General features: G+C 39.9%; 1 long non-coding RNA gene across 3 annotated transcripts; it reads right to left on the reverse strand.

Annotated features, from left to right (window-relative positions):
• Positions 1-1,967: 1,967 nt before the first annotated feature.
• Positions 1,968-49,763, reverse strand: LOC131197752 (uncharacterized). 3 transcript variants are annotated; one of them, XR_009155021.1, is made up of 8 exons: positions 49,630-49,763; positions 30,311-30,711; positions 29,504-29,727; positions 9,431-9,871; positions 7,304-7,352; positions 6,446-6,594; positions 4,644-4,797; positions 1,968-2,700 (listed from the first exon to the last, which is right to left on the reverse strand). It is a non-coding gene; the product is annotated as an uncharacterized LOC131197752 (long non-coding RNA). The 3 variants fall into 3 exon arrangements; XR_009155022.1 differs by lacking the exons at positions 29,504-29,727; positions 30,311-30,711 and having other exon boundaries at positions 1,968-2,658; positions 49,630-49,749; XR_009155020.1 differs by lacking the exons at positions 29,504-29,727; positions 30,311-30,711 and having other exon boundaries at positions 49,630-49,749.
• Positions 49,764-72,089: the final 22,326 nt, after the last annotated feature.

A 72,089-nucleotide genomic window follows, 5' to 3' on the forward strand; every position in this document is an offset into this window, starting at 1 on the left:
AAGTGCATTCTCATCAACATATTAATTCAAATTATACAAATCTTATTTTGTTTTGAGATGTAAGTGAAATAAAATCCTTAAGAATTCCTCGCTATTGTAGACCAGTCCAATATTAGCTCATAGCTATAATTCATGATAATACAAACATGGCAAACAAAAATATTGCAAGTAAAAACCTATATACACAAACATCAGTCACTTAGCTAACCACTTTACATAGTTGCTTTTAAAATGTTCATGTACAGGAACATTTGGAGAAAGGAGCTCAGCTATGATTAGCCATAAGAACTAAGGAAACCTGTATTAGCAGAGACGTGGTAACATTGAGTTTAGCTGCAGGTAACAGTCAGCAACGATTAGCACGTATGTGTGAGGGGAACATTTACCTTTACCTAACAGAAAACAAATGAACAAACAAACAAAAAACCTGGTTGTCATTTTTTCCCCCCGCCTTCTGAGTTGCCAAGAGCATCTGTCCTCTTGGAAACCACATTTTGGACTAGATTAAACTTTAGCTTGATCAAGCAGTTCAGGATCTGTATAAGCTGCCTAGACTTGAAATGTCAGATGTTACAATTTCAACTTATCTGGATGGTAAAAGATTTGGGGGGAAAGCAGTTTGTTTTCAGAGCCTTCTATCTCATGCTCCTGTAGAGAATCAAGATAAGAGAATAAACTAGCTGGATTATTATGAGAAAAGGGAAACTTCTGCAATATTGCTATTTTTACTTAAAGGAACAATTATTTGCTGCTCCAGCTAGCAGCGGTAAGTCAAGTTCAGCACTGCTAAAAGTTTACAACCTGTTACATACCCAGTATCAGTCTCTGCATAGTGCCAACCATTTGGGGTTTATGACAGAGGTACCTTGTGGAGAAATTAGATACTTAATTGTTCTCTGCTGTTCTCTTCATGTGATCTTGTAATTTCTTAATTATCCTTGGTTGTTTGTTTTTTTAAAGGTTAAAATAGCACTGAAGAAGCGTTGAAGGGAAAAATGTGTCAGGGAAGTGAAGCATGGTGATAGGATCTGGTTTCCCAAATGTTCCTGTCCATATTAAAACCGTTCTTCTAAGTTGGGTGCAGAGGGGCCGCTATACTTATAAAGTTTGCGAGTATTTTCTGTCCTTCTGGGAAAAATAGACTTTGTCTGGTTTTAGAAAAGTTACAGAGACAATAGAAGAAAACGGAAGATTTTGGTATCATGGCAGACACAAAGAATAGGCAAATGTTGCTTGATGGTGTTTAAGATATCAATGCAGGATGTAAGCTTTTCAAAGCAAAGCTGTCTTTTGCAATTGACTCATGGTAACTTGGTCAATGCTGATGGTGTTCAAGTGGGCTCCAGATGTTTTGGAATTGCATGTAAGGCACCTATGACTGTTGGTACTACCTTTGTTTCTTTTGCTACTATTTGCTGATTCGTATATTATGTGATTCGTTCCACTTATTATTTATAAAATAAAATGCACATTGTTTACCATTACATTTTATTATTTTTCTTTCTCATATTGTGAAACGTGAGAAGATACATGATAACACAATCTGGTTTTTGGCTTAGTATGATGTACAGCTTCCTATTTTATAGCTTATTGTTTGTGTGTGAAACGAGGCCACTTAATGCGAATTTCATATTTTTTATATATATATATATATATATATATATATATATATATATAATACAAAATGAAACACTTCAAGTTCTTACAATCAAATTATGAAATTGTCAAAATTTTCTATGGGAATACACACACATTCCCCATAGAAAATCTTGACAATATTTCATAATTTGATTGTGAGAACTTGAAGGGTTTTATTTTGTATTGTAATTTAATTTAAATTTTAAATATTTTAATCTTTGAGCTTTGCTTAAAAAATAAATTCATGCTGTTCCTTTTCATCCAAATTAATAACTTTTTATTCTTAGAAGTGTCTTTATTCCAGACAATGTCCATATGCGGTTTAATGGCCCAGGGTTTTGTACAGCTTTGGGTATGTATCCCATCATTTTTTGTTCCCTGTATCTTCTCTGAATAAGCAACAAAGTCTGAGTTAAATTTTGGCATTAATTTTTTCATGTGATGAAACACTGATATTCTTTGGACTAACAATAGCAATCTTAAGCAATAAAAACAAATATCTTTGGACCTACAAGTGCTTATAGAAAATACTTCACATGCAGGCTCTTGTCTCCCACATGTGTGTATGTTCCCACATAGTTCCCACTATAGTTAGACTTAACATGGACATAGTTGAAAACGCAATAAAGATGGAAAGCCAGTACATTTCGGAAGTCCTTGAAGCTTTATCAAAGGAAACTGTCCAATTAGTGATCATTTCACATTTTAGTGATCATTTCCAATTATAAATTTTTCATATGATACAATAGCACAGGGAAAGCACAAGTACAGCTTTAATTGCCATGATTCATTTATCAAGTGTTATAAAAAGTTCAGTCAAACTTGTCCTTCTATTTTCAAAGAAAATCCCCTAAAAAGGGAACAAGGGAATACCCAAGAAGCAAAATGCATCTTGAATGCCTGGAACAGAATGTTCTGTGGAAGAGCATATTTTGTTCATAATTGGAGAGAAGACATGCATAATTCGACACCGGTCCGGCATGATGCCTACAAAAGATCTTCAGGATAATTTGTCCCATGCTGCAAGCCACAAGAGAATAACCATGATTTATGTTCAAATAGCTGTAAAGACAAATGATACGTCACCTTGCAGGGATTGCTCTACATAACACATAGGTCTAATTTCCAGTTTTAACATATAAATTGATGGCTCTCCGTAACCCAAGATTTTATTTGGAAGTATAGACACTAGTCTTAAAAAAGGGCAAAAATAAACTAAATGATAGACAGAATGATAAGAAGCACTCTCCACAATTCACTTTCTGAGGAACTGGTGTTTGGTGTAAGCCACACTTAGGCTAGTCCAGCCTGGCCCATGACAGTTGTTTGGGGAAAGCTGATTTCCAAATTGCAATCAGGCTTATTGGTTCCCTAAATTGCCTGTCTGTGCTGTTTGGAGAAGTTGCTCCATTAGAAAAAAAATATTTTAAAAAGTTTAAACAGGTGCTGAAGAGTATGGGGAGTTTCATTTCATTAACATATTAACAAATACAGGTATTCTTTTAAATTATTATATAACGTAATGTAATGTAACATAACAACAACACCTAACAACACACAGCACAGCACCGCACAGCACCGCACCGCACCACACCATAACACAACATAATCATCTGGAGTAATTTAATTAAAAACCCTTGCCTTTCAGTGTCAGTCATCCTAGAAGTCATACCTTGTAAATCTTGCCAACCTAGTTCCTACTCCTCACACCCCAGCAAGTGAAATAAATAGGCAGGGTAGCCTATGGAATTGCACCAGAGGATTGAAGAGCAGGGAATCACTTTTTTAAATAAGTATTTGGCCTTGCTAATCTTTGCTGGATTGGGTGTGTGTGTGTGTGTGTGTGTTGTGTATGTGTGTGTTTTGCTTTCTGTCATATTCTCTCTCCTTCGAGGAGGAGAAATGTTCTGAACTGTTTTATCTACAGTGATGACATTTTCCAGGTGACAAAATGAAATTGCAGATGAGTGTGGATTGAAGTAGGATGGTAAGGAGGGACACATATGTAATCTGGAAAGCGGATGGCTGAATTTCGTCTCCAAACTGTGCTTCCTTCACTTTTCAGCATCCAGCACAGGAGAGAGTCAGAAATGGATTGTGATCACAATGCTGCTGCTGATGACGATCCTGTTCCTGCCCTATTAAAAATCCCCATATTATTCATTTGGATGATCAGAAAACCAGAGAAATATAATTAGTGTCTCATTCAAAGCCAGAAATGGAAACAAAACAAAACAAAACAAAAAACCTTAGTAAACTGAAAGACACCAAATAAAACTGAGAGAGAGAAAAAAGGAAAACAAAAACAAAAATCCAGGCACTCAGCTTGACTTTCTGAGTGTTTGCTTTCCTTAGCTTTTTTGTTGTTGTTGTTGTTGTTAATGACAGTAAAGCAATTCTATTGAACGTGTAATGGAAAACTAGTGGCTATAATGTAATGCTTAAGCTCACCTAGAGCAATGGTTTTATTCTGTAGCTTCCTTGCATGGCAAAGGTCAGTGAGCGAGCAAGCGAGACTTTTGCTGCTTGAATTCACACTCTTTCTTGTTGCTGGGCTACCATTTAAACCAAGGAGGTTTCTTTTCTTTACTTTCTTTCTTTCTTTTTTTTAAAAATGTTCCTGGCTTCCAAGATTATTGACTGAGGAAATAAAGCAGGAAAGGCAACCCAACAACTCCGGTGCGAGTTTAGAAATGGGAAACCAACGAAGGCAAAGAAGAGAAAGCTCCAAAGCTGGACTGTTATTGTTTTCTTTGGGAGTCGGTTCACGTTTGTCAAGGCTGTTTGGCTAGACTCCAGGGCTTAAGCAAAAAGGGAGTTTCTTTTATTGAATCTCATCCAGAGATATCATAACATTGAAAGGCTACTATTACCTAAAGGGCTTTGGATGAAAGCATCCAAGCATGAGGTCTGAAATGTGAGGAGTGCCAATTGTCCTTTGACAACAACCAGGGAGATGTCAGAAACCCATTTTCAAGGCAGAGTGGTTGTTTACATAATCTTACCTGATCCCCTACATCTCCTACTTCCAGGTTTATCCACTGATCTAAAGCGGAGGTGCACAATCAGAGACCCCCAGGGCTGTAAACAGCTTCTTCAGAACTTGGGGCTGGCCATCAAAGACCTCAGAAAGTTGTAACCAAATTGTGATTTGCTAACCTGGCACAGAAGAAAAATAATGCATACATGACCAACATCACTGGATAGTCACTGCATTGCACTCTATTTAATTTGGAATGGTGTATAATGCATCTGTGGGGCATGTCTTTGATAAATAATTGTAATTTTTTTAAAAAAACATGCTTTTGATTAAATATAATTTAATTGAATAAGTGGACGTGAAAGGGAGAAAATGTGATTTCTTTCTAATAAATAAAGAGAATATTTGTAGCTCAGGGTTGAAATGAGGGGTCCTTGGTGCTCTCTCAGCTTGGTTGTTTTCTTGCAGATGTTTCATTACCCAAACTAGGTAACATCATCAGTGATTTCTTTCTTTTTCTTATTTTGCAAAACTGCAGCCTCTCATTTCAAGAGAGTTTGGATTTACTTGGGATCAGAGAAAAGCTTTCATGAATTGTAAGCTCCTCCTGTATTAGAAGAATTTTAAAAAGATAAACCAGACACATATGCAACAAGGAAGGACAATAATTTAGAACTTTGACATGGAAAGCAAAAGACATCTGATGGATCCGACTGTTTTAAATTCCAAATAATAATAATAATAATCAATTTTATATAAATGTATTATATAAAGGTATCAATGTTTGAGTCCTTTGTAATAAATCAAATTTGTTCTACAAATTATGCGAATTTCCATTTTTCCCACCAGAAAGACTTATTGTTCTTTCTGTAAATAGGAAATAGGAAATCACGAGATAAAGAAAATGACATGAAAATCAGATTAAGGCACAACCTCTTTTACAAGATCACACCCATAATATCTTTTGCCAGCTCTTGCTTAAGAGCTCATGAAACAGCACAATTGCTTGTATATCTTTGGATTAATAATACCCTGTTTCCCCAAAAATAAGACATCCCCTGATAATAAGCCCAATCGGGCTTTTGAGCATATGCGCTAAAATAAACCTCCCACCGAAAATAAGCCCTCCCTGAAAATATTTAAACACAGAGCTTGAAATCAGATAAGATGGCAAGAGGAGCCCCATCTTGCTCCATGCGCCCCAAAATAATAAGACCTCCCCGAAAATAAGGCCAAGTGCTTATTTCAGGGTTAAAAAAAATATAAGACAGGGTCTTATTTTCGGGGAAACATGGTAATACAATTAGAAGGAAAAGGAAGAGGTGAGTTTATTTATTTATTTAGGAAATTTATATTGCCGCCTATTCACACATGGCGACTCAAGGCAGCTTACAAGAATATAACAACCTCATATAAAAAACAATAAAATTAATAAAAGAGAGAATCATATAATAAATTAATAATATAATAAAATCACCCCCCACCCTGGCGACAACATATCACATGAGCCATTTAATGGGCTCCATCCCGCTCTGTGTTCCCCAGGCCCTCTGGCAGAACCAGGTCTTCAGCGCCTTCTGGAAGAGTGTTAGAGTGGGGGGCATTCTAATCTCTGGAGGAATGATGTTCCAGAGAGAAGTTATGCATTCGTTACTGTATATTTTTACTTTATTTGTTCACTTTACTTTCAAGAATTCATATTAGCATATATACTACTTTATCCTCCAAATCTACCTCCAAAAGAAGATCCTTGCTGAACAGCAAGGTAATTATTAGTCCAAAATTATCCAGAAAACTGATATTTCGGTACATTATTCAAAGACTTACTGTAATTCCCTGGACAAATCTACAGATTAACATTGAGGAAAGTAGCAGGAAAGAAAAATTGAGGATGAGCATTAGCAAGATTCCATTACATCAGCAATGTAGATTCCATTAGATCAGCAATGGGCACACCATCAGAAGAGCTGAGGAACCTGGATGGAGAAAATATATCTGAGTGATGATAAGAGACACCACCAATTGAATGGCACTTAATCAGTCAAGCTTCTATGGCTGAGCAAAGAAATGAACTTTAAGCACTTTATTGCATTTGCTCTATGACGGCACATAAATAGCCAAATAAAAAAAAATGAATTGGAGAAAGAAAGATAAAGTAGCAACAGGTGTAGAATGTCTACAGAGTTTCTAAGTCATAGTTGTCCCAAAGGAGCTTTTTCAAGAGGCAACTGGACTTCCTTGTTTTTCTTTTAAAACGTTTTGTTCTCATCCAAGAAGCTTCTTCAGTTCTTCACTGATGAGAAGCGAAACGTCTTCGATGAAAAACAAGAAAGTTCAGTTGCCTCTTGAAAAATACTTTTGGGATAACAGTTGTAGAGAGTTATGTAGGGTCATAACCAGAGGTGGGTTTCAGCAGGTTCTGACCAGTTCTGGAGAACCGGTAGCAGAAATTTTGAATAGTTTGGAGAACCGGTAGTAAAAATTCTGACTGGCTCCACCCCCATCTATTCTTTGTTTCCCAAGTCCCAGCTGATTGGGAGGAAATGAGGATTTTCTAGTAACCTTCCTCTGGATTGGGGAGGGTATGGAGATATACAGTATCCTTCCCCTGCCATGCCCACCAAGCCATGCCATGCCCACCAAACCACACCCACAGAACCGGTAGTAAAAAAAATTGAAACCTACCACTGATCATAACTTTGGAATGCATTTGTTACATTCAGTTGTCTCCTCACTAAAAGATATAAATATATTTAGGCTTCTTTTTCATCACAGTTTCTGTGAGTGCAAGAGAACAGGTGTTAATAGCAGCTTTTGAACATTGAGTTGCAATGCATCTCTGGGCTACTGAAAAGCATTTGTTTTCTAGTTTAAAGACCATAACAAAAGTGAATTTCAGATATAGCTGTTGTGGGCTTTCTTAATCTACCAAGGCAGAAATATGTTTCCTACAAACATTCATATTCTAAGTCTGACTGTGGCAGATGACTTAAATGGGTATATTTCTCCTTAATCTGAGATAGGCTTACTTAAAAGCAACCTTCATTGATTTTTATGGATATGTTATAGATTTGAATTTTAGATTATAGGAAGTGTTTTGATTATGTGTCATCAAGTGACCATATAGATAGAATTTCTACAGGATGGTCTGTCCCTAGCTAGGTCCTTTAGTCTCCTAAGGATGCATCCATTCCTGTTATAATTGAGTCCATCCATCTTTCAGGAAGTGTTTAAGTTTGATTTTTTTAAAAAAGGCATAAGTGACAATCCCTATTTGCACGTTAAAGAGAAATTCAGTTAAGAAAATTCACAGATTCACTAAAGCCTTGGGCACAATGCCCAGAGGGCCTCCCAAATTCACTGAATAGTAAATGTTAATCTCAAAGAAAGGAGAATAATTAAACATATGAAGAGAAATCCTCTTGAATGCATTTCATGAACGACTTCTGATTTCAAAGGAAATCAAAATTAGTTTTTGTCTTAGCCTCATCTATTCCTTGGGTCTGGATTTGCTTACATTTTGGAGTGCCATTTTGGCATGCCTCTCAAAGGCCAAAGGCAACCCTCAGCCTGAAGAGAAGGGGAACTCTGTGTTTCCTCTTAAAGCCCCTCAAGGGATTTGAATCAGCCGTCAATTGTCTACACTACAGCTTCATTTTAGGAAAAAGAAGATCTCTGCTATTGAAATAAGATCAGATTGAGAAGAATAATATTGAAGAATCACTGAAAAAAATGTTACTGTTAAAGAAATTTGATAAGGAAAGCTTAAATAATATTAGATACAGTATTTTTTTATTAGAGAAAAGAGAGAGAGAGAGAGAAAAAGAGACAGAAAGAGAGTGACAGTGTTGGGTAGTGATTTAGGGCAGGGGTCTCCAACCTTGGCAACTTTAAGACCTGTGGACTTCAACTCCCAGAATTCCTCAGCCAGCAAAGCAAAGCAAAGCAGGCTGAGGAATTTTGGGAGTTGAAGTCCACAGGTCTTAAAGTTGCTAAGGTTGGAGACTACTGATTTAGGGCATTAGGCTAAAAAACCAGGAGACTGTGAGTTCAGGTCCCACATTAGGCACAAGGCCATCTGGATGATCTTGGTCCAGTCCCGCTCGCTCACTCCCAGGAAGTAGGCAATGACAAATTTCAAAAATCTTGCCAAGAAAACTGCAGCAGCTGGTTCAGGCAGTCACCAGAAGTCAACACTGAACTGAATATGTATATCTGCCTAGAAATGAACCTTTAAAAGGAGGAAACAAGGTGGCAATCCTCTAATGCCCAGGATGTCCCATTTATTTGTTTTCCTGTGTCCTCCTCTTTCCTCAACTGGCCAATGTGTGAACTTCAATTTCACCATTGCTGGCAATGTTCTTAGGGAATTCTAGGATTTGAAGGCCACACATCTACTGTAGATGATGCCCAGATTGGAGAAGGGCTTTTAGAGTCATTAAAATAGCACCATGAATATTGTAAAGATGCAAATAATTCATTGTTAGTTTTTACAATATTTTTTAAAATTAAAGTTTACAGTTACAGAGATAAAAATTAATACAAATTAAGAAAAATATAAGAGTAAAAAGAAAAAAAGGACTGAGGAAACATGAAAAATATAGTAAAGAAAGAAAATATATAAAGAAAGAAATGAGTTTCCCCTTCATGACAAGTACAATTTAGTAATTTATTTCCTGATGATCTCATCTCTTATCTATAAAAAATATTCTTAAATCCTAATCACTAAAAGTATATTAAGAGTTACCAGAAATAACAACATGTACTGTATATTTTGCTTTTAATCAAATAAACCAACCTTATATACCTTACCTTTGCTTTTAATGTTCTTGATCTTTAATCCCTTTAAATAGTATCCCAGAACTTGATTTCTTCTCATTTTTCTCTTTGTCTCTATATATTGGCATCCAAGGTCATCCACAACTATTCTTGTTCTACTTATGTGTATGGACTTTTAGAAAATATCTTGTCAAACCTGATTCTTCAAGGGGTATATTAGGACCACAAATCCAGAGTTCCCAGAGATTGTTTTCTTTAGCTTGATAATTTACAAATTATTCAATCCTGGTTCATTTAGTGGGTCTCCATGACAGTATTTAGAATTTTGCCATTTTGTTTGAAGCTGTATTATAGAAGGTTACTACATATGAGCAGCGAAGTGACTTAGAGGTCAAGACGCTCACCCCCCACTTGGGAGGTTGAGAGTTCAATCCAGGGGTGAAATGCTACCAGTTTGGACCAGATCACCCAAACCTGTAGTAATAAAAGTAAAGAAATGCTATCAGTTTGGGTGAACTGACGATCAGCTGTGCTGCAAGATTTATATTAGCTAGAAATCCTGCTTTCTAGCGAATCTAAATTGCGTGGCACAGCTGTTCCCACCTCACTGTTCTACTTACCTAAGAAGAGGTTTCTTAATCCTTCTTTTTCAGTGCTGCACAGTAGCACCTGTGGTGTGCATGCATGCAAAGTGCATGTTTGGTGTGCAATGCGCATGCGCATGCAAAGCAAATTGGTAGTCAAGCAAACCAGTGGCAGACTTCAGAACATTTCACCCCTGGTTCAATCCTAGGCAGTGGCAGATGTTTCTCCATCAGGGTGCAAAGAGAACATATATATTTTTTTTCTTCTACTACGCATGCGTGGGAATGGCGGCGTCCTGACAGTCATGCAGGCGGTGGGGCGGCGTTTTTCCCGGCCGCAATGCCTTGGATGCAGTTTTTGAGCTATCTGTGCTCACCGCTTTGTAGAACATCTTCCCGGCAGCCGAAGGAGATCTTTTGGGGTCTTCCTAGACCCTCGGCTGCCGGGAACGAGGCTGGTGATGTGGGTGAGTGGTGTCGAGCGGCGGACGGTTGCTGGCGGCCATTTTGGTGGGCGCGGAGTGCGGCGCCCGCTGGAAAGGGCCGGATTGCGTTTTTGCGGCCTGGTGGCCTGGCAGCCGCTCAGGATATTGGCGGCCACTCAGGACACTGGCGGGCGACGTTGGCCAGCGGCGGTATCGCATAGCGGCATTGACATCAGCCGCTTAGATACCTCTGGCGGCATTGATACCATCGGCGGCATTGATACCGTTTTTGCGGCCCGGCAGCCGCTCAGGACATTGGCGGGCGACGTTGGCCAGCGGCGATATCGTATAGCGGCATTGACATCAGCCGCTTAGATACCTTTAGCGGCATTGATACCATCGGCGGCAACGGCAGATGGCGGATGGCGCCGGCCATTTTGGAGGGGCGCGGAGCGGCGCTCGTTAGAAATGGACGGGTTGGATCGTGGTTTACTGCGGCCGGCCACACTTGTCATCAGCGGCTGGAAGTTTGCCGCTCTGTCTTCTAGCGGCACTGTTCAGCGGTATGGTCACCTACGTCTCCATCCATCTGTCGGCAGTTATGGCCGCATTTGTCATCAGTAGCTGGTGGCTAGACTGTCTCCCATATCATTACCAGCGGCACTGATACCAGCGGTGTTGGACACGGGTAGCTTATGCAGGTGGAATTTTGACTTTTAGCTGACTTTTATGTATACCATCATTTGACATCTGCGGCTGAGAACTTTTTTCCTGCTCCCGGTATTTTTGGCATCAATTTTGGACAGCCCGGACCGGATCATAGGCGACATTGGTGGGCAAAAACTTTTGCTGCACCCATTAGGGGCGGCATTAAATGGCAGAATCCATCAGCCGAATTCCATCTTGACTATTGCCCCCACCGGCCTAAGGCCTTGGTATTGTGACTGACCTGACTTGTCCGTAGGCCGCGATACCATCAAACGGCTAGGGAATTACCTTTTCCCACTGTTATTTATTTTTTGCATGAAATATTCGTCGGCCGACCTTCTCCGACTGCGAGGTTCCCCCGCCTCGCAGGAATGGCCCTCTGTGTTATCGAGGGCCTGCCTTAACGAGGGGTCTTGGGACCCGGAGTGGTGGCATGCGAGGAAGAAGAATCTTTGGGGTTTTGTAGATAGGTTTTTTTAATAAGGGTTTTTTAAAGGGGGGGAGGGAAGTGACGGGGGGGGGGGAACCCGTCGGGGAGGGTAAGTCCAGTCCCGGGAGTTGTCCATGGCGTTTTATCCAGTCCGAGGGAGGGGGGTGAGGGATTTGTACCAGGCGTAGATGTTGGTTCCATCTGTACGGTAAGTGGGAGGGGCAGATATGGCGGAAGCAAGGGGCCGTATCATTTTTTGGGAGCACGGACTCGCTGTTTAAAAGCGATAACGTGCTCCGGTCCCTCAGTTCTTACCCGTTCCCCGGAAGGTCAGGATCCTCAGGGCCCGGGCATGCGGCTGATGTTGTGCAATGCCCGGTCCGTGGTTAACAACCCCCTGATTTGTGATCATATTCGGGGGGGAGTCCGCGGACTTCATGGGCATTACGGAGACCTGGCTGGGCGCAGAAGGGGGTGTGCCCCTGGTTGAACTGTGCCCGCCGGGTTTCCGAGCATTTCATCAGCCAAGGGCCCAGGGTAGGGGTGGTGGGGTGGCGGTTGTGATGAGAGAGAGTCTTGAGTTGAGAGAGTCCACTGTGCCTCAGATAGCCGGTTGTGAATCCCTTCTTGTGAAGTGGGGCCATAAGAATCAGATGGGTCTGTTGATCGCGTACCTGGCTCCTTGCTACGTGACTACAGCCCTGCCTGAGCTACTTGAGGGGCTTACTGGGGTGGCGATTGAGATCCCCAGACTTTTGGTCATGGGGGACTTCAATCTGCCATCGGCCGGCTTGTCATCGACGGTGGTTCAGGAGTTCCAGGCTTCCATGACGGCCTTGGACCTGATCCAAGTAACTGATGGACCTACACACACGGGGGGGTCCACACTGGACTTGATTTATATCTCTGGACAGTGGTTTAATGATCTGGTATTAGGGGATTTAGTGACGACACTGGTGTCATGGACAGATCATTTTCTCCTCCGCCTAGACTTTCAGACCGCCGCTCACCACCGCAGGGAGACGGAACCAATGCGTTGGTTCCGTCCCAGGCGCCTGATGGACCCCGAGAGGTTCCTGATGGAGCTTGGGCCATTTCCTGATGATCTTGCCCACGGCACGACTGAAGAACTAGTTGCGGCCTGGGAACAGGCTGTGGCTGGGGCTTTGGACCGTGTCGTGCCTTTGTGGCCTCTGACCCGGGGTAGATCTCAATTGGCTCCTTGGTTCTCTGAGGAGCTGAGAGAGATGAAACGCCGGAGAAGACGCCTAGAGAGTACCTGGAGGTCCAGCCGTTCCGAGGCTGATCGGACACTAGTTAGGTCTTTTTCGAAGGCCTACCTAGTGGCAATGAGGGTTGCGAAATGTTCCTATGTTTCCACCCTCATTGCGTCGGCAGATAACCGCCCAGCTGCCCTGTTTCGGGTGACCCGTTCCCTTTTACACCAGGGGGGACGGGATGACCCCTTGCAGGGACGTGCTGAGGAGTTTAGTGGTTATCTATACGATAAAATCGCTCAGCTTCGGGATAGTTTGGACCAAGATTGTGATGATCTGGATGGGATGACTGAGACACGTCTTGTTGATGTTGTTTGGGATGAGTTTGATTCTGTGGCTCCTGAGGATGTGGACAGGCTGCTGGGGAGGTTACATGCCACTACATGTTTACTGGACCCGTGTCCCTCCTGGCTGGTGCTGGCCACTCAGGAGGTGACACGAGGCTGGCTCCGGGGAATTATAAATGCTTCTTTGTTGGAAGGGGTTTTCCCCGCTGCCTTGAAAGAGGCGGTGGTAAGACCCCTCCTCAAGAAGCCTTCCCTGGACCCAGCTATTTTGGGTAACTACCGTCCAGTCTCCAACCTTCGCTTTGTGGCGAAGGTTGTAGAGAGTGTGGTTGCATGGCAGCTTCCCCAGTACCTGGATGAAGCCATCTATCTAGACCCGTTCCAGTCCGGCTTCCGGTCCGGGTACAGCACGGAGACAGCTTTGGTCGCGTTGGTGGATGACCTCTGGAGGGCCAGGGATAGGGGTTGTTCCTCTGCCCTGGTCCTGTTGGATCTTTCATCGGCTTTTGATACCATCGACCATGGTATCCTGCTGCGCCGGTTGGAGAGTTTGGGAGTGGGAGGCACCGTTTATCGGTGGTTCTCCTCCTATCTCTCTGACCGGACGCAGACGGTGTTGACAGGGGGGCAGAGATCGACTGCGAGGCGCCTTACTTGTGGGGTGCCTCAGGGGTCGATTCTCTCGCCTCTCCTGTTCAACATCTACATGAAGCCGTTGTGTGAGGTCATCAGTGGCTTTGGGGTGAGTTATCAGCTGTACGCTGATGACACTCAGCTGTACTTTTCCACCCCGGGCCACCCCAATGAAGCTGTTGAACTGCTGTCTCGTTGCCTGGAGGCCGTACGGGTCTGGATGGATCCATCCAAGACGGAGTGGCTGTGGATGCCGGCACCCCGGTACAGTCAGCTGCAACCGCTGCTGTCTGTTGGGGGCGAGTCACTGGCCCCAACAGAGAGGGTACGCAACTTGGGCGTTCTCCTGGATGGACGGCTGTCGTTTGAAGATCATTTGGCGGCTGTCTCCAGGAGAGCCTTCTACCAGGTTCGCCTGGTCCGCCAGTTGCGTCCCTTTCTGGACCGGGATGCCTTATGCACGGTCACTCATGTTCTCGTCACTTCCCGCCTGGATTATTGCAATGCTCTCTACATGGGGTTACCCCTGAAGTGCACTCGGAGACTCCAGTTAGTCCAGAATGCAGCTGCGCGGGTGATCGAGGGAGCTCCTTGTTGCTCCCGGGTAACACCGCTCCTGCGCAGTCTGCACTGGCTACCTGTGGTCTTTCGGGTGCGCTTCAAGGTTTTGGTTACCACCGTCAAAGTGCTCCATGGTTTAGGGCCCGGGTACTTACGGGACCGCCTGCTGTTACCTTATGCCTCCCATCGACCCGTACGCTCTCACAGAGAGGGTCTCCTCAGGGTGCCGTCTGCCAAGCAATGCCGGCTGGCGGCCCCAAAGGGGAGGGCCTTCTCTGTTGGAGCACCTACGCTCTGGAACGACCTTCCCCCCGGTTTGCGCCAAATATCTGACCTTCGGACCTTTCGCCGGGAATTAAAAACTCACTTATTTATTCAAGCGGGACTGGACTGACTGATATTTTAAATTCCAAATTTTAAAGTTTTAATCCTTTGTAATTTTATATGGGGTATTTTAGGTTAGGTCAATCTGACGGTTTTAATTCGGCCACTATTGAATAGGTATTTTAAATTGATATTTTAACTTTGTATACTTGCTGTTTTTATTTTTGGCTGTACATCGCCCTGAGTCCTTCGGGAGAAGGGCGGTATAAAAATTTAAATAAATAAATAATAAAATAAATAAAATCTACTGCATCCTCCACAGAGGCGTCAGGAAGGGCATCCAGCCAGTAAATGCTCAGCTCCATTCAGTCACCCTGACCCCATCCTGAAACAAGGGGTTATAGGGTTGTAAAGAGAAAAAAAATATTGTCACTACATCATTAAGATATTTGACAAATAGGTAGTACTATTGAAAGTTTATGTGAATATTAATTGAGTGTGTGTGTGTTTGTGTATGTATGTGTGTGTGTGTGGCATTTGTGTTGGAAAAGTCCCTGTTATTTTAGCATCTCTTTCTGTATGATTTCCACCTTTTATGAACTATCAGCTACAATCATGGTTACCTTAATGCAATGTTTCTTAAGCTCAGCAAGTTAAGATGTGTGGACTTCAACTCCCAGATTCCACATCCAGCATACTGGCTGGGGAATTATAGGAGCTGAAATCCACACATCTTAAAGTTGTTCAGGCTGAGAACACTGAGCTGGTAGCAACATGAAGTCTAGCCTTTTTATTTCCATGTGAGCTTTGAAAACCACTCCCAACAAAAAATATTCCTACCTTGAGATTTTGATGATTATATAGCTATAAAACAGGAGGGAGGGAGGGAGGGAGGGAGAGATTTTTTTCCTGCTCCATGACCCACTTCTCTCTCTTCCTGAAACTTCTTTTCTCCACTCAGCAACCTCTGTCTACATTACAAACAATGGCATTGTTTGTCTTCAAAGAAGCATCATGTGATTGTGGATACAGTTTGCATACTAAGCATTTTTGTAATTGATCTTTTTGCCTTTTGCTGTGCAATGCAGAAGGTTGTCAACTGCTTCTTTGAAGTTAATTAATGATCCTGTGAGCAAGGCATCTCAGTGAGTAGCTGGGGTCAGATTAGCATTGTCAAAATGTGAATCCCATATGCAAACTCTATTATTATCCCATACTGCATTCTTGGAAGAAAAAGTCTTTGTTCAATGCATTATAGGCTGAAGGAGGAAAAAACAGAAATATTTATTGTTACTTATACATCCAATAACAATAATGTTTAGTGTCATCTTTAGTGCCTGCCCATCACAGATTCTCCTTTGCAAGCCCTGAGTGTTATTTCCAGCAAACATGGTTTGTGTTAGACTATCAAGGGCAGTTCAAAAGGTCTTCTTCAACTGAAGGATTCAAAGTGAGCCTCAAGAACACTTATATTCACCCATTTATATAATAATAATAATAATAATATCAAATGCCACCTCTACAAAGAAGCTGAAGAAGTAGTGGATCATCTATTTAGTTGTTGCAAGAAGATCTTATAGTTTATTTATTTATTTATTTTTCATATTTTTATACCGCCCTATCTCCCTAGGGACTCAGGGCGGTTTACAGGCAGATAAAAATACATATAAATACACAATAAAACATACAATTAAAAAACTTATTCTAAATAGCCAATTAGTTAAAATATCAAAGTACATAATAAAAACCCGTTAAAACCAGTTAAATTTAAAATCTAAAAACTAATCCAGTCCTGCGCAGATAAATAGATGAGTTTTAAGCTCGCGGCGGAAGGTTCGGAGGTCCGGAAGTTGACGAAGTCCTGGGGGGAGCTCGTTCCAAAGGGTGGAAGCCCCCACAGAGAAGGCCCTTCCCCTGGGTGTCGCCAGACGGCATTGCCTAGCCGACGGCACCCTGAGGAGTCCCTCTCTGTGAGAGCGCACGGGTCGGTGAGAGGTATTCGGTAGCAGCAGACGGTCCTGTAAATAGCCCGGCCCTATGCCATGGAGCGCTTTGAAGATCATTACCAAAACCTTGAAGCGTACCCGGAAGGCCACAGGCAGCCAGTGCAGTCTGCGCAGGAGAGGTGTCACATAGTCTTGTGGGACTTTCGAATACAGACGGATCGTCACTTGGAACACAACACGCCAGATATCACAGTTGTCGAAAACCAAAACGTACAATTTATTGACATCACGGTACCAGGAGATGCCAGAGTTGAAGAAAAAGAACTGGAAAAAATCATGAAATATCGCGACCTGGCCATCGAAACTACACGGCTATGGATGAAACATGTAACAGTAATACCCATTGTCATCGGGGCACTTGATACCACATCCAAGAATTTTTTAAGATACATCAAAAATTGCAGCTTCCTGCAATAACGCCAGCAGAACTGCAAAAAACTACACTACTTGGAACATCGTACATCTTAAGAAGGTATTTGGTTGATACCTAGGACTCTGGCAGCAACCCATATCAACCATTAGCACCAATCAATGGTATTTGTGATTCATTTTTGAATGTTCAGTTGACTGAATTTCATGTTTAATGAATAAAGATGATGATGATGATGATGATAATAATAATAATAATATCAAATGCCACCTCTACAAAGAAGCTGAAGAAGTAGTGGATCATCAGGCCTTATAGACTGACTACAAACAACAGCGTGATAAAGTAGCAACAATGGTGCATTGGAAAATTTGCAAGAAATCCAATTTGCCTGCAAGAAAGAACTGGTGGAGCAAAAAATTAAATAGGATAATAGAATATGAAGAGGCTAAAGTGTTCTGGGACTTTAGAATTCAAACAGTCAAACTCTTGCCACATATTTTCCCAGACTTAGTATTTTTTATTTATTTATTTATTTTTATTTGCATTTATATCCCGCCCTTCTCCGAAGACTCAGGGCGGCTTACACTATGTTAGCAATAGTCTTCACCCTATTTGTATATTTATATACAAAGTCAACTTATTGCCCCCAACAATCTGGGTCCTCATTTTACCTACCTTATAAAGGATGGAAGGCTGAGTCAACCTTGGGCCTGGTGGGACTAGAACCTGCAGTAATTGCAAGCAGCTGTGTTAATAACAGACTGTCTTACCAGTCTGAGCCACAGAGGCCCCTTTAGTAATTGCATATAAGAAAGACAAAAAAGTCTGGGTAGTGGATGTGGCATTACCTGGACACTTTTAATATTTGTAAACAGCATCATCTATCTATCCCAGGTCCTTGGGAAGGACTTGATAGGTGGATAACGATACCAAATCCAGTCTAAACTGTATGACAGTGCAATGAACTGTAATATAAACAGCACCCTGTTTTTATTTATCTAAGTATAACATAGGACAAAAATCAACACAAAGAATCACATCTTGACCATGGAAATCTGAATTCCAGGCAGGAATTTAGGAATTATGCAAATATTGTTGTACAGTATAACATATGCTCAAGTAGAGCTGTAGTAGTATTTGTTGTTTTAAATTCACAATTTATACAACAGAAATATTTAGTTCTTATAAAAATTGTTTGTTATTTCATCTAAAGCACCAATAGGGATGACATTACAAGATTTTTCCATATACGCTACCTCTTTTAATAATTAGATCTCTAAATTTTTCATTTTTTCAATTCTTCTTTCTTGATTATGTTATCCCTAGATATTGGCACATTCATATCAATTACTCTTTTCTTTTTAATTATTAAAACATCCTTTGTGTTGTATTCTAAGTGGCAATCATTTTGTATGAGAAAATATCATAAGTTTCATCTTTCCCTAATAAAATATTAAGAAACATATCTAGATTTGAATGTGCATTTAGCCAGACTCTTTCTGCTTAACATATACACACAGAACCTTATTGAGGCATACAGTATTTGTCATATTCACACTTTACAATTTTAGGTATAGCCTCCTTTTAAAAAAGGTATATTATGTGTTAGTCTTAGAGAGGATGTTAATCCTCCCACAGAATGTCAGACAGGCATTATGGCAATGCAAATCTAATATCGGATGCCAATTTGATACATTAAACATAGCTACCATAATTCAACATAACAAGTTGTTGCAAGAAATATCCATCTGGTTCAGTTCCAAGCTGGGAGAAAGACATGGAGACTGATTAGAAAGAAGGTTTAATGGTGAACAGAACCACCAAGCACATGGTTCTGATAAAGCTGGAGTTGAAAGTGGGTTTTTTTTTTATATACCTTCTCTTGGGCTTTGCACTTGAGCTTCCTGTTCCTGTGCAAGAACATGTATTCTATTGGCTGTTGTCAGACTTCAAGGGGTCGCAGCTGGCTCTATAAGCAAAGTACAAATCCTAGGTGTTTGTCTGAGCTAAGTTTGGTTGAGGTTTTTGAGGGTGATGCAATGTAGGGGCTTGGGTTCTGAAATGGTGTTGGGCAGTTCCTATTGTGGCTTAACAGCTTTCGTCCAGTTTTGGCTCTTGTGTGAGGGCTAATCCTACCATTCTGCCTTTGTTTCAAAATATCCTTTCTTGAATGGATTACCAAATCTGCATTTCTAAAAGGTGGCCTCCTCAGTTTGGTTTCTGAATAGACTGGCCCAATTTTTCTTAATGGGCACAAAATATCTGCTGGGGCTATTAGAAAAAGGTGGGGGTTGCTTTCTGCCTCTAAAAAGCATGTTTCTCCATTTCTCCCTTTGGGAAATGTAATATTCTGCCTTTTTTAATATTCCTAAAATATTTCATTCTTCTAGGAGAGGGGTGGGTGCTAACTTTCTACAAAGTTAATATTAACCTAAATTAAAGGTAAAGGTTCCCCTCACACATAGGTGCTAGTCGTTCCCAACTCTAGGGGGCGGTGCTCATCTCCGTTTCAAAGCCAAAGAGCCAGCGCTGTCCGAAGATGTCTCCATGGTCATGTGGCCGGCATGACTAAATGCCAAAGGCGCATAGAGCACTATTACCTTCCCACCAAAGGTTTTTATTTTTTCTACTTTTTTAGCTGAAGGTGATTTTTCTGTGTTGTTCTCCACACGTTGTTCAGATTCAAAACACCGGGCAGGGAACCTCTCACTCTCTGGAGAGACTTCGGTCTGTATATCAAGTGCTCCAGCAGGCTAGTTCCTTTTCATGTTGCATTAACCACTCAAGCATTTTGTGCTGCTGAATGTCATCTTCTTTAACATTTTCTTAAACAACTTCTAAAGGTCTTAACCATATGACAGATGGGCCATTGAAGGGTCAGCTTAATGGCTTGGCTTGATAGTGTTTATTATTAGTGAAGTATTGTTTAAATAAATCTTTCCCAGTTCCCTCTGTTTCTCTGGCACTACCATCATTTCTATATGCCCAAAGCTTCTTTCTTTGAACAAGGTTCTTGGTTGTTGTTTTTTTTCTTTTTTTATTCAAAACGTTTTACAAAATTTTTTTTTCCCCTTTCCCTCCAACCCCCCTCCCTTCACTAATCCTTCCCCCCTCCCCCCTGACTTCCCGGATGAAGCACAAGGTATAGTTAAAAATAAAACAAACATATGCTAAGAAAATTTTCCCCCAAAACTATTATACCAATTTTCCCTCTCTAGCTCTGGCTTTCTCCTAACATAACCAAATCCTTCAGGAGAAAGAAAAAAAAAATTAACAATTAACAGTAACAAAATATATAAATCAATAGAAGAGATTAATCCTAAAGTATTTAAAACCAACTAAAGCATAAAAATCCAATCCAATTCAAAGAATATCTCCCTTATAGCTTCTATAACCATATAATTTTCCCCCCAGGTCTTTCTTACATAAACTCTTTCAAAAATATTCTATTCAAAATACAATACAACACATTATAAAATTTCAATACCAAGAATTACAGTAGCTATTCAAATTTAGTCCTTCCTCGTCAAAATCCAGTATAAATCCAAATACCTAGTCTTTTATGATAGATATAAAACATATAATCAACCCATTTCTTCCAGATCTTCCTCACATATTGTCTTTCAGGGACAGTAATATTTTTGTCTGTTAATAATTCAAAACAACCTCGTTTCAAGGATAATACTTTTGTCTCTTGCCATTTTTTTTGATGCATTAATCTCTGTCTTTCCTTCATTACTCCTTTTGAAAAGTCAGTCACAATATTGCCTAATAATTCCTTATGTCCAAAAATCCACAAATTACTACCATATATTCCATCAGTCCAAAGAGAGAATTCTTGAAAAGCATTAAGCCTGTAAGTTTTTTCAGTTCGGGAGACAGCTTCCTGTAACACAAATTCTGACATTTCATCCAAACTATTTAAAGGAAACTTCTTTACATCAACTTGTTTATTCATGATCAAATCTTCATATTTATCCACTTTTGTTTGTATCTCTTCCATTGCATTTAAGTCCTGATCACACTGGTTAATTTCCTCCAAGCCTTGATCCAAAAAGTCCCCATTTTTTATCAGTTCGTATTTTTGAATAATTAAATACATTCTTTCTGTGTAATCCTGTATAAAGTCACGAATCCATTCTTCTGAAAGAACCTTCATGACAAAGTTCTTGCTGAAAATCCCCTTATGAAATACTTAAACAACGTAATATAATCCAACAATCCACAATCCAACACAATAAGATGAAGTCTCCATTCAGTTTCGATTTTGCAGCAAGGCTATCGGTCTATTTGCAGTTAGTCTGAAACGCCATTTTAAAAGAAGGAAAAAAAATATTTTTTCTCTCTTTAAGAAAAGGAGGAAGTCAGAAAATCAACAATACTTGCAAACCAGTAATTGTTCACTCATGCTTCTTCCGTCTGCTTATAGGAATCCACAAAAAGAAATAAATTGTTAGCAGAACTTGGACACCTTCCTCTTTTCCTGCTTTTGCAGGAGACGCGCTGGATACTGGAGATAGGAGGAATTCAATGGGACTCGACCTTTCGGGACTTTGCATAACAAAAACAAAGCCCCTAGGGGAATCTACCACTCTCCCCCCTGCTCTTTCCCCTGCTCTCTCAACCAGAGAGGGAAAATTAAGTCGGGAACAGCTGTTCGTAGCTGTTTACACCGGCTTTTACCATATCCAGTGCGGAGTGCCATAAATTAGCACCCAGCGAGAAAGGTGGCGCCAAGCGGAAGCCGGTTGTGTTTTTTTTTTTCAATGTCCACAGGATATGTACTCACGGATTATAAACTTAATAGTGGAAGCAAGACCAAAAACAGAACGAATTTGGACTTCCAGTTAAAATGGTATGCTCCAAAAAGCTGAAAAGTTTAAAATAATGCTGGAATGACTCATATATGTGTTGTATATTTGCACACCGAACATCAAATGCTTAAAATGAATTATTTTCGTAACTACGAAAACAGGAGTTGCACTGAAAAATTACATTGTATTTATTTCCTGATCATTATTTTCCGTTCAATGAGAATGAAATGACTTTTAGTAGTGTGTGTTTTAAAAATGAGGACTGTAAAAATGGAAAATCTGAAAGGTGGAGAAATATCAGCTCTTCCAAGATGTGCCAGGTCAGGAAACATTCATGGCAAGGAATGGTTACTTTATTGTTGTATAACAGTAGAATTTTGAAAGTTTGTCCCAATTAGTGATACTAAACAAAATCAGGCAGAACTGTTTTGAGTTTCTTTCTTGCTTCCATCTGTGGGCTGTGTAATCACTGCTCCAAATTTCTCCTTAACAGCTCTTTCATATGTTCTCTAAGGTCATCTCTAAATTCCTTTATGATTGTGACATTCTTCCCCTTACCTCAGATATCAAAAATGATTGTATGATGTCCTTTCTTTTCATTGTATTGTCAGTTCTCTGATAGTCTTGTATTAAATCTCAAAAGGATTTCTTTCACCAAATTTCTTTCCAAACAGGATCTATGACCAGACAGGGAAGATGCAAAGCAATGGAAAAACGTAGACTAGAGAAGTACCAACAATAACACCTTCCACTTCCTCAAAGCAATACAGTGTTTGCAAAAATAAATTCTAAAGCATCTTGGAAACCAGAAAAAGAAAATGTTTGAGAAATGGGGGGGGAGGGGAGATGGGACATCATTAATTACAGAGATCACATAAGACAGGTCTTGATTAATATTCCCATTTTACAGATCATTTTACAGATGCTAAAATGCAGAAGCCAAAAAAGAATGATATACCTAATCCAACTCAACTTCTTTACTGTTGCTTGGATATTTGAACTATGTATTCCATCAAAACCACTAGAGTAGTAGATTTGCTCTGTAGTATTTATAGTTAACAATCTCTGGGCAAAATCTAGATAGAATGAAGTACTTTCGAACATTTAAACATGGTCAATGTATTTGCATGTACTTCATGAAAAAAATAATAATAAAAGAGCTTACATTTATTTATTTACAACATTTATATGGCCACCTAACCCAAAGAATGTGATTCTGGGCAGCATCATTAAACAGAAAAAGAAAAAGAAAGAAAAAAGAAACAATATATGCCTCCAAAACAATTAAATGATAATCAGAACTGAAATTTGTTGTAGTCTACCTCTGGGAATTTTACTCATCCTGACCCAAGTGCCTGGGACAAGAGCCAGATCTTAACTGCTTTTCTAAACACCTGCAGGTTCATGCCAGAGGGCGATATTAAAAACATCAGCTATTTACAACCTCAAATACTCTGTTAAAATTCATCCCTCCTTCTCTCTCTTTCCCTTATCAAATCAGTCAAAATTACACACGTGCCTAGCATGCACATGCTACAGACTTGTAAATGAATCTAAAGGAAGAGCTTTACACTTTTTGGCATGTTCATTTCTGCCATGTGTATACAGTATATTTATTTATTTAATTTATTTATTTACATTTATATCCCGCCCTTCTCCGAAGACTCAGGGCGGCTTACAGTGTGTAAGGCAATAGTCTCATTCTATTTGTATATTTACAAAGTCAACTTATTGCCCCCCCAACAATCTGGGTCCTCATTTTACCTACCTTATAAAGGATGGAAGGCTGAGTCAACCTTGGACCTGGTGGGACTAGAACCTGCAGTAATTGCAGGCAGCTGTGTTTTAATAACAGGCTTCTTACAGCCTGAGCCACACCGTGGCCCTATATAACATCCACATTAGCTCCCAGGAAACTGGTTTTCCTCATCTCTTTGTTCTTTTTGTTCTAAAATAAGAGAACTTGTGATTTTAAAAATGTTTTGTGATTTTAAAGTTATTTTGAAATATCTGAAATATTCCTATTACAGCTCCTTAAATTCATTATTAATTTTGCTTTTTTTCCCCAAAACAACCATTCTTTGTGTCTTTGCATAGGCAATTGTTCTGAAAAAGTTAAATGTTTTTGAGTTTGGTGGATTGAATGATTTAAAAAGGAAGAATTTATATGACTGATCATCACGTTTTGTATCTCTTGATAATTTTTTTTCATATTTTACATGTGTAAAATAAAATAAAAAAATCAGAGAATCTGGCATTCAGAAATCCACTAGAATAATAAGGATGCTACACTTGAATAATCTACATTTTCCTATTGCCTATAAACTTAGTAACCTCATTTATGCACAACAATGTCATCATATAGTTTATTGTTATGTGTAAATATATCCATAGTGATATCATGCTATTTCTTCAGCAAACTGTGATTAAAAATTCTAGCTTACTATGTCTGAATATAACTAACAACAGGTTTCCCATTCCTCACTTTATATTATGTACCTATGTTAGATATTACTTAGATAATCAAAGTGTGATTGGGCCAAGATGATTTAAGAAAAGGCATAGTTTGGGACCATGAAAAACAAAAGTATATGTTCAAGGTTATGGGAAATAAGAATCTTCTCTTCAGCTCCTGATAAATGGTAGAGATTGTATCTCTTTCTCATAATAGAATCCAGTATCTGCTAGAAAATGTCTGCTCTTCTGCAGTGCAAATAAGAGCATTAAACAGACTCTGATTAATTTTGAGACTTCAAATTTTATTCCTCAATTCCCCTCTGCCCAAAATGTGATTTGTGAAATAACAAAGTCAAGATCCTCTGATCATTGCCCTTTAAAGTCTCTTTTTCACATGGCCGGCCTTCAGAAAAAGCTATTTTACTAGAAGAAATTAGATTTCTGGTTATCACGAGCCCTAAATAGACATGAATTACAAGAACGTCCTTTGAAAATTCCATCCGGCACTTCGTTTCATTAAATCCCATGAAGCGACCTTAATTTAGTGGAACACCGGATGGGTTGCTCCTTTAACCTATTAGCACTGGCCAGTCCCATAAAGTATATTCATGGTTGATTCCATCAAGAAGGACAACAGTGGGATTAATATTATTTCAAGATACAGTAAATGCCACAGTGATGAAACTGTTCAAGATCTGGTGCTCGCTGTGTCATGTTGAATGCATTGACATTTACTCTGCTATCGTTTCATTTTCAAACGTGTGGTGAGTGTGTCAGCATGCAATATAGCACCTCAACACTCGCAAAGAGCTGGGTGGGGGTGCGGGGAGGGAGAGAAGTAGTTTCCTGTGTGATACATTCCCATTTATCTATTATGAAAAGCCAGTTGTTGTACTTCCCATATCATAGGTTACCATAAGTATCAACAGAAAGCAGTAGGAAAATTTCATTCCATATTCAATTTATACATACATACATACATATAATAAATTTTGAATGCTGATCTTCAATCTTAATTCCAAGTGCAATCTTAATTGCACTATGTTTGTTACATTTGATTATGTGTGCTGATTCTTCATTTATTTCTAAACATTTTATACTATTTTTAATGCCTTATAACCAGAGGCTTATTAAAAGGATATATATAAAAGGATTAATATAAGGCTATATTAAAAAGATATATATATATATATATATATATCCTTTTATATTTGTCATGATACAAAAAAAATATATAAATGTGGGAGCAAGTGAGACAGTCCTCTTTCTCTGCACTTTGCTTGAAGGCTTAAGCAACAATAAATGATTCTTAAAGAGTGTAAAATAGATGTGTAAAAGCAAATTCTATTACAATCCACAAGAATGTTGCCACAGATGTCAGTAGAGTCAAAATTTCCCTTTTCATACTGACTGAAACTTGGAAAGAGGCATTGTTCTAACTTGCACGCTGTGAAGCTGTGAATGAAAGCTATCTGCAGTTCTGATCTCTTAAAGCAGTTCTATTGGCATGTGCTCGGAGTCAGGCAATTGGAGTTTTGCCTGCTAAAAGTCATGTTTGCATTGTCTTCGTACCAGTTTTCTTTTCTATGCTATCAGCTCAATCATCATCCAGCCAAGGCAACCTCTTGTAAAATAAACACTCCCCTAGCACATTCAGCTTAGAGTAAATTCCAGCAGGCCACTTAATTTGTTTCTGAAATATCAGAACCCTCTAAGTGGATGCCAGAACTTGACACTGGTTCTTTCCTAAAAAGCTTGAGTCACGAAACCCTGCCACAAAAGGTCTTGATGGAAAAGGGTGTGGGTGTCTTCTTTATTTATTTTTCCCCCCAAGGTGATATTCTACCCTTGCTGAGGTGGTGAAAAATTGCTTTGAAATCTCAAGAAAAGGCTTTGTGTCTTTTCAAAACTTTGAAACTCCGCCAAAGATTTTTCAGTCAGCCAGTGTGTTGTGTTCAAAGGCAATGAAAAACATCTCTATAGGACAACAGGGAGGTCTGCTGAAGATCTCTGCCAAAGGAGTCCTCAAGCCAAGAGAACTTCCTGATTGGCTGCTAGTCTTGCTAAATGAAACTTGGCAATATTTCACTAGAAGAGTCCTCCACTCCTCCACTTGCAACAAAATACCTTATGCCACCAGACTTGAAATTCTGGGCTTAGAAAACTTAGAACTACGCTGCCTTCAGTATGACCTGAGCATAGCTCATAAAATCATCTGCTACAATGTCCTACCTTTCAATGACTACTTCAGCTTCAACCACAACAATACACAAGCACACAATAGATGCAAACTTAAAGTGAACCGCTCTAAACTCGATTGCAGAAAATATGACTTCAGCAACAGAGTAGTCAATGCACTACCTGACTCTGTGGTTTCTTCCCCAAACCCCCAAAACTTTAACCTAAGCCTGTCTACTGTTGACCTCACCCCATTCCTAAGAGGTCTGTAAAGGGCATGCATAAGAGCACCAGCGTGCCTACCGTCCCTGTCCTAATGTTCCCTTTAATTGTATTCATTTTATGTATTCAATTCATGCTTATACTTACATATATTATCTAATACCTACTCAACAAATAAATAAATAAATAAAAATGTGCCCATAGAGAACATACATTTTGAGGTGGCCTTGTCTTCTGAGGGAACTATCACCAATAAGACCCCATCTAATAGATTCAACTTAAGCTGGTGTAAATTTTAGGTGAAATGTATTTATGGTAAGAGCAGTTCAGCAATATATCCCATATAAACTAGAGTGGTGGGAGGGTTCTCCATGGCTGGAAGACTTAAAGCAGAAGTGAAGCAGCTATTTGATTAAGCTGGTTTAATTTGGGATTTTCTGTCCTGAACGGAAAATTTGGATAGATGACTTATACCCACAGATAACTGTGGCCATAGTCTTACCGAAGTAAACATGTGAGCAAGAGATAATTGCCTAGAACAGTGATGGCGAACCTTTTTTTCCTCAGGTGCTGAAAGCGCATGCGCACATCCTGACACCCATAATGCAATGCCCTCCCACAGGCCCCACCCACCTTGCATGTATTTATTTATTTTATTTATTTATTTAATTAAACTTTTATACCGCCCTTCTCCCGAAGGACTCAGGGTGGTGTACAGCCTTCATTTAAAACAATTAATATACACACTAAAATAACAATTAAAAAACTTATTCAATAAAAGGCCGAAATTAAAACCGTCCAATTGACCCTATAAAATACCCAATAAAATTACAATTGAAAAATTTAAAATTTAAAATTTAGAGTTTAAAAATCAGGCCAGTCCCGCTTGGATAAATAAGTAAGTTTTCAGTTCCCGGCGAAAGGTCCGAAGGCAATTGGCGCAAACCGGGGGGAAGTTCGTTCCAGAGGGTAGGTGCTCCCACAGAGAAGGACCTTCCCCTGGGGGCCGCCAGCCGATACTGTTTGGCAGACGGCACCCTGAGAAGACCCTCTCTGTGAGAGCGTACGGGTCGGTGGGAGGCATATAGAAACAGCAGGCGGTCCCGTAAGTACCCGGGCCCTAAGCCATGTACATGTGACCCCCTGCACTCCCCCCACCCCCTGCGCATGCACACGTGCCCCCCCATTTTGGTGCTAGCAGGCCTCCCTAAAACCTCTTAGGACAAAAAACGGGGCATGAGGGGGCGCTGCATCCCTCACCCCCATGTATGCACGTGTGACCCCGTCCTCCTGCATGCACGCGCACCTCCCAGCAGACACCTGGAAATGAGCTGGCAGGCAAGGGGCGCGCGGGCATGCGCGGTGGAGCTGACCTGGGTGTCAGCTTGTGTGCCTGCAGGGATGGCTCCGCATGCCACCTGTGGCACGCATGCCATAGGTTCGCCATCACAGGCCTAGAATCTGATTTTCATGACTTGCATGAATAAAAACACCCTTCTCCTCAAGACTGCACCAGGTAAGCCACTCTGGAAAACATAATCCATAGCCGAGATACCACCAAAAGGAAAGTTTCCTAACCTGCATCTTTTTAATCTGAGGTGGGTAGGTGGAGGAAATCTGCTGAACTATTCCTGCCTATTCCTATCTGCACATCCAGGTGCAAAAGAGCCCATTTGTACAGGACAATTAAATATTGTGGAACTTTTACCATCTGCAAATCTGTCCAGGTGGAGTTGAAAATCCAGCAACCCAATAAGACAGCAACAGCCCTGCATTCCTTGCGGTCATAGGAATGTATCCGGTGCCATCCTTTATACATGTCGTTCCTTTTCTCCTAATGGTAAATCACATTATGCAAGGATGAAAATACACTGCCAGGCTGAAAGCACCCGTTTCCATTTACCGTCTCAGCTCTCCAGAGTTGGATTTGTGCCAGGTGGAGTTGAATGTATTTGAACTCCCAATGTCTCAGCATTAATTCAGTCTGGCACAACAATGCAATATTTGCAAGCAGTATTTCCTTAGTGCTTCATCTTGTTGATGGATTTTTGTTTCCTCCATGTCATCGTGACTGCAGCAGATTCCTTCTGCTTTTTATTCTTTAAATATGCCATAGTTGCAAAGCCCATTACAGCAGCTTCCTTTATCTTCGCAGATGTGTGTAGATATACACGGCAAGATGGAATGTTTCTGTTTGTCGAGCAGCCAGTCTGGGCAGCTGGGGCCGTGTCAAATTACACCTGGCACAAAAATGGATCAGCAGCAATCTGAAGAATTGCATTCAGGTGTTGAATACTATTCTTAGTGTGTCCTGGGGATGCTGGAAAAGCAGCACAAAGTTGCCTAGTTTCATAAACTGACTCAATCATAGCCCTTCTTTCCCACTGATAAGATTCTCTCACTTCAATACCTTCCAAATCTATGAGTACAAAAGGGAATTCTAGTTTTAGCAGAATAAGTATCAGTTCACTGTGCTGCCATTATCTCTTGGCTGCATATAATGTTGAACAAGTTCTTATCCCATATAATAGATGTGGCCTAGAGATCCATGTCAGCTGAGTTGGGAACATTTACATAATATGTTGATCTGAGATTCTTATTACCTTCTTCAGGAAAAAGTGAATTTGGCTTCACATCTGTAATCGCACTAAGGTTCTGTCTGCAATAAGATCAAGCTCCAATTTTGGAGAAAGTTGGAAGGAAGATGATAGAGGCAATAGCAATAGCAGTTAGATTTATATATTGCTTCACAGTGCTTTACAGTCCTCTCTAAGAGGTTTACAGAGTCAGCCTACTGCCCCCAAACAATCTGGGTCCTCATTTTACCTACCTCGGAAGGATGGAAGGCTGAGCCAACCTTGAGCCTGGTGAGATTCAATCTGCAACCAGCAGCTGGTGATCAGCAGAAGCACATATCTGTAGAAGAAGTACTTGCAGTACTGCACTCTAACCACTGCACCCCCGTGGCTCTTGTCTCTTGTAGAGGCATTGTTCCCTTGATCACATTTATTTTCATTGATTTCAGCTAACTGGGCTTTTCAGGTTTCTGTGGAGCTGCAAATTTTGTCCAGAGGACACTGAAGAAAAAGTTGTACCTCACAAATGATCAACTCAACATCACAAGTCAACAATTTTCAAAAATTGCTGCTGGTGGACCAAATCCTGTATCACCTGGATAATTTGACTTACCATACCCAATTTGTTATCTTGGTTATCTTTCAGTGTTTTCTCTATTATATGTATATGTGTATGTGTCTGTGCCTGTGTACATGTATATGTATACGTATAAAATATAGTACAATAGTTGTTAAATATTACTCCTTACTACTAATTCTTCAACTGATCCCCCATACTTACTGAAAACCTCTATATGTATTATGTGTGGTGTGCATTGTGTGTGTGCTATATATGTTTCAATGGTGTTTGGGGTTTCCTGCAGAAGGTGGGTTAGAAAATTAGATAAATTGTACATGTACTTTCATTAAACACTGGGCATAATATTAAGAAGTAATCTAACATGAAGCCTGCACAAAATGATAGGTAATGAATGTGAAATGCTTTGAATTTTCTATATAAAGCCAGCACAGCTTGTTTAAGGGGAAAAGGGCCACTTAGATAAATTTAAAAAATGGAATACCTGGAGTGCTGAAAAAGTGGTGATAGAGCTAGAGGTGGCAATGGTGATGGATTTTGGAGGTGCTCAGCAGTACGTCCTTCAGACTGGTGGCTGTGCAGTGGTAACAGTGGTCGATTCATTACTTAAATAAACACTGGCACAATGCTGTTATATTATTGTAAAAATGTTGATTTGATGATGGTGGTGTCATCACTGCATCTCAAGGCAGAAGTAAATGTAGTGAATTGTCATTTTCTACAAAGGCAGTCTCTTAATCTCCCTTGCTCTCATTTCAGCCGTATAAATGGCCACCTGTGGATTAGGACTTCTTTTCAACCAAAGTCTTAGGCAATCATCTATGAAGGTGAAAGTGCTCATCCCCTTCTTGACCAGCTTGCTGGGTGAGGAAGAAGAGGAAGATGCTGGAGTAAAAGAGAAGGTGAGAATATCAGGTCCATCTGTTTTTTGTTCCAGCCTCAGCCATTTTTTCTCATTACTGCTTTCCTTTGACAACTGATATGGTTTCTATTACTGAACAGTGCCTGGGTTCACACAATACTCTATAAGCCACATCATGATTTAGGGCACTATATAAATCCAGACACAGTTTGCAGTGAAAATGTCTGGATAATGCAGGTGTGCATAGGAGCCAATGAACCTCTTGTCCTTTCTCTATTTTTGATAATTAGTTTATAATTATTATTATAAATGTCTGACAAAAATAGAACAAAAATTTCTCTTTTAGCAAGTGGCCAGCTAGATCCTTACAAAGGGGATCTGAAGGCTAGGTCTTATCGAGTAACTGAGTAACCAATAACTGGCATGAAATGGTATGCTGCTGTGGAAACTTGATATTCGTGTAACTATCATTGGATTTGACTCATTGTCATTGATAGAATTCCCCAGCAAGCCCACGAATGCCAGTACATATGAAAAAAATTGGTCTCCAATCTTTTCTCATCAAAATTGTAAATACAATTCTGTGAAATTCACCCACATTCAGATGTCTTAGCTGCTGAATATTATCCCATCTTCACATGAGTCCTTCTGGTACATAAAAGGAACTAGAATGAGTAGTATCCAAGTTTAGTGCTTGCTTCATTTATTTCATAAACAGTCATTCAACATGTACTGTGCCAGGGTGAAAAAGTAATCACATGCCTAATTTAATCAGGGATAAGTAAGACCAGTTGTGTGAGTACTTCATAAAAGAATCAGGACTAATTTGAGCCAGTTCTCTTCTATCATAAATATTCCCAGTTCCCTCCTACTCTCTCACCACACATTACAGTGAAGTATTCTCCATTCATAGTTTGGCGGCATGTCTCAGATGGAGATGTTTGGAGACACGACTCCTGAAAGAAATCTCCAAAGACCTCCATTAAAGTCATTGATGCCTATCAAAATGTTCCAGAACTATTTCTAAAACTCTAGGGATCCAGAGTTTTTAAAGAATTGGGACAACTGCATCTTTCCAAAATTACTGCAAGAGTATAGCATAACCCCCCCCCCAAATCATAAATTACTTCAAGCAATATCCAGGGATTTGCAGGCAACTCCCACCTTGATTTAATTCACTGAGCATCACTCCATTAAAAAAAAAAGCAGCACTGGATAAAAATGGAATTCATGGGAGTAGAAAGGCAGAATTTTGATGCTAAGATCAAATTTGCTGAAAAACACCAGCATATCTTGCAGGTTTCTGGATAAATATTCTATTGACAGATGAATCAAAAGTAGAACTTTTGGGGGGCTGCATCACGTTATATATGTTGGATATGAACACAACATTCCATAAGAAACTCACACCATAGAGATGGCAAATTTGCTGCCTGAAGACCTGGATAACTTGCCATAATTAATGTATGTCATGCCCCCTGTCGGAGTCTGAATCTGGGGCGAAAGATGAGCTGGAACAAGAACTGACAGCGAGTGTGAGGGCAGCTCTGTTGGCCTTGGAGGAAATTGGGGAAGGGCAGAGTAAGTCCAGGCAAGGCTGTTCGGAATTAGTAAGGTCTGCAGGCAGTGGGAACAGGAGAGACAGAGCTCAGACGAGGAGCAAGAACCACCACCTCCTGATGCAAGGGCTCAGAGAATGCAGAGAAGGAGCGATCAGGGCAGATGGAGCAGGCCACTTATGAGGGGAGCGCCCTGCCCAGCTTCACCAGGCACACCTGGGGAATGAGACTTAAGGAGACACCGTGGGGAGGGGCATTTGTCAGGAACAAACACTGAATTCCTGAAGTGTTGTGTGCTGACGTTTGAACTTGCCAAGAGTCCTTGCATTCCTTGTTGGTGTTCTGGACTAATTATATGGAACTTTTGCTCCCTGAACTCCATGCAGCCTTGGTGCAGACAGCGCTGGGCTGGACTAATTGCAGCCAAAGGCTGCTTGAGGTTTGTGAGGGGGTTTGTTATCACTCTGCTCTGGGACTTGCCAGAAATGTGGGAGTGTTTGGGGAGATTTGAAGCAATAAAGGGGTGGTTTGAAGTGCCATCTGTTTGTGTTATCTCTGTGCTGTGCCCTGGGTCACCACAATATGATTTCTGCTTTGTATCAGATAATTTTGTAGTAGAATATGAGACCATCTGTCCATTACCTGACACACAAAATGGTCATGTAGCAAGACCATGACTTAAAACATATAGTTAAGTTTACAAGAGAATCAATGAAAAAGAAAAAAAACCAATTCTCTGTAAAACTCTAGACCTAAACCCACAAAACTATTATGGAAAAACATGAAATGTGCTAGAAAAACCTAGAAATATGATTGAATTGAAACAATTTGCCAAGGCAGAATGGCCAGAATCACTACATATTGATCTGAGAGACTGATGACCAATGCCTAAAGCTTAAAGTAGTGTAACTGCTTACTGAGTCTAAGAGAGCAATTACTTTTTCACATTGACATATCAACTGTTGGATGATTTTTTAATGAAATACTTCTAGAAAGCATCAAACCTGGCTATTATTTGTTCAAATGGACTCTCATTATGTGTCAGTAGGACCACTCAGAACTTTGATAACACTGTACAAAAAGTGTGCAAAATTTCAGAAAATCCAAAGGGATGTATCAAAAGTGTATACTTCAGATTTTAACCTGAAATTTTTTTGTGACCACAATGAAATTTCTAATGAAATTTAATCTCCTTAGTACACCTTCTGCAATATAGAAATGGGTTAGATTTCAGGTACCCAACACTGTAAATCATTAAAATGCATAAAAACTGAATTAATATTTACTATAAACTCCTTTACAATTAATCAACTGTACATCAATATAAAATAAAATGTAATAAAAATATATAAGTGCTGCCAATATCTTTTATCAATTTATAAAAGCTGTTGCATCTTTAAATTACTTCACTTTCCTAATTACAATTTATATGTAGGGTAAGGGCCAGAACCAAAATATATCAAAATAAATTTATTTTAATGTTGTCACTAATATAAAATTAATGTGTTTTGAATGATAAACTCTAACTTATAAATAGTAGTAATAGTGAATGGTGAAAAAAATCAGGTCTAACTGAAGTACCTTTGTATAACATATGTAAGATAGGTGGTAAACTAATTTAATAAAAAAAAATCAAATAATAAAATAATGGCCATATAACAAATACTGTCTTGTGTCATGCTTAACATTAGATGTCAACTGTCCCACTGGCATATGCAGCAAAAGAAAGTCCTGGGACATTATTTTACCGAGAGTGTAACTTTACTGATAAATCTATATAGGCACAATAGAAAGCAAAACCAGTTCCGCCTTTTGGCGCAAAAAGCTGCATAGTTAAAATCCCCCTTTTCCTTCCTGGGCCACCCACTGTCCAGCATCCACCACTCTGCTGCAATCTCTTTGTTTTGAGAAAGACTCTCATCGTCTGACCTTGAGGTGTCGAGATTCTCTCATGTTACAGATGGTGCACAGGAATCCCTCAATTCCCTCCCAGCCACCCATATATTCCAATCATTCCTCCTCACTCCCTGGTTTCTGTTATCTGGCTGCGAGTGAAAGTGCAGAACAAGCCAGCCTTGACATTAGACTTGAGAATTCAGACTGATTTTTTTATTTGCTAATGCTTTATCAATATGCATTGCATAGACCAGTGATGGCTAACTTTTTCCGGACTGAGTGGCCAAAGCGCGTGCGCGCCCGAACGCCCAATATGCAATGCACATATGCCCCCCTGCACGCGACTCCCTGCACATATCCGTGTGCCCCCTGCACGCACCCTCCCCCCTGCATGACTGTGTGCCCCTCCCACACGCATCCCATCCCCCACGCATGCACGGCAGAAACCAGATGGCCGGCGGAAGGTGCATACGCATGCGCAGTGGAGCTGAACTGGGGCAATGGCTTGCATGCCCACAGAGAGTGCCCTGCGTGCCACCTGTGGCACATGTGCCATAGGTTCGCCATCCCGGGCATAGACATTCATGGAGTGGAACTAGGAAGGACTTGACCCTAAGTCTAACCCCCAGAGTTTTCCTTTAAATTATCTTAGCTTCTGATCCTCAGCATACTTTATAGTAGCCTCTTCCACAAGTGATAATTAGGATTTATTATAGGATATAATATAGGATAATTAGAAGGCATGCTTGTCCAATTGGTGAATCGATTAGATGAAGTTAGGACTGAACCAGGGGTGAAATGCTCCCAGTTTGGACTGGATCGCCCGATCCGGTAGCGATCGTGGCAGGTGGTTTGGAGAACCGGTAGCGATCCTGACGCATCTGCCCGGTTGTCGTTACTTCCTAGTTTTAACCAGGAAGTAATGTGTTTTGTACACTCTGTACATGCAGGGGTACATGCTGGAACCGGTAGTTAAAAATGCTTTAAAAAGTAAAAAAAAAAAAGTTCTCAAGATCTTACATCGCTCAGCTGATCGTTGGAACTTTTTTTTTTTTTACTTTTTAGGCATTTTTTTACTACCGGCTCGGGCGAATGTGTAGTAAAAATATGCTTTAAAAAGTAAAAAAAAAGGCTTTGATATTCACAGCTGTGCCACACAATCATTGGAGCCTTTTTTTTACTTTTTTAAAGCATTTTTTAACTACCCATTCGCCCCAGACGGTAGGTTAAAAAAAAAACGGCTTGAGAATCACAGCTGTGGCGCACAATTGTCAGAACCTTTTTTTTTTAATGAGGGTGTGGGTGGTCCGTTTTTGCTCCCAGCAGGCTACCCTGAAGCCTGCTAGGCCAAAAACGGGGTGGGGGGGTGTTTTTGGAAGAAAGAGAGAGAGACGGAGAGAGAGAGAGAGAAAGAAAGAAAGGAAGGAAGGAAGGAAGGAGGGAGGGAGGGAGGGAGGGAGGGAAGGAAGGAAGGAAGGAAGGAAGGAGGGAGGGAGGGAGGGAGGGAGGGAGGGAAGGAAGGAAGGAAGGAAGGAAGGAAGGAAGGAAGGAAGGAAGGAAAGAAAGAAAGAAAGAAAGAAAGAAAAAAGAGAGCAAGGAAGGACTACAAACCTTGCACTAGACACAGCTTCAGAGGATAATCCAGGGCTGGAAGAGATCTGGAGGTCATCTAGTCCAACCCTGTTCCAGCAGGACATTGTTAGTGAGTTTCTGTCTTTTGAGCCCCCAGTCACATGGTTACATAGTCACGCCCACCCGGTCACATCATCCCACCAAGCCACGCCCACCAAGCCACACCCACAGAACCGGTAGGAAAGAAATTTAGATTTCACCACTGGACTGAACTCAAGAGATATCTGATGATTACTGTGTGATGAGCATTATTTCCTCATTTGGAAATAATCAATACAGGTAGTTCTTGACTTATGACCCCAACTGAGCCCAGAGTTTCTGTTGCTAAGTGAGACAGCCGTTAAGTGAATTTTGTCCCATTTTACTGCCTTTCTTGACACATTTGTTAAGTAAACCACTGCAGTTGTTAAGCTAGTGACACGGTTACTACAGTTACTACTAGCTAAGTGAATCTGGCTTCTCCAGTGATTTTGCTTGACAAAAGGTTGCAAGAGGTGATGCCATGACCTTGGGACACTGCAACCGTCATAAATGTGAATCAATTGCCAGGCATCTGAATTTTGATCACGTAACCATGGGGAAGCTGTAATGGTCATAAATATGAAAAACAGTCATAAGTCACTTGTCCCAAAGGTGCTTTTTTTCAAGAGGCAACTGGACTTTCTGGTTTTTCTTTGAAGACATTTTGCTTCTCATCCAAGAAGCTTCTTCAGTCATAAATAATTTATTTCAGTGCTGTTGTAACTTTGAACGGTCACCAAATGAATTGTATGTCAAGGATTACCTGTGCATGGAAATGTCCTTGGATAAACACTGCTTGAAACTGGATTTTTTTCACAGGCATCTGTGCTATAACTGAGAGCATTTTTCATCCCCTAGAAGCTAAAACTCTCTTAAGAGCTCTTGTTTAATGCTGGAACTTTCCAGAGGATTTTTAAAAAAGATCTGACTTAGAAAAGTTTGGCACTTGCATTTTATTAAAGGAAGGCCATAAATCATAGAAGCTAGAAAATAAAAAAATAAATGATCATGTAATACCTGTGCTCTGCAAAACAATCACTTGTCAGATACATGTTTGCTGATGAGCAAGTCATGGAATTTTTAATACTCTGGGGACTTTAAAAGTGGTCTATTTTATTGAATAATGTAATGTCAGTCCTAGCTGAACAAACACACTAATTATTTTTAAGAGACTCGTGGGGGTTATTTTTAAGGGAGGAAAAAACAGACGGATTAAAAAAAAACTGATTTCATCACATCAGAGCTTGTTAAACTATTGAAGTTCATCATAGCAATCACCTTCATTACTTAATATTATTGCAATTCCTGTGATCAGAAATGGAAAGCTATATCCAAGCATAAGGAAGCTGTATTTACAATGATGTGATGGTAGGTTATTCATTTAGAACAGGGCTCTCCAACCGTGGCAACTTTAAGCCTGGCGGACTTCAACTCCCAGAACCTCCCAGCCAGCAAAGCTGGGATTCTGGGAGTTGAAGTCCACCAGTCTTAAAGTCGCCAAGTTTGGAGACCCCTGATTTAGAACATAGTGCATAGTGCATAGTGCACTTTAGTTTCAACTGTTCTGGGTTTGGAAGAACATATACCAAAATGAGGACCCAGATTGTTGGGGGCAATAAGCTGACTTTGTATATAATATACAAATGGATGAAGTCTATTGCTTGACATAGTGTAAGCCGCCCTGAGTCTTCGGAGAAGGGCGGGATATAAATGCAAATAAAAAAAAATGAGTTACATTAATGTAATTTAGTGCAGGCTTCCTGGTTTCAAATGTAGATGGATTAGGATTTAGTTTGCTTTGTTTTTTTGGTAACCAAAATTTGCAAAAGTCATCATAAATGAGATAGAAATAAATTGAAATTTTGAATGTGAGAGAAAAAAGCCTGATAGATTCACCCGTATAAGCAGAATTTTTGCTCTTAAAAGTCTGAGTTTGACTCCCTCATCCCTGAGTCTGATTTGGGGTCATTAATTAGGATTGCCATATTATCCCTTTAATTCAGAATTACAAAATTCAGCATTTAAAGAAGATTCCATTTTTCTACCTGGAACCTCTCAAAGCAGCCATTTGAAAATTGGTTCATAGTTTTTGAGACTATGAAAAATTGGATTGCAGTATACCAAATATGGTTAAGCTTTAAAACCATAAATTCATGCCTAAAATGACTAGATGGATACATTTCTGTTTTAAATGTAAGTTTAATTAAGAATTTTAGTTATGATAGTAAAAAATAATACAACTAAACTTATAGAGAAGAAAAATAGATGGAAAGAAAGAAAACAAAGTGCAGGAAAAGAAAAAGAAAAGAAATATATAAAAAGATGGTTTCCACTCTTCATTACAAGTATAAAGAAATGTAATAACTCTTCAGCCTATAAGGTTAAACAAATACAGGTAGTCCATGACTTACAACAGTTCACTTAGTGACCATTCGAAGTTACAGTGGCACTGAAAAAAGTAACACATGGCCATTTTTCAAACTTATGTCCATTGCAGCATCCCCATGGTCATGTGATTTTCATTTGGATGCTTGACAACTGACTCACATTTATATGGTTGCAGTGTCTCGGGCTCATGTGATCCCGTTTTGTGACCTTCTAACAAGCAAAGTCAATGGGGAAGCCAGATTCACTTAATAACTGTATTACTAATTTGAAAACTGCAGTGATTCACTTAGCAAATGTGGCAAGAAAAGTAATAAAATGGGGCAAAACTCACTTAAATTTCTCACCTACCAACATATGTTGGGCTCACTTCTGATTGTAAATTGAGGACTACCATTGTCTCTTCATCCTATATCCCAACCGTTATCTATGAGCAAATCCATAAATGTTTCAATCCTGATGTCAGCAAAAAGCAAAAACAAAAACAAAAAAAACAACAACAACAAAAAAAACACCTCTTATTTTAACCTTGATCAAATAAGCTAACTTTACATTCCTTTCTTTTGCTTCTAACTGTCATAATCTTTAATTCAATTGAATATTGTTGTAGGATTTAATTTCTCTTCAATTCTCCTTTTGTTCCATCACACAGACATCTTCAAAGCTTTTTGTTGTGGACAAACTGCTGGCTTACTATTAGCTGCTTAGATTGTGGGGGATATTGTCTTCCTCTCTGTCTCTGGGCATTTTGTTTTGAATTATAGGAGGTATCAGTCAACTGGGTTCTACAGAGGCAGCTACACATATCATGCTTAGCCTGATTGTGAGATAAATGGGCTTCTTTTAGAGAGGAGTCTGATGCCAAGAAGGAGAATGAGGGAAGCTCCCTCCACTTTTACCTCAATGGGATAAAATTACCCATGAACTGTCATCCATAACCAGTTGTGGTTATGGATTTGATACCCGTTTAGAAGACCACTAGACTCATATTTAGAAATGGCTCACCTGACAGGTAGCAGATGTAATGGACCTCTGCATCTGCTATCTACTAATCAGGCAACTTTTGACTGGTAGGTGAACCAGCCGTTCTAAACACCCAGCTACACTCCCTCAGCTCCCCCCATTAAAGAGAATACTTGGTGATTATTTTTATTATCAGTGTGTGGGAGGGGAAGCAAAGCAAAGGGAATCAATTGTGTTTCTTCATTTGTCCTTCCTTAAATAGGAAGGACAGCTCCACTTGTTATTGAGGCACAGTACGGATTGGTGAGGAGGCTCAACATCTGCAGCATTATTTTCTTCAGGCTTATGGACTGGAGGAAAACACTTTAATGCAACTCTGTGGCTGTGCCTCTAGATTGCCATTTTAAATCTAACCTTGTGTAAGGTGTTTTGGGAGAAATGCCTTTTATTTATGTGCTGACAGATCAATTTACAAAAAAATTGAACACAATTAAAACTGTAGAAGGAGCTGGCTTCACCTTAGCCAGGAACTGCTTCAGAAATCCAGATATAGATACTCCTCGACTTACAACAGTTTAGGGAGTGTTCGAAGTTACAACAGCACTGAAAAATGTGACTTATGTTACGACCTTGGCAGCATTCTCATGATCAAAATTTAGATACTTGGCAACTGCTTCATATTTATGACCACTGCTGTGTCCCAGGGTCACGTGATCAATTATCTTTTGCAACGTCCTGACAAGCAAAATTAATAGGGAAGCCAGATTCACTTAACAACTGGATTACTAATTTATCAATTGCAGTTATTAACTTAAGAACTGTGGCAAGAAGGGTCATAAAATGGGCCAAAACTCGCTTAACAACAGAAATTTTGGGCTCAGTTGTGGTCGTAGGTCGAGGACTACCTGTATTATTCTTTGGGAAATTCAGACTTCATTTGGATGTTTCAAATTTACTTTGCTGTTCACAAAAATATGGTCCCTTCAAAGTAACTTTCAGCAGTGGTTTTGAGTGATTCTCTTCAATGGACAGAAGAATATCACATACTCTCTTCCTTATTTAAGTGGCTATTCCCCACCCCTAAAAATCCTGCAGTTTAAGTTTTGGGGGGCTTGAATATAAGGATCACAGAGAAAATAATTACATACTTAGGATAAAAATAAATCCAAACAAACAATCTGGTAGGGGCCCAAAGACTCAAGCTGTGTAAAATTGCTACCATTTTTTATTGTTATTATTAAATCTAACTCAATAATCTACCTAGGTGCTGGATGGAAGCATATTTCAACAAGATTCTTATCCAACCCTTCATTTCATTGTTTCCAGCAAAACCCTTCCAACTTCGTTCACTCAGATGCTGTGCTCTATCAGCATTTTAGAGCCATCTGCTCTGAAACGAGCCAATCAGCTTTGATGAGCAGATGCTATTTTTGTGTGTCATTTGGTCTCCAAAAGGCTGCTTGTGAGAACGCCAAAGTCCACATGACTCCTGGCCAGAGTACAGGGAAAAAAGCATTGCAGGCAAGCAGAACCCAGAATCCTCAGCTTAGAAAAATCTCCCTGATGATGACACATTCCCTTCATCCCTGAGATTTACACATCATTAGAAAACTAAACTATACCTAACTTTTCAGGAGCTTGTTAACTCATATGGCAGGCAACTCCCACACCCACTTGGCAAGCTTAAAAATAGGACTAGGTCGATGTGCAATCAAAGCAGTTTTTCCCCCCAGCGCAAGTAAATGAGGCTTTTTTTTTTTTAGGAATGAGGGAAGTGAAGGGGAAAATTATGGTCAAAATGTCTTGTTATACAAACTTTGATCTCTGAGAAATCCAAGGCCTGAACCCAGTGTGAAGCGAAACAAAGAAAGAAACAACCAACAGAAAACAGCACTGCTTGGTGTTCTTAGGGAAGTGAATTTAGACTGGATAGTATCTTGGAATTAGTATTTTGACCCACTTGAACTGATTTAATTGTTGAGCTATCAATCCCAGCATGTGGCTCTGGAAATAGTTTCAGTGGAAAAGATAAATTGTCTCTTACGCATTGGCTCAATTAAGCTGCCCAATTCATGCTTAGGATAGATAGATCTATATGATATTCACAGCTGGAAAAGGAAACTAGTTGCCTGGCCAAACTGTGCTGCTCTTTAAAAGACTCATTTTTAAACTTGAAAAATACAAAAGAAATATATGCATTGGGAAAAGGAAACACAAAATGGAGATGTCAAAAATACTTTGAAATATCCATGTTTGAGAACAGAAAGATTAATTGCATCAGGGTTCCCTTGTACCTGGGCTATGGAACTCACAACCATTCCTTTATATGTATATCTCAATGTCTCTAAAAGCCAATGAATAAGAGTTAACACTGCCAATTGCTTTTATCACTTCTTTAAAAATACTCAAGATTTTGGAGAAACCATATGATTTATTTATGAGAACCAGTGGTGGGAATCAAATAATTTAACAACCAGTTCACCCGGGGTCAGGTTGGCTGTCATGGGAGGCGTGTCTTGTCCCCATCTTCCAGCTCCGTCACACATGTGGGACGAACCTCCCATGATGGCCAACCTGACTCTGGGAGAACCAGAGTCAGGTTAAATCCCACCACCCTCGCTATCAAAGTGGATCCTGGGCACTGCACTGCAATGGAGAAACAGGAAATTGAGGGAAGGAAGAAGTCCAGGCACTGAAATGGGCCTGTTTCTCTGCAGTTGCAGTTGCCCAGGCCCACCAGAGGGAAGGCCAGCATGTACTGGCACTTAAACGCGGTGGCATTCCAGCTCTGGCTGGGAAGGGGAAGCCAGCATGGGCACTGCAGGCAGGATGCCCACTCGCTTCAGCACCCTCCCCGACCTTCTTGTGCTCCACCTGCACATTGGCCCTGGGCTTCTGCCTTATGTGCAGGCCCCGCCCCCGCCGCCTGAGACAGTTTTTGCCTGAGTGACGTGATTGAAAGTTTCCATCGCTCCTGTCTTGGACTTTTGGGGAGGTTTTTTTCTCTCTTCCCACCTGGAAGGAAGTTGAATGAAAACCAGACGTGTTCCGGAAAACACAGATTTTCCAGAACACGTCTAACTGGTTCACCTAACTCAGCAAAAAATTAGGAATGGTTCTACTGAACCAGTGCAAACTGGCTGAATCCCACCACTGCTGAGAACTATGCACTCAGGCTAGAGGAGAGCTATTTTTTGCAGATGGTTCATTACCCAAACTAGATAAGATGGTGATGATCTTACTTAGTTTGGATAATGAAACATCTGCAAGAAAACAATCAAGCTCAGAGATCACCAAAGTCCCCTCGTTTCAGTCTTGAGGTACAAATATTCTCTTTTATCAGCTATTTTTTGTTTTTTGTATTTGTCAAACCAGTTTTCTCCCCGTCCCTACATTTTATATTGCTAAAAATTATATTGTCTTTTCAGAACCCTCTTGCTAAAGACACATTAAAAAAAGTCAAAGAACAATACTGTAAATTTATGCTTAGCTTTTTTGTACAATCCAATACTTCTGAATAAAATTTGTCCCTGCCATCTGGTATTGATTCTCACCCCATTGTTTTCACATTTCAGATTGTAGGTATTGTATTCCACTTCCCATTACCTCTGAAAATTGCTAGGTCTAATTGACAATATGGCACACATATTGAGATGTTTTCTTTTATAAAAACAGGCCACTCCTCAGAGCTTATTTTGTGTTCTTAACTTTTTTTTATATCCTATCCTCAGTGTTTGATCAATCTGATTCCCTTTGTTCTAAAAACCATATGCATTTTCAGAACTGATACTGATATACCTTTCAAGGCCCCTGATTGCCTAACAAAAGATGATAAATCTCCAGGGGAACTAAACTGTATCCTGTAGCACACAGGCTAATGAGAAAAATAACTTCAAAATGACAAGCTTTGGTGTGTTGATATTCTATCTTCCAGTCTTCAAACTGTAGAGGGAGGGATAAAAAAAGAAAAAGGAAACAATGCTCCACTTCAGTAAGACATTAATTACATAAATAATAAGCCTGGCATTTGTATTCCCAGGTGAGCTGGGATTTGGAAGAGCAATACTTTTGCTGCTGTGTAATTATTCACCATTGTGGTTGAACAGGAGAAAGTGTAATGTCCATTCTACAAAGATGGGAAGAAAGTGAAGAATCTTTGAAGTGGATTTCCCCCACCCCTCAAAGTGTTTTTAAAGCTAGCAGGCCCAATTGTACTTTATGCTGTTCATAAGTAATAAGTGTTATATTTTCCTGACAAACTGATATGTGCATCTGAAGTTTCTGTAAAACCTAAATTTTGAAAGTTATCATTGTGAATCATGTTTATGCAACCAAAGCTTCATCTGGCTTTGATCTTCTTTTTGGATAGAGCTGGCTCAGAAAATGCAATGGTTATTGGCAAGGCTGCACATTCTTCCTGATGTTTTACCTCAGAACGATGCTTCTTCTCAGCTTGGACTGAGAATTGTCTGTGAGGAAATCAAATATGGCCCACCTAACAAACTGTCAGTGATACCCAACTGTATAGTTTATGAATGAAGATGGAAACTCGATTTGCCATTCTTTTCAAACAAGATCCTCATAAGGTTGGGGAAAGGATGTTAAATTTCAAGGTGAGAGAACAAGGTCATCAGAGGTTGGCTATTTTTTTTAAGTATGGCTTGCAAGCTTTTGTTTTTCTTCAGCTATTATATATGTTTCTGCTTCTGAGTTTTTATGCAGTCTGTACCATCTCAATACCTGAGGCCTAGTAGGCATGATCACATTAATCAGGGTTCATCTCTGAAACTCACAGTGTCTTTGTGTATTTACCATCTTTGTATATTTACCATGTAGTATGGCTGTATTATTATTATTTTATTTACACAAAATGACAGTATACACAGCAAATGAGATGACAGTATACACAGCAAACGAGATAACTATGCTGGATTTCGTATCACAGATCACTAGTTGAACACTTCCCAAGCGTTTAGGACTGTGTGATGTACCGGCAAATTATGCGAGCAGATCCCAGTAAGGTGGCCTTCTGCAGCTGACCAATGGTGATTTTGTCAGCTCCAATTGCTTTTAAGCAGTGGTGGGATTCAAATAATTTAACAACCGGTTCTCTGCCCTAATGATTTCTTCCAACAACCAGTTCATCAAACTGCTCAGAAAGTTAACAACCGGTTCTCCCGAAGTGGTGCAAACTGTCTGAATCCCACCACTGCTTTTAAGTGCCTGCCTAGGTCTTTAGGCACAGCTCCCAGTGTGCCGAGTACCACTGGAACCACCTGCACTGGTTTATGCCAGAGTCTCTGCAATTCGATTCTCAAATCTTGATATCTGGTGACTTTTTCAAGTTGTTTCTCATCGATTCTGCTGTCACCAGGTATATGATGATGATGATGATGATCTCTTTTTTTCATTAAGCATGAAACTCAGTCAATGGAACATTTAAAAATGTGTTATAAATACGATTGACTGGTGCTAATGGTTGATACAGCTTGCTGCCAGCATCCTAGTTATCAACCAAGTATCTTCTTAAAATATATGATGTTCCGAGTAGCACAGTTTTTTGCAGTTCCGCTGGTGTTATTGCAGGAAGCTGCAATTTCTTGATGTGCTTTGTAAAATTCTTGGACATGGTACCAAGTGCCCCAATGACAATAGGTATTACTGTTACATGTTTCATCCATAGCCATGTAGTTTCGATGGCCAGGTCGCAATATTTTGTGATTTTTTCCAGTTCTTTTTCTTCAACTCTGGCATCTCCTGGTACTGCAATATCAATAAACTGTATGCTTCGGCCCTCAACAACTGTGATATCTGGCATGTTGTGTTCCAAATGACAATCCGTCTGTATTCGAAAGTCTCAGAAGATCTTCACTGTCTCATTTCGATAACTTTTTTCACTTTGTGCTCCCATGACGTTTTGGATACAGGTATGTTGTATTTTTTACATAATGACCAGTGGACTAATTTAAAACTCGATCATGTCTAGCTTTGTAATCAGTTTGTGCGATTTTGTTGCACTCACATATTAAGTGTGAAACAGTTTCAACTTGTCGTTGCAAAGTTGGCAGTTTGGGTTGCCAGTGGATTTTTGTATCTTCTCTTTCATGGCATTAGTTTGTAGTGCTTATTATTATTATTATTATTATTATTATTATTATTATTATTATTATTATTATTATTATTATTATTATTATTAACCATCTTTCTTAATCCTCTTATTGGTATTATTACTATTATGACTATCATTATTCTGTTGCTTTGCATGTACACTGAGAACTTCTGCACTGGAGACAAATTCCTTGTGTGCATAATCATACTTGGCCAAATAAAGTATTCAATTCAATACAAAGCATAATTAATATAAGCATCTGAGTTTTTAGAGTTGCCCTTTTTTTCTAGTCACCAATGATAATTTCAGTAACATATTTTTGAGATCACAAGAGTGTTGCAGAGGCTAATACATAGAATACACATGTATATACATGCAAAATATTTATTGCCTTTTCCCAGTTTTCCCTACACAGGTACTAAAGAACCTCAGTTTGGATGTACCTTATCAATAGTCTTGATTTTTTCTAAGGATGTAAATTGTATATGGAATGATGCATCAGATGATGAAGCTACAGGAAACACTATTTATACATTCTTCAAATTGGTTTTCTATTTATTTATTTTTTGTCAGTTCATGACATTTATGGTAGCATTCAATGTAAGAACTTAACCCTTGCTTCTTCTTCTTCTGACAAGCAACCAAGAACAGATTGGCCATGACATAAAATTATTTGTGATTATCTCTTTATGATATAGTGTGATTCAACTATGTTTAAAAAATAAGAAAAAAACATTTAAAGCACCGCAGAATTCTGGTTTTTTTAATACTTTATGATGAGTTTGCACTATTTGGCAAAGTGCTATAATAAATAACATCTCAGCTCTAGAAATTATTGGATGAAATGCATTGTTTATCAATTGGGGATATTATCCATGCAAAAACACAATTAAGAGTGTTTGAATAATCTTTTAGTAAAACCTAACAATATTTTCTTTCCCAAGCAATTTTGCATTACTGCAAAAATAGTAATGAAAGTGTGTCAGAAGGAAAGAAAATGAGGATTTCGGTCACTTCTGGCTTTGATTCTTTCCATCACTTATTTTAGTCCAACTAAAAGTAATTTTTTTTAAAAAAATGCCCAGACTGAACTAGATTTTGCAATAATGGTGTGACATATTTGAAGATATCAGGTTGGAATAGATCAGGGGTGTCAAACTCGATTTCACTACATCAGAGTTGTGTTTGACCTTGGGGAGCCAGATGGGCATGGCTGGGGTGAGCACGGACAGGATGGGCATGGCCAGCTCTCTGTCACTCATGTCAGAGTCACCTCCCAGGCTCTGTTTTTGGCCAGGACAGCTTCCTGCAGCCCTCTGCCAGCGAAAACAAAGCTTGGGCTCCATTTTCACCGGCAGAGGCACCATGGGCCAGTCCTTCACTGTTTCCAGGGCGGCCCCGTGGGCCAGAACTAAACACCTCGCCAGCCAGATGCGGCCTGCGGACCTTGAGTTTGACACTCCTGGAATAGATAATGAATGGATTCTCTTTTCAACGTATTGTGTTTTAAACAGAAATATACAGGACTAACTTTTTAATCAGATCAAATGGGCTAAAAATGAAAAAAAAAGGCAATCCAAAAAATAATACTTGGCACTCTCAAAGATCTTCAAACCATCTGCCTACAGTCACATATTTAAAAAGCTAATTCATAACAAAATGTGTTTTGAAATAGACAAAATCCTTTCCTTTCCAGACATTAACTATCTTTGGAATCTACAGCTAGATTCTCCCTGCCCAATTTTTCTTTCTGACTTTGCTAATTGAGATAACCAGATACGTGTCCACGAGTTTAAATCATCATCAATTAAAAGAACCCTTTCTAATCCAAGTGAAAATACATGGTCTTTTAGAAGTATTTGATTTCCTTCAGAACTTCTCATCTGTTTGTCATTTAAAGTTCAGGCCACTTTCCATATTTCTATCAAATGTTTGCCTCACATGAAAGTCTGGCAAAAAGAGTCTGGAGAATAGCATTTTTGAAGTTATAAGTAATCCGGTATTTGTTTGAAATGGAATGATCTAGGTAATAACATATGAGCTAGCAAATAAAGTTGAAGGACATATAATGTTTGACTTGTACTGAAGCACATGCTATGGAAGCTGCTAAAATGGCTTCCCTGTGGTGAGTGAGATCCCAACCAATCCTCTAAATAAGGTTTGAAATACTTATCTTGTAACTATTCCTTCTCATAGAGTGGGCTCCCATGTTCTCTCTTCCAGGTGGCCAGTAGAATATATGAAACTGAGGCAATGGAGACCCAAAAAATAATGGAAAATAAGCTAGTTCACGTGAGCACTGGGATAAACTTCCAGAATACAGAGGATCCTTCACACAGAGGGTAATACATGATGGTTTTCCTCTGAAGACTGCTCATGAGAACGAATGCACTGTGAGATATGAAGACTAGGATTCATGTGGGGCAGTGATGAAATGTAAAGTTTGTTACTACCGGTTCTGTGGGCATGGCTTGGTGGTGGTGGTGGTGGTAATGTGACTGGGTGGGCGTGGGCAACTTTTTTTTTATTTTTACAAGCATTTTTTCTACAATCTCTTCAGCCGAAGAGGTTATAAAAAATGCTTTTAAATGGCTCCTCTGATGATCCCAGCTGAGTTGCCTGATTTTCAGAGGCTTTTGTTTTCTTTTAACAGCATTTTTTTTGCCTTTAAAAGAAAAAAAAAGCCTCTGACGATCAGGCAACTCAGCTGGGATCGTCAGAGCCTTTTAAAAGCATTTTTTTACCACCTCTTCAGATGAAGAGGTTGTTAAAAATGCTTTTAAAAGGCTCTGGCGATCAGGCAACTCAGCTGGGATCATCAGAGCCTTTTAAAAGCATTTTACAAGGCTCTGATAATCCCAGATGAGCTACGCGATCATCAGAGGCTTTTTTTACTTTTAAAAGGATTTTTTTGGCCGAAGAAAAAATGCTTTTAAAAGTAAAAAAAACAACCTCTGATGATTGCGCGGCTCAGCTGGGCATGGGGGGTGGGTGCGGCAGGGATTTTTGCTACTGGTTCCCTGAACCACCTGCCATCGCTACCGGATCAGGCTATCCAGTCCAAACTGGGAGCATTTCACCCCTGGCTAGGGGTATGGTTAAGGAATAGGCAGTGGTGGAATTCATTTTTTTTACTACCCGTTCTGTGGGTGTGGTTTGGTGGGCATGGTATGGCTTGATGGGTGTGTCAGGGGAAGGATACTGCAAAATATCCATTCCCACCCCACTCTGGGGCCAACCAGAGGTGGTATTTGCCAGTTCTCCGAACTTCTCAAAATTTCTGCTACCGCTACTGTCAGAACCTGCTGAAGAGCACCCCTGGGAATAGGTAACCCATGAAGGAGTCTAAAGTTACAGTTGCCAGGTATCAAACAACTGACACCAAAATTAATTAAAATAAATAATAACACTTAGTTACATAGAAGTTGGTGTCTGAATGAACACAAATACTTTGGAAACAGACATCTATGTTGCATATATCTGATTTCAAAGTATCATAATAGAGTGATTTTGGAACCAAGTGACTGCTCACCAATTTTTTTTTTCCGGTAATGCTGGGAAAGATGAAAAGAAAGAGAAGAAGAAGCAATTAAGCAGCAAAGTGGATGGACTCAGGTACAGTGACAATGAGTTGGGAGACGTCAAACAACAGCTGACGGATAGATCATCATGCAGAAGATCCACCTATGAACAAGCTGAATATTACTTGGTGGCACATAAGCAAGTAAGCATGCAACATGGAAGACTTTGGGTACTGAAAATTAACAGTGTGCAATAACACTTGCATTTAACAGTTTCTTTCCTCTGTGCCTCAATTGTTTAATTTCAGATTGAAAATTTGAAGAATTGTACGATTACAAAATTCAAAGATAGCGTACTATGTATCTCAATGAACTGAGAAACAAAGTAACCAGAGAAGACAATGAATGCAGCCACCTAGCAAGATATGAAACATTCATTAAAAACACAATGCATTTTGGAAAACAAAATTTCCTTTCTCTGGAGTGTCAGCATCTGAAAAGAAAACCCTGTGGCACTCTTGTTATTATTTGATTCTTTAATGATGGAATGAAGTCATTTATTGTCATAGATAGCCAAATATTCCTGACATATGTTTTCTGAAATACACTTAATTTTTGATATGTCTGAAAAGAGAAACTCCCCCAGACATTCCCTTTTTATCATATGCATAGACTAAGCTGATGCTCTCATGCATGTATCCTTGACCTTGCCTGAAGTAACATGTATTTGACGATGCAGGACAGATGTAGTTGCTGCAAACAGCTGTAGCTTCTTGAAGTTTATTCCTATTTGCATTAAAATAGAAACTAATCTGAGCCAAATACCTAGTATACATGCAGCCTGGATCTACAGACCTTTCCCTTGAATCTTTTCGCTGAGAGCTCTTTAAAAACAGGTGCAGATGATATCTTCATTCTGAATAGATATGTAGCACGATAAGGTTCAGAACTCCTGGAGCAAACTGCTGAAAAAGTCATCATATCATCATGGCTACAATCTGTTGATAGAACAGTCACATTGGTCCAGGGATGGGAGAGGTCACAGAAATGGAGCCTACGGCTATTTTAAAGGGCATCTTAGGTATCATAGCCTTCATACTTTGCGTCAGCAAGTTGGAGATTCAAGTTTCATTCAAGGAATTGGGTCATTCTTTTTTAGCCCAGAGGGCAAAGTAAAAATAAACCTTGAGAACTGCCAAGGTATTGGATTGGACAGCTATGTCCCTTTCCTAGCCAAAGTTCTTTCACTTCCAGCAGTGTGTTCCCAGATAGGTGAAGCCAAAGTTCACAACTTTCACCTTTACACATTATAGCAATTCATTGGGTCACAGGAGGGAGCAGCCAAAGAATAGTGGAGATATTGAATCTGAATTCCACTTTGTGATACGTAAGGTGAGGACAGCAATCTTAATCCTGTATCACAGATTTAGAAAAATAATTTCAATGTTGTTCTGCTCTTTTTTCTACTAAAAGTGATTAGAGGAAAGCCTGCTTAACAAAAAATAATTTTCCACATCCTGGTGCCCTCCAACTGGGTTGAACTTCAGTGCTCTGTAATTTGCAGATGACATGGAAATTGAAGTTTAATGCTCCAGTATTCAATACCATAATTCTGAATTGTAAGAATATGAATTGCTCTTCCAGACTGAAGCATATAATGCAGAATGATAGAAAAAGTCTGTACAGTTGTCATCTACTATAGGACAAAGGTTGCTATTTGGACTTCATGTTATTTTTCTGGCCTGCTACCAGAAAATAATTTCCCTTCCTTATTTTCTGTATGTGCCTTTTCACATAATAAAAAAAACCATACTTTTTAAGGAGTTCATTTTGCATATGCTCTGAGATATTATGTCTTCCCAAGCACGCACATGCTGTATTGAGGTGGAGGACATTGTTGTAACTTTTGTAAGATGTAATTCTTTAATGTGGTTTGCATGATTTTCAAAATTTGAACATTTGGGAAGATAATTGCCATTATGAAAGGATTCAACATATCCCAAAGTTTTCTGCAATCAGTGGCAGAAAACTGCTGAGGTTTTGCACCTAGTTACATTGCTAAATTTGTAGCTCAAGACAAACATGATAGTCTAATAGCAAAAGACAGAGACAGTTTTTGTGTAATGGTTAAGGTACCAGGCTAAAAACCAGGAGATTGTGAGTTCTAGTCCCGCCATAGGCACGAAGCCAACTGGGTGACCTTGGGCCAGTCACTCTCTTTCAACCCTAGAAAGCAGGCATTGGCAAACCACTTCTGAAAAACTTTGGAAAGAAAACTGCAGGGACTTGTCCAGGCAGTCACCTGGCATTTTGATTAAAAGATGTGCACGCAGGCACATGTGTGCACATACACACACAAAATAACAGAGTTCCTTTCTTGTACACAGTAGTCTTTTCTTTACACTAAATCTTACAGTGTTAATAAGTGTTATGCCAAATATTTCTTAGCCATGCTTGTTCAACCTGATATACATTTTTTTTTCAAACCAGTTGAACATTTGGGTGACATTCTCATGTGGGTTGGGATTGAGGGAAGCAGAAGGCCAAAAGTCACAGGTAGGGCTATCTTAAGCAGTCTGTATCATTCTGGGTTTCCTGAGTTATCATTATATTCCAAGGAATATATATCATTATATTCCATTGTGAAGTCACTGTTATCATGGGGCTTGTTTCAAAGCAGGAAGTAAGTACACCAAATGAGGCTCTAAGATAATAAAAAGAGAAAACACAAGTAAGAATAAACAAGCAATCCTTTTATGACAGTTATCTTAAAAACACCACAAGAAATTTTAAAGTCCCCAAGGAAAATTCTACTTAGGCAATTAATGGAAATCCCCTTAGGCAAATAATGGAAATCCCCCTATCACAGACAGTTATGTTAGGAAAAATACGTATTAAAAATAAGAACAGTTATAATCTGAGTAGTTATTGCAGGCAATGCTGAACAAGAGCATTTCCTTTTTAAAAAAAAAAAAAATCAATGTATGGACTGAATTCTCATTTGAAGATCACATTTTTCTAAGTTTTAAAGTGCAATTTACAAATACACTTTATACAGTTTCAAGACAAGTAGAGAAATTGCAAATTGAAATGTACCTTTGCACACACGTTTTCATGCAAACCTTTGTTTCAAATGATAAAGCAGGAATTAGCATAAAAAATGATGCAGTGATTCTGTCCTTGACCTCTGTTTGTCTTAAAAGAGCTTTGTGATCACTCATCAGCCACGGTAAGGAAGAGAAACTAATAATAAGCTTTGCCAAGATCAAGATCTTTACCTTCTCAAAACATTCAGAACAGAGAACCTAAATGTTGGGTGAAGCAGGTCAAGATCCCTAAATATTAAAGGGTAGTTTTTCAAGATTTTGGAAGCCAAAATACTCACCTGAATATTATATTCCAGAATGCACTGAGATCAGCATTAGCAATCTAAGCTTATTATTTTGCTTAAGGAATGCAGTTTATATCTCCTTTAGTTAAGTGATTTGCAACTGAAGTTCAACTGCAATTGCTTTCTGGGCTCAGCTAGGACTATATGACAGCATGGCTGTCTTGTCTAAACTACATTTTGGAGAAGCATCTTCCGGGGTACCTGCTGAGTTTTCAATGCAGCACTTATTGGCCAAAGTCTGAAATATATAATGATGATAGCAATAGCACTTAGACTTATATACCGCTTCACAGCGCTTTTACAGCCCTCTCTAAGTGGTTTACAGAGTCAGTATATTGCCTCCAATAATCTGGGTCCTCATTTTACCCACCTTGGAAGGATGGAAGGCTGAGTCAACCTTGAGCCTGGTGAGATTTGAACTCCCAAATTTTAGGCAATCGGCAGTCAGCAGAAGTAGCCTACAGTACTACACTTTAACCACTGCACTACCAAGACTCATGATGCATAAAAAATTAAAAATTAAAAAAAAATCTGAAGAAAAATGAAGTGAGAAGCCAAACAAATCAAACTAAATCTATTCATTCACCTATGCCTCATACATGGGTGTCAAACTTGCACCATCACCGGAGGTTTCGTGATGTTTTTCCCTTCGTGGAGCTGGGGTGGGCGTGGCCTTTGCATGATGAATCCAGCCCATGGGCCGCCAGTTTGACACCCCTGGTCTATAAGATAGACAGACTTATGTCATCTCTAGCTATACTTTCTCCTGTAAGCTAACATCAGGCAACACAGCCACAAGTATGTAAAATTTGTTATATTCCATCACAAGTTATGTCAGAGGAGAAGTCAAGTGACCCAAAGTGGATCGTCTTATGGTCATACCTATTGGTTGTTTTGGGCTGATGAGGGCATGTTTCCTGTTCTCTTGTCCCTGATCAGCCATACAATCGATATCTCCCTAGAAAATTAAGCATCATGTGAAAAAAAAATTAAAAGTAACTTGCTGGTCAGTCAATTTCATGCCAATATAGTATTCTACTGCCTCAAAGATGGCTGGCTAGCATTTTAATTCAACAAATTGGGAAATATCTTTAGTACAGACATCCATATTGACCATCATTTGTGTTGTAAATGTTGTACCTTGATGAACGTATCTTTTCTTTTATGTACACTGAAAGCATATGCACCAAGACAAATTCCTTGTGTGTCCAATCACACTTGGCCAATAAAAATTCTATTCATATTAAAGCAACATGACAGATGGCTCTTTAGTCATTTCTTTAACACATCCGAAGAAGAATGCCTACTACCTCAATGAGCAATTGGTTTCATTGTTGATCATTCTATTAGGGCTGTGGTGGCGCAGTGGTTAGAATGCAGCATTGCAGGCTAATTCACTGCTCACTGCCAAGAGTTCGATTCTAACCAGCTCAAGATTGATTTTAGCTTTCCAACCTTCCGAGATCAGTAAAATGAGGACCCAGATTGTTGGGGGCAATAGGCTGACTCTATAAACTGCTTAGAGAAGGTGGTAAAGCACTATGAAGCGGTATATAAGTCTAAGTGCTATTGCTACTGCTGTTCCCCCCCCACAACTTTCATCTAGAATCTGGCCTCCCTATAACCTCATCCCTATCTGACCTGATTTAGGATAGTTGTCACTCCTTAATCATGATTCCCAAGAAATAAAACATACAGCATATACTGTAGCAGATACTACTCATTTTCTTAGATCTTTAATTGAATGTGTATTCAAAGAAGAGAGTAAGAACTCTGGGATTCAATGATGCCTCTTTTTCTTGTAGATAACAATTTATTCTGACAATCATGTACCCTTCAAGAAAACAGATCATGTGCCTGCACCAGAATGAATGAAAAGAAGACCTATCCAGATAGCTCCAAACACTCGTTCAATTCCTCATAACCCATAAAATAAAATTTTCCTGTTCCCCATGAATAAAATAGACTTATTAGAGAGTTCCAAATATTACTTAGCATTAACGTATTTGAAAACTAACCTAATATGAGCACAGACAAATAATCGAAAGAGACAAACGACAAACAAGTGGATTAACAAAAGCCTTGCTTGAATACTATGCAAGCACTTGTAATTCCAGGAACCCTGTCTGATAAACAGAGCTATATCGGTCAGTGGAAAGTTGTAATTAATTATGTCTGACATTGATGAATTTCTGGCAGTGTCTTCTGTTAATCTGCTAGTGTGTCTGTATCTGGATCTTCCATTCCTCCAGCTCACATTAATAATCTATTTGTAGACCTGGCTATACAATAAAACGTTTCATCTGCAAAGAAAGCAGTTCTTAAGAAAATGTGAAGTCTGTTCCTAAGCTCATAGTATGCTTCTTTTTCCCCAGGCATTATATTAAAAAAAAAAAAATCATATATTTTTACTGCTTCTGGTTCTTCAGATAACCTTGTATATTATCTCTCAAACAAATTAAAAGAATTAATTTCTTTTCCTCTCTAATACATAGATTAAAGTTAAACCTAAATGAATGTAATTATAAATCTATCGTCCCATAAATTATTTCCAGTAATTCAGAATTACTGGAATTTTTTTAAAAAAAATAATAATAATAAAGACTATATCTGAAAGCAACAGACTTAAACTGAACCATCAATGCATTTCTGCTTTTCCCTTATTTTATTATCTTTTCTTCATAGTTGGTTATGCAGATAGTTAGCTTTTATTAAGTAGAAGACTGTTTTTCTTGTGTAGAATACACACTCACACACCCATTCACACACCCATTCGAAAGATAGGATATCAACATTTCTAGAACTTAATGGGCTAACTAATACATTACATATCTATTTTGCAACTTGTTTATATCACATTTGGCATGATCCTGGTTACTGTACCGTTCTATATATTCATAAAAAAATATTGTTTTCAATTTCTCTTTTCAGCTAGTTTGGACATAAAATTCAATGCCACTTGATATGCAAATCATAGTGTCTAAAAGGCAGCTGCATATCTGACTATATAATTTGTTTTCACTTGATAATTCAGTTTTGATTCTTTTGGTGCTCATTTACTAGAGTCTTTAGGAAAAATATATTGAAATTACAATTCCTGTTCAAGGGGCACAATCATATTCCACTGATCCAATAACATACTTTATATTTTTTATTTTATTTATTTTATTTTTTGTCACAATACTATACACAAACAAATGTCATAGATAAAACAGCATATCTTGAAGAATATATATATATATATATATATATATATATATATATATATATAAATTAAAATTATGCATCAACTATATTAATTGGATATAATGAAGGGAACAATAGGACAGGAACGGTAGGCACTTTTGTGCTCTTATGCACGCCCCTTATAGCCCTCTCAGGAATGGGATGAGGTCAATAGTAGACAGCTTTCGGTTGAAGATTTTGGGATTTTGAGTAGAGACTATGGAGTCAGGTAATGAGTTCCAAGCGTTAACAACTCTGTTACAGAAGTCATATTTTCTGCAATCAAGTTTGAAGCGGTTGACATTTAGCTTGAATCTATTTTTTGCTCTTGTAATATTGCGATTGAAGCTGAAGTAGTCTTTTATAGGAGGGATATTGCAATAGATGATTTTGTGTGTTAAACACAGGTCATGTCGAAGTCGACGGAGTTGTAAGTTTTCTAATCCCAGGATTTCAAGTCTGTCAGTATAAGGTATTTTGTTGTTTTCAGAGGAGTGAAGAACTCTTCTAGTAAAATATTTCTGGACTCGTTCTATTGTGTTTATGTCAGAGATGTGGTATGGGTTCCAGACGGATGAGCTGTATTCAAGAATAGGTCTGGCAAATGTTTTGTATGCTCTAGTTAGTAGTGTAGAGTTTTTTGAAAAGAAGCTGCGTAAAATTAGGTTTACAACTCTTAGGGCCTTTTTTGCTATGTAGTTGCAGTGGGCTTTGGCATTAAGGTCATTTGATATGAGAACTCCAAGATCTTTGACAGGGTGGGGGTCGTCAGTTAGGTAATGTCCATCAATAACTTGATGTTAGGGTTCTTTTTTCCAATATGTAAGACTGAGCATTTGCTGGTTGAGATTTGGAGTTGCCAAGTTTTAGACCAATCAGAAATTAAGTTGAGGTCTTCTTGAAGGGTAGAAGTATTATTAGTGGTATTAAATAGTTTGACATTGTCAGCAAAGAGAACACAATAACTTGAGATTAAGTCACAGAGATCATTTATGTATAGTATGAAGAGTGTTGGTCCAAGAACACTACCTTGGGGAACGCCACTTTTGACAGGAACAGGATTTGATATAGCGTTGCCAATTTTGACCACTTGTTGTCTGTTTGACAGGAAGGCATTTATCCAATTGTGAAGAGGTCCTAAAATGCCATAGGATTTTAGTTTAAGGAGTAGTTTATCATGTACTACTGATTCAAAAGCTTTGCAGAAGTCTATGTAGATTGCATCTATTGCTTTTCCTTGATCAAGGTTAGTAGTCCATATATTTTTGCAGTGGAGTAGTTGTAGGTTACAAGACAATTTTTTCCTGAAACCAAATTGTTTATTAGATAGAAGGTTGTTTGTTTCAAGATGGAGTGTAATGGATTGATTAATGATAGATTCCATTACTTTGCATGAGACACAACATAGAGAGATAGGTCTGTAGTTTTCAACAAGGCTTGGATCTCCTTTTTTGAAGATAGGGATGACTGTGGCTAGAGACCAGAGTTTTGGAAGGGAACAAGTTTTGAAGGCTTTATTAAAAATTATGCTTAGGGGTTCAGCTATATTAATTGAAAGTTTTTTTAAAAAGTATCCATCTGGTCCGATAGATAATGATGGTTTTAGGTTGCGAAGGGCTTTTTCAACATTATCTTCTGTGAATATGCTTCAAGCTATTTAACTTAAAAACAATTTTTACAGTGTGCTAGGTGAGCAACAACTGTTTTAATGTATTTTAACTTGCTCAGATTGTTGATAATTAAACTCTGTGTTGCTTTAATATGTTGTGATCATGTGATCCCCGGAGCAAGAATTCATAGAATAAGATGATTTCTCTCTTTTCAGGTTAGACACGGACTCCAACTTCAGAAGGCAAAATCTGACTCTCCTGCTAACCATCCCACCAGCCCAAGGGTGAAATGTTCCCGGATCGGACCGGATCAACCAATCTGGTAGCGATGGAAGTGGGTGGTTTGGAGAACTGGTAGCAAAAATCCCTGCCCGCCCTGCCACCCATGCCCAGCTGAGCCATGCGATCATCAAAGCCTTTTTTTTACTTTTAAAAGCATTTTTTACAACCTCTTCAGCTGAATAGGTTGTAAAAAAATGCTTTTAAAAGTAAAAAAAAAAAGATTGCATGCCACAGCTGATCATCCCCCCTGCATGCTGTTCTACTTACTGCATGCCTCCTTTTGGCGTGTACTGCGCACACGCACCTAGCATTTGGTGCGTGGTGTGCACCGCGCATATACACACAACGCGCATGCACAGCCAGCGAACCAGTAGTAAACCGGTTCAGATTTTACCACTGCACCAGCCTCTGTGAGTAGCACTTTCTGAGAATGAGAAATCACAGTAACTTTGGAGAGCCTCTAAAAGAGAAGTAGGAGAAGCTGAGCAGAATGCAGAGTCAGAGGGAACTGTTTTAAAGCCTGTATATATGTGACTAATTTGGGAGAAGATGCATATTACTTAGAAGAGACACTCTTAACAAAATAGAAAAAAAATAACATTTTCCACATTTTATTGTTGCCTGCAATAATACATGGACAATTGAATCTGGTTAAGTTTTATGGACAATTTGTTTGGACCATTTTTTAAATGGTAAAAAGCTATTCTTTGGATTTCCATTTCTATGTGAGCCTTGCAGCATTTCCCTAGTAGACGAGAGAATACTTGCACCCTCTGAAGGCTGCTCTCGAATAATGTGAGACCTCTAGAACTGGGCTGTCAAATTCGTGGCCTGTGGGTCAGATGTGTCACGTGCTGGTCATGCCCATTCCTGGTTTAGCGAAGAGGGAAAAAGTTGTGATACGTCACGTGACACCGCCATGACAACACAAGTTTGACATCTAGAACATCATAGAATATGGACCAAAGAGTACAACAGATAGCTGGACAAAGCAACAATTGTTTTTATTACTTTTATGAGGACAGTTATTTTACCTAGCTTAAAGTCACTATTGAATACAAAACTGTCAATTTAGGATTACATCCCGATTACCCTCGGAAGACTGACTTGAAGCATTTACATTAGTGGCCTTCTTAGTGGACTTTTGAAAACCCTTGGCTTTTATTGGAAATCACATGTACCCAAAATCTTAGCAAGAGAGTGAGACTACCTATAGCTTGTTCCTTGGAGACATAAGGGACCAGTTTTGCAGTTGGGGTAGGTCTTATACAGGACAGTTGAGGGTGCTGAAATTGTGTGTAAAGTTTCTGTGTTTCTGTCCAAAAGTATTTGCCCCTGGAGTGGGGCTCATAAAAGAGAATGAGTTGTACTTATATGTTGAAAGGGAATAAGAGTAGTATTTGCATGTTGCTAATCTAGCGAATGTTGTCTCTGATAGAGCTGCAAGAATGAATCTGGAGAGCAAAATGTAATGCTTCTACATACATTGGTGTTCTGCTGAGGATGACTTGAAAAAAGTGGCTCTGGTAATTCATGGATTTCTACCTTTCCAAGATATATTGTGGATTTAGCCATGAGACCTTTCATATTGCCAACCTTGTTTTTGGCTGTAAATTGGATTTGGAATAACCCAGTAGCAGATGACATTTATATTTGTCACTGAAGGATAATCCCCTAATCAAATTTGAAGTGATTGCGACTAACCAGGTCTGTAAGGGTGTGGGACTGTTACACTCTTAGAGAATTGTGGAATAAATGGTTCCTGAATGATGAGGAGGTCTTTCCAAATAGCACAAGTAGGATGGTTTACTTATGGAATGCTGATGGACAATGCTTCCAATATCAAAGGGACGGTTTCTTAGTTTTTGCATTTCTGCCTTGGAATTCCCTCCTTTTGAAGTGTATTTGCTATCTTTAGTAATTCAATTTCATAAAACATTCAGAATACATCACCCAAGCCTTTGTTCTTTTGGCTTGGTTCTTTTTTGTTCCACACAGCTGTGGAGGATTTCATTTTAGTGTTCTTCTTTCTATTGAATACTATTAACTTAGTGTTACAATTTACTATTATTGATTACTCTGTTGTTATTATTGAGTACTCTTTGGAGAAAGAGAACCATACAAATGACAGCAATGATAGCAACAACAACAGTAATAAAAAGGGAGAAAAACTGATTTTAAACTCCAGGCCACTTGATACTTTTCTTCCCATTGGGCTTACATTTAGTGTTGGAGAAGGACTAGAAATAAACTTCTTGAGATTCTGGAACTAGGAAAGGAAGGTGGAACACAGGGGAAGATTCAGTTTACATACCCTGGAACACCTTTTCATGTGAATGTTGGACAGCTCCAACAAGTGCTGCTTTATTTGTGAACACTGCTGCTGCTGGCACATGGAATTGGTACTTTTGAAACTTCTACTGAAATATGAAATTGAACAAAATGGTGCTGGAGAAGACTCCTGCGAGTCCCTTGGATTGCAAGGTGATCAAACTTGTCAGTCCTAGAGGAGATCAACCCTGACTGCTCTTTAGAAGGCCAGAGCCTGAAGATGAAACTGAAATATTTTGGCCACCTCACTGGAGAAGAGCCTAATGCTGGGAATGATTGAGGGCAAAAGAAGAAGGGGACGACAGAGAATGAGATGGCTGGATGGAGTCACTGAAGCAGTAGGTGTGAGCTTAAATGGACTCCAGAGGATGATAGAGGACAGGAAGGCCTGGAGGAACGTTGTCCATGGGGTCACGATGGGTCGGACATGACTTTGCAACTAACAGCAACAACTGTGTAGTGAAACTTTTGTGCCCCAGAACTGTTAAGTTACACCACTTGCTTGGTCTGGGAAGAAATATCTTGGTAGGCCTCTGAATCCTTTGAGGGAAATATGATGCATATTCATTAGAATGGACAAGGAGGGCTAAATAACCTGTACAATTGTATGGCTGGGGAAAAAAAATCATTCTCTTAAATAGGATTTCTACATTACTCCCGGTTAGTCACAAACAATTTGTACAGTAAAATCCTATCCTCACCTAGTCTTCTTGTTTTTTCAAAAGAAACAGTAGGATCCGAGCAAGTAATCCCCTTAAATTATCCCTGTCTTTGACCACATTGCGGATTATCATGTGATGAGAGTTTCCCATACTGACCAGCTCCTCTGTCTCCCAGGGTGAAATACTGCAGTCCACAGAGGTTATTCCTCTTCCAGACTATCCTTCAGATATGCCTTTCTTATCTGCCTCTCCATCCAACCAGTACTTTATGGGGCTACATGGAAGAACACGACTCTCCCCTCCCTTGTCTTCTAATTAAACTCTTGGGGTTCAAGCCAAATCATTATGCCACGTAAACAGCATTTTAAATATACTAATAACATGGGATTAGAGTGTACCCTGGGCTTCTCTACAGAGACTGTTTGAAGTGTGGCCTCTTTCAAATTAGGAGGCCAAGGCTTGGAATGTTCTGTACGGCCAACCCCACATGCAAACTTAAATCGTTGTTGCAAAATAGTTTTATATCTGATGCCGCAGGAAGAGGGAAGTCTTCTGTCCCTGATAAGACTGTCTAGACAGCAAATCTAAAAATTGGCAACTGAGCCAGATACGATGGGGAGAAAAAAGATAAAGGAAATGCAATGTTGAAACAGAAGGAAATCAGAGGGGTCTCTTGTTGCCAAAAGCTAGCATGTGAGGACTTCTGCCTGTTGTGTATACTTTTTCCAGTTTTAAAATATAAGAATCTCAGCTTCCATGAGAACAAAATGATCCTCTTTCTTCTTGCAGAGCCAAAATGACCACATCTTTGGAAGCTTTAGAAAATACAAGGGAAGAAGGGCCTGGGAGAGAACAATAGTTCATCAAAGGGCAGACACTCGCATAGTTTTTTCCTGTCCTTTGGAACAACAACGCAACTAGGTAATTTGGATGTTAGACTTAATCACCTTATTTGATTGGAGGCTCCATGGCTTTTGCTACGTAGGTTAAAGTTATGTAGCACACAAATTATTAACACTTTTTTTTTTTTTACTTTCCTATATGACAGTTGTTAAGTCTGGGGTATTATGTGGCAGACCCTTGTCTGTTTGAATCCTGAAGTCTCAGAACATTTTTAGCTTTTTCAATTTCTATTATTTTGTCTATTTTTCTGGACTCACCAGTTCCTCTTATAGGCAAATTGTATTTCTTGGAGATACTCCAATGCACAATTGAGGCTACTCTGCTATCCCATTGCTTGTATGATGATGATGGTGGTAGTGGTTGGTCACATAGTCAGCTAGATATTTAGACTGGATTTGGCATTTTTGCCCACCCATGAAGTCCTTCCCAAGGATATAATTATGAGAGAGGGAGAGGGAGAGGAGAGGGAGAGAGCGAAAGATAATAAATATATGTAGTACTTCTGCCTCCTATTTTTCCACAACAACCCTTGTGAGTGAGTCGGGCTGAGAGAGAGAGAGTGACTGGCACAAAGTCACCCATATGTCTCAGGCAGGCCAAGAATTCACAGCCTCCTGGCTTCTAAACGAGGACCTTGAACATACCACCAATTTGACTAAATATTTTTTTCCCTTTAATTTCCCCTTAATCCTATTGATTATAGAAATGTTTCTAGTTTTCTGCTGCATGAGAGCTAGCCAACTTTTTATTTCAGTCCATGAAGAGTTTCATCTTTCAATTGCATCAAACTCACAGTGCCATCATGTCAATAGGAATATGTCAATAGGAATCATATCAAAATGGAATTGGCTACTGCTGACCTGATGCTAAGACAGATTTCTTTGTGTTTATACTAAGCACCATTAGCTGTAGGAGTGCATCTTTAGCAAAACAGAAATTATGAAATGAGCATCTGTCTCTATATATGTCTCTTACTGGCTATGATGAGCTCCCTGTCACCTGCAAAGCACAAAGGTTTGCCGTAAAGCACTATGAAGTGGTATATAAGTGCTATTGCTGTTACAAAGGAAGCTGGGTCATAATTAGCACTTCTACCAAGAATTTCTCCCTTCTTCCATTCCTCTATGAAGATATGTAGATTTTCAGAGTATCTGGGCTTTTCAGATTTTCTGGGCTCTTCACAGTGATAATGGGAGCATTAAACACTTCATTCCACAGCTATGCTATTTCAGCCCCAGGCTAAACTTATAAGGGCCAAAGAGTTAAAACTTTGCCAGTGAGGAGTCTTAGGTTTTATTCTCTGTGGAGGCAATAACAGAACAGGGCTGACCCACAGGGCTGACCAGGGCCCAGCGGGGAGTATTCTTGCCACAGTCTGAAGTGGCCAATAGCCATCACTGTGATCCATGGCTGATGACCTGGTTTTGCTACTGACATAATGTGAAATGAAGCGTTTATACATCATGTGCCTGTCATTGCAGCCTGTCATCTTCACAAGGAAAATGCTCAGCAAGAGGAGACATGGCCTAAGCTGTTAGTCGGAAAAGGATCTATGTTGCATTTAAAAATATTTGCTTTAATCTAAACAACTTTAAGTAAAAATTCAACAACAACACCACAGCTTCATCAACCTAGCCAGGATAGATTCCACTTTATTTTGGTTTATTATTATGTTGCAATCTTGACCAATTTGTAGTTGATCTTTAAATGTCTGGTCCCAATAGAAGCATTTGGAATTGTTGTGGCTATTTATCTCAGCTCTAAAATAGTCTTTTTCAAGATGTTGTCTTAAGCTAACTGCAGCATTCACTCAAGCATATCGTAACAGCCAAGAGCATTCCTTGGGAAAGTCTAATATGTCTGCATATTGAAGCAAAAAAGACTGTGATTAAGTGGGATTATAAAAGTCAAACAGGCTGGAGGTGTCTAAGGTTTTTTTTTCTTTGTGTAAAAAAATATACGAGGCACAAGTAAAGTCGGGTATCTGATGCAGATTGTGGTGCTATCAAAATGTTGACTTGGCAAGCCATTTTCTCTGGGAGCAATTCTTTCTTGTAAAATAGAGGTGTTTCATTCTCTGTTTTTTGGGGGGAATCACCCTTTACATATTAGCATTCACCTGCTGCTACTAGTAGACATTGCAACAATGCTGGCCTGGAGCCTAGAATTCCCCCGTGGCCCCCCAAAAGAGCTCTCAAAATGGCTATGCTTTTGCTAATTACCAAAGCCAACTGTTGTCTGGCTAGCTAGCCTCTGTTAACACATTTTCCTTTCTCTGAATGCCATCGCTAGCTGAACATACTGTTATTATGCTAATAAGTGCTGGCCTTGCCACATGATAACATATGTGGGATGTGCTGCTTCCTCTAATTGCTTCATTCTAGTCTTATTGGTCTGTGTGCAATATTTATAAGCTTATTTCCCCACTGCAGAAAGGTCAGCGTGCTTCACGTAATTGCAATGTGCACATCACAAAGGAAGCGATATAGCTGGGGAGGTCTGAACATGGCATTGGGGCGGAGAGGCTGTTGGATGTTTCAGACTGCCTTGGAAATGGAGTCCCAAGAGGGCCTTAAGGAAGATTCAGAGCTCTCTAGCTAGGTGGCTGATGAGTAAGCAGGGGGAGGAATGCAGCCAAAGGAAGAGGTTGCTCCAGGTCCACTTTTAGTCAAAGGAATCACATGGAAGGCAACTGCCTGTTAAGTAGGAGCTAAATTATTCTGTCTGCAAAGTAGAGAGATTAATGCTCTTGGCTTGATGGGTTCTGATGGGCAGTTGATCTTCAATGCATTTGGAATGCAGCTCATACTTTTTCTGCCAGAGTAGAACCTGGTCCTGGAAGCATTGCCAAGATAGATAGAGAGAGAGAGAAGGATAAACAGGAGCAGAAATCGCTTTGGGGGATTTTGCAATGCTTTTTTTCAATATTAACTTTCAGCGGCCCATGTCACTCCCTCTTTTACTACTTAGTGCAGAAGACTGGCACTATTCAGAGGCATCAGGCATCCGATTCTAAGTCAATTGTGAATTTCAAGTTAATTTTCATTTAAATGATATTGAGTCTTTATCAAAATACAATAAAGAATTGTGACCAAGCTGTTTGTGGGTGCTTTTATTTCCCGCAACTATTGAGAATGGGTCGAAAGAATAGCACATGACTCCTTTTATATCACAAATAACAAAGAGGTTGAATACTTTGGGGAGTTTCTTCTCTACTGCCAAAAGAACTTGGCCAGCTTTGATGTATATGTGAGTGTGTGCACGTGTGTATGTGTGTGTGTACCATTTGCTGTATGGCCTCAAGCAGTAAAATATCTTGGACTGGGCCCGATGGGAAGATGATGCTAATATTTCCTTTTTGCACATTATTTGGAAAGCATAAAATGAAGCATTCCATCCTTGTACAGCCTGTTCCTTTCCTGCAACATAAAAAAGGCACTCAGAGGAGAATGTGATGGTGAGCAGGGCCCAAAACCCTAGCATATAACCCATGTTTTTGACCCAGGGCATAGCTGTATAGTAACTAACAAAAATAATACATGTCCTTCTCAGCTTTAGTCTTTGTGAATTGCTAAATCCTGGGAGCTATGCATGTCAGCACCAACCCTATGTGAATGGCCGCTTCATCCTAAATCTGATTAGTCAAAGCCAAAGGACAAAGCCCCTCAACCTTCCTCCCAAGAATAGTTTAAAAAAAACGAAGAAGAAGAAGAAGGAGGAGGAGGAGGAGGAAAGAACAGCTACTACAGTTGTTTTTCTTCAAACAGAGGCATATCTGGATCTCTGATGAGCTCCTTTTGGGGATGATGCTCTAAGATGTAAAGGCCAATGTGTGCATTTTGATAAGAGATGATGATAGCAACAGCACTTAGACTTATATACTGCTTTACAGCTCAGCATATTGCTCCCAACAATTTGGGTCCTTGGAAGGATGAAAGGCTGAGTCAACCTTGAGCCTGGTGAGATTTGAACTGCCACATTGCAGGCAGCCAGCCGGCAGCCGGCAGTCAGCAGAAGTAGCCTGCAGTACTGCACTCTAACCACTGCACCACCGCAGCTTATGATGATGACGACTGATCATTATTGATGACACAGATTATCCGAATGCTGCCTTATTATTTTATTTTTACTTTTACAAATAAGGTAACAAACATATCCAACACATCTTCCTCCTCTTAATTTCTCCAGACTCACCCATTAGGTGAGTTGGGCTAAGAGAGAGAAAGACTGGCCCAAAGTCACTCAGCTGGTTTTCATGGCTGAGGCAGGCTAGAACTCATGATCTCCCACTTTCTAGCCTGGGGCTAGAACCAATAAATCAAAATGGCTCCTTATGATGGGCCACAACTGCCTGGGCTGAGTTGTTTTCACATGCCTGGAAAGGACTCTCTGTGTGTACTCATGGTAATACTTCACAAAAACTGTTCTGCAGCTGCAGCATCAGTTCTAGAGGCTTGATAATTTCTTTCAGTTTAACTTCAGAATATGTTGAGATCAGGGGTGGGCTGCTGGGGTTTTGCAGCAGGAAATCTTTAGCTAAGATTCTGTGCAGTTCGGAGAATCCCCAAATCCCACCCTGCCCCGCCCCTCTCAGGAGTCCCCATGCGGCCTGCTTTGGATGCAGGTAAGTGCAGGGCGTGCATGGAGGCTTGGGGAGGGTGAAAAACAGGCCAACCGGAAGTTCGGGAAGGGCCTCCAGAGGGCCTCCGGAGCCTGGGGAGGCCATTATCACCCTCCTGGAGGCTTGAGAAAAGCCTCCGGAGCCTGGGGAGGGCAAACCCCCACTGCCATGGTGCAGGAGGCTGACTAGGCCATGCCCACCATGGCCACATCCACCGGGCAGAGGACCCCTTGCTAAAATTTTTGAAGCCCAGTTGAGATAACTGTACTGTTGAGATAAGAGGCTATTGCTGTTTGGGTTCTTCTGAGGACTCTCAATTTACCTGCACTTTTACAATATCTGTCTAGCAAGCCACAGCCTCTCTCGATCTGCAGAGTTCCAGTCAACCCAAAGAAGTGAAATGTTTAGTGGGATGGGTTTCCTCACAATGTCTTCTTTGGGTTGACTGGAACTCTGCAGATCGAGAGAGGCTGTGGCTTGCTAGACAGATATTGTAGGATCCCACCCCATCCTTTTTAACAACCACATACATTCGACAAGCTCAAGAACTTAGCACCCTGCTTGTGAGCATTTTACTGAAACTGTCTTCTCCTTTGAAGAAACCACTCAAAGGCAGTTTCTTTTGCATCAGATTGAAGGCACATCAGGTTGCACTCAAAGGATTGAATGCAATTGTAAAAACAAAACAAAACCAGGAGAAATATTTGGCACAAGGTTGATATGAAGACAGTTCACAGCCAAGAAGAAGGAACCAGGCCAGTAAAAGCCTTAATGATCTGTATCTTCATTACACTGTGCACATATATTTTTACATAAAGAACTGATTTGGCTTATAAAAAGGACGTGTCAAATTGATTCAAAGAAAGGCAGAAATGGTTGCCAGGCCATTCCCAGAGGTCTCTCCTGACTTTCCCTTTCCAAGAGGGTACTTTGACTAAATTGTGATTTCATAAGTCGATGGCGTGTTATTCTTCTCCCCCATTCATTGCCACATAACTGTCAGTTTCTTGCTTTGTCTGATCAGGCTATGGCAAGCAGTACAACAGGGTACCTGATTTAATTTGGATCTGGTTGTTTAATGACAGCTGTGTCTTAATTTTGGTTTAGGGGTTGTTTGTTTCTTCCTTTCTCCAGCTCTCTCTCTTTATCCATTCTCTTAATTTGACATGTTTTGTACGTGAAGCAGTTTACATTTTTGTGACTTCTCAACTGGGCCATTAAAATAACAGCAATCGGAGCCAATGTCTAGATTTGCATAGCTCATACATTTGTTTCCTGGATCTCCCAGGGGCTTCCTTGCTAGTAACCACACTGAAGATTGTCCAAATTTCATTTCAGTAAAGTGTTTAGTGGTAATTGCAAGGCATTTGTTCCCCAAGCCACAAGAGGTTTGATAGTTGCACCTGTGAAGAGGGAAATCTGAGAAACAGCAAAAACTACTGAAACGATGAACTCTTCGTTGGTGTGGTATCGTGGGTTGTGTTGAACTCAGTAGTCCAAGAAACTGTTGAGGAGACACTGTGAAGCTTATTAAATCAACTTCAGTACTTTCCTATGTTACTCTAAGCTCGTGATGGCGAGCCTATGGCATGTGTGTCAGAAGTGGCACACAGAGCCCTCTCTGTGGCCATGCACGCCATCGCCAGCTGCTCTTCTGGCTTCCGGTGTATGCATGCCCACTGGCTAGTTGGTCTTCGCGCACTCCAGCGTACCAGAAACCCAAAGACCAACTGGCTGGTGTGCATGTGTGCGCCAGCCACCTGATCTTCGGGTTTCTGGTGCTCTGGCCCATGCGAAGACCAGCTGGCTGGCACACATGCACACACCAGAAACATGAAAACTATGTGGCAGGTGCATGCATGCACACTTAGCCATTTGGTCTTCAGGTTTTTGGTGCTCCAGCACGTGTGCGCACATTCTCGTTTGGGCACTCGGTGCCGAAATGGTTCGCCATCACTGCTCTAAGCTACCAGTGGACAAAGTTATGTTACTCAGACTGCATAAGACTCTCAGCCTACTTTTTAGCACTCCCATCCCCCGCACCCTGCCTCCCCAGGCAGAAAAGCAGTTCAGATTGTTGATAAGAACTCTCTGTCCTTCTCTGTAGCCCAGGGTGGGAGGAAGTGAAATAAGTAGCTGTTAGAAAGAGGAGAAAAGTAAGTCAGCAAGAAAGGACAGTATATCTCCATTTACTTTGGTCTGGCTGTATCTAACGCTTGCTTCCACTTGGCCAGCTATGCATTCCGAGTAAGTTATCCTTGAGAGAATGTGCTCTTTGGCAGGAAAAAATTGTAATCCCCTGCTCTCAGCCATGGTTTTTTAAAAAAAAAAACATAGTGTATTAAATAAGCTACAGTGTGCTTGCACATCACTGAAAGCCATAAACTGTGACTGACTTCAGTGACTGTTGTGCTACACAGACACCAAGTAAATAAAGAAATAAATACAGATACTGAGAAAAATATAATTCCCAGGCACCCAGTGTTTAGTTCAGTTTTGTTTAGTGATCAGCCCATAGGCCATATCAAAATCCAGAATTCCAAACACAAGTTATTAGTAAAACCCTATAAAACAATTTAAAATGAAATTAGAGTAAAATCAGGGGTGAAATGCTCCCGGTTTGGACTGGATCGCCCAATCTGGTAGCGATGGCGGTGGGTGGTTTGGAGAACCAGTAGCAAAAATCCCTGCCCCCACCCCCTCCATGCCTACCTGAGCTGTCCAATCATCAGAGGGTTTTTTTTTCTTTTAAAAGCATTTTTTCTTCGTCCGAAAAAATGTTTTTAAAAGTAAAAAAAAAAGCCTCTGATGATAAGGCAACTCAGCTGGGATCATCAGAGAAGCATTTTAAAAGCATTTTTTCTACAACCTCTTTAGCCAAAGAGATTGTAAAAAAAAATGCTTTTAAAAGTAAAAAAAAATGGCCACGTCCACCCAGTCACATTACCCCCCAACAAGCCACGCCCACAGAACCGGTAGTAACAAATTTTACATTTCACCCCTGAGTAAAATAGAATAATTTGATATATAGATAAGTAACATAAGATGAAATTATATTTCAGTGTCACCCCTACAATCTACTCCAGTCTGTGGTATTTTGATGATACCACCATCACCAGAGAAAACGAGGAAATGATTCTGCAAAACATCAAGTATTTTTGCAAAGATTAAAGCGACATACAGATAATCCTTGATTTACAATCATTCGCTTAGTGTTGAAGCACTTGGAGGTTTATCTATGTTCTCAGGATCACCTGAGTAGTGCTCCTGGTTCCTGTAGTCTGCAATTTTTCCCCCCTGTGGAAATCCATTCCTACTCCCACAGCATTCCAAGGCTGTTCCTCCCAAAGTTTATAGCTAAAAGTCTGTAGAGATTCTCCATCATCCAGGTCATGGTTGTCCCAAAGGTGCTTTTTCAGGAGCTAACTGAACTTTCTTGGTAACTTAGTAACTGAAGCTTCTTGGATGAGAAATGTCTTCAAAGAAAAAAACAAGAAAGTCCAGTTGCCTCCTAAAAAAGCACCTTTGGGACAACCATGACCTGGATGCCTGAGAATCTCTACAGACTTTTAGCACTGGTGATGTTACTTAGCTTGGTCAATAAGACATCTGCAAGAAAACAACCAAGCTCAGAGAGCACCAAGGACCCCTCATTGCCTTTGTTCTTTGCAAGAGATATACAAAACAATTCAAAAAAGCATATACTTGTAAAATGAAGATAGATTGCCTTGTTTACTTCTATAAGGTAGAACAATCTGAAAAAGTCTACATTAGATGGGACTTAGTTTGAGATGTTTTCTTTCACAGAGACTTGAAGAGACAGAGAGAGAGAGAGCGTCTACACCTGAGAGAGAGAGCGTCTACACCTGAGAGAGAGAGAGTCTACACCTGAGATTATTAAGATCAGAGTTTTTTAAACTTGGTGACTTTAGGATGTGTGGACTTCAATTCCCAGAATTCCTCACCCAGCGTGAGGAATTATCTTGGACTGCCTATACCAGTGTCAGCGAACCCATGGCACATGTGCCGGAAGCGGCATGTGAAACCATCCCATGAAGAATGCACGGCCTCACAGGCTCCTCTGCCGCATTCCTGTGATCACATGCACGCCAGTCAGCTGGCCGTCACGCGCGCAGGAGTGGCGGAACCCAGAAGAACTGTGTTCTGGCACACATGTGCAGGCCGGCACCCAAACTTCTGGGTTGACGTTGTGCGCATACGCGATGGCCAGCTGTTCGTTGGGCGTGTTTCCATGCCGGTATCCGGGTGTTTGGTTGCTGGCTTGCGCATGCACAATGGACTGCCACTCTTTCGGGTATCGGCGCTCCCACACATGCGAAGGTCAGTGGGGCCACACATACCTCGTGGGATGGTTTCGCGTGCCACTTCTGGCACGCAGGCCGGCACACAGGAACGTCAAAGGCTCACCATCATGGGCCTATACACACTGTAATTCTTGTAGCTTCGCTGGAAGTTTTTTGCAGTAGCAAAAGAAAATATGAAAGAAAATACTCCACTTTTATTTGGTAAATAGGAAAGGCATAGCAGAGTATCCAACGGAACTTTTTTTCCTATATTGCAACTTATATTGCAACCTTAATCAGAGGCCCTTTACAGAGTTCCTACCTCATGAGCTAAGGCAAGTGAATGCAAGAAAAAAGATATTTTCAATAGCTGTATTCTAACAGTTATTGAACATTCTAACACATTTCCAGGGAAGTTTGCTTGGCACTTCTCCTGTGATCCTTTTCATGACAAGCAAAGAGAGTTTTATTTTCTTCTGCATTTTAGAGTCTGCTGCATTTAATGCATTCTTAATCTGTTGGGTTTTTGTGTGTGTTAATGCTATTATGTGTAACACTGATAGCTCACTGTTTATTTTTATTCTGTTGCATTTATAGTATATCAACTAATCAAGGAGAGAAGCAACCTGGAATTAAGGAGAAACTTCCCGATAGTGAGAACAATTAATCAGTGGAACCTTGCCTTCAGAAGTTGTGTGTGTGTGTGTGCTTCAACACTGGAGGTTTTTAAAAAGAAACTGGACAGCCACTGTATAGGGTCTCCTGAGCAGCGGGTTGGACTAGAAGATCCCCCCAAGATCCTTCCAGCTCTAGCCTGATTGTATATATGGCATGTACAGGTATGGTTCATTTAGTGACTGAAATTGGTTCCATCAACAGTTGCTAGGTGAACCATATGACAGATGCTGCTAAGTTGGCTGCTGGCTTCTTTATCATTCAGGTTAAAATCTCTCCAACAGTTTTTGGTTGCTAACTGATTTCTCCCTGATTTTTGTCCCATTGCAGGTCAAAGCGATGACTTAAACAAGCTGTCACTTCCTGAACTGCTTTTCTCTGTAGCCTATTCCATCTCTAAAACGTGCTGACCACAAATTAACAGCTCAGCTCCGTGACCTTAATTAGTTGATGAGAACTCTCCAGCTGCCTGAAACTGATCAGATCTCAATCAGTTTCATCCTGAAGGCTTTTGTTATTGTAAATGTGTGCTCTGGTCAGAAAATGGTGTTTTTTAAAAAAAACACCTGTTTATTGCTATCATATTTGCAAACCATTATCAGAGGCACTTGCTAAACAAGGAATATCTGTATTGTGTTTTTAATAAGCATGTAGGAGAGTGCTACCCCATGCACTATATAGCATGTGGGAATCTAATGCTAGTGCTAAAAATGTAAGGCTGCACTTGGTTTGAAAATGATTCAAGGCAAATGTTTCAGACCTTGGAAAATTCAAGAATACCACCTCTCTGTTACTAATTAAAGCAACTTGATTTTTTTTCAAGATTTAACAGAATAACAGAGTTGGAAGGGATCTTGGAGGTCTTCTAATCCAGGGGTCTCCAACCTTGGCAACTTTAAGCTTGGAGGACTTCAACTCCCAGAATTCCCCAGCCAGTGAAGCAAATTGGGGAATTCTGGGAGTTGAAATCCACCAGGCTTAAAGTTGCCAAGTTTGGAGACCCCTGTTCTAATCTAACCCCCTATATAGGAAATCCTATGTCATTGCAGACAAATGGTTGTTCAATCTCTTCTTAAAAACCTCCAGTGTTGGAGCACTCACAACTTCTGGAGGCAAGTCATTCCACTGTCAAATTTCTCCTCAGTTCTACGTTACTTCTCTCTTGATTAGTTTCCATCCATTGCTTATTGTCCTGGTTTCAGGTGCTTTGGAGATTAGCCTGACTCTCTCTTCTTTGTGGCAATCCCTTAAATATTAGAATACTGCTATCATGTTACCTCCTCGTTCTTCTTTTCATTACCAGATATATCC

The sequence above is a fragment of the Ahaetulla prasina genome, chromosome 1 (genome assembly GCF_028640845.1).
Source record: "Ahaetulla prasina isolate Xishuangbanna chromosome 1, ASM2864084v1, whole genome shotgun sequence".
NCBI classification, from domain to species: Eukaryota; Metazoa; Chordata; class Lepidosauria; order Squamata; family Colubridae; genus Ahaetulla; species Ahaetulla prasina.